At 31.8% G+C, this 52,043-nt stretch overlaps 2 protein-coding genes across 2 annotated transcripts; one reads left to right on the top strand and one right to left on the bottom strand.

Annotated features, from left to right (window-relative positions):
* Nucleotides 1-431: 431 nt before the first annotated feature.
* LOC100575968 lies at nt 432-31,723 on the top strand. The gene is made up of 5 exons (XM_003243776.4): nt 432-1,205; nt 27,454-27,600; nt 28,605-28,970; nt 29,913-30,043; nt 31,272-31,723. The coding sequence occupies exons 1-5, from the start codon at nt 891-893 to the stop codon at nt 31,456-31,458; spliced, it is 1,146 nt and encodes a 381-aa protein (XP_003243824.2). The 5' UTR covers nt 432-890; the 3' UTR covers nt 31,459-31,723.
* Nucleotides 31,724-38,166: 6,443 nt separating this feature from the next.
* Nucleotides 38,167-49,815, bottom strand: LOC100162218 (protein yellow-like). The gene is made up of 5 exons (XM_001944969.5): nt 49,360-49,815; nt 48,788-49,091; nt 48,155-48,425; nt 41,572-41,943; nt 38,167-38,618 (listed from the first exon to the last, which is right to left on the bottom strand). Exons 2-5 carry the CDS (start codon nt 49,075-49,077, stop codon nt 38,349-38,351), a joined length of 1,203 nt encoding a protein of 400 aa, XP_001945004.2. The 5' UTR covers nt 49,078-49,091; nt 49,360-49,815; the 3' UTR covers nt 38,167-38,348.
* Between the last annotated feature and the right edge of the window lie 2,228 nt (nt 49,816-52,043).

The raw sequence follows: 52,043 nt of genomic DNA, 5'->3' as shown, positions 1-52,043 counted from the left end.
CCCTCAAAATAATGAAATGACGAGCAAAAATTAATGTCGGCTCGAGGGAGGTAAATTTGGGATAACGGTGACCGTCCAACACTCCGCGTGATAATAATTAAAATATAGTAAAAAGTTATATTTGCTGGAAGTCGAACAATATCGCGACGAGAGACACCCTGTGGCCTCTATATATATATATATATCTTATATATAATAGTATATACGTACAGTATGCATTACTGCATTAGCAACGTGTATATATATATATATATGTGTATTATAGCAAGATTCTAGTGGCTAGCACTATATGTATATGGGCGCACTCGGCAGGAGGGGATGAGCACAAGACGAATATCCCTTTTTCATTGGAAAAGTTATGTGGATGGATACGGTGTGTGTATAGCAGGTATATATATATATATATGAGCGGGTTTAGGGGGGGGGGGGAGTAGGCCAAGTTATATATATATATCGACCACACACCCTGCAGCAACTATTCCATCCATACGTTGTCCCTTTCTGGACGGAGTTAGGGGTGCAGGCTTCGGTGTCGTTATCTAAATCGCCGGGGGTTGTTATTAATTGGCGGTGGCGGCGAGACGTAGTAGTCGTAGCAGTCGTCGTAGTTAATAGAATATATTCAGTCAGTCTTTATAACTAAGTATTAATTTCCTCGGTCGCAGAGTACTGCGTCACTCCATCATCCCCTCCTATCGCTCACGAGCCGTGGTATTTACACGCTAGTGCTGTAAAACCATAATACTAAATAAAGTACACAACGTGTAAACAAAAACAATATTATAATATTTATAATAACGACGATGATGTTATTATATTATGTGACGACGGACGGAATATTGTTATTATAACCGTACCGGGCGTTGTCACATTCGGACGTGCGTATTATTATGCAGTTTTATTATTACGATATTAACTTCGTCATGCGGTGTAGGATGGTCGTCTTGATCGCGTTCACCGTGGTCATCGGCTGGTGGCCGGCCGTGGCCGTGGCTTGGAACACCGACAGACTGTACGGCACGCGAATGCGGGCCCGGCTGACCGACGTGGCCGTGTGGCGGAACCGCGCGTACGCTTGCTGGCCCAGGGCTGACGCTTCACAACCGGTTACCCTGTTAGAACTGCCGTGGCCGGAAACCATCGACGAACAATCGCAACAACCATCGTCGTGGACGCCTAGCAGACCGTTTTACGCTGATCAACAAGTGAGCACTCCTATATTATGTGTTATTATTGTACCTACCTATTTATTATTAACCTAATAATTACGTCATGGTTACGAGTTAAGTGGTGTTCTACAAATCTAAGTTATTGTAGCGCTCGAGCAACGTCACTGCGAGTCGTATACTAACATTGTCACATTTTATCTTAATATTACATTTTATATAATATTATATCCCTGGTTTTTTCTAACTCTGAAAAGTATATAAATTTTCGTTAACGTACCGCCATTACAATCTTTATTTGAACATTTCCATTTCATTAATCCGTCTCTGCGTTGTCTTACAGATGAATATTTAAAATTATTTAATAATGTTAGGTCTTTTCCGCGTTCCGAATAAATAAATTCAAAGTTTTCCATTATCAACACTATTACAACGAACAACTGAATTTGAAGACAGCTTATCCATTTACAATTACGACTATAAGCAATTTTAATAATTATTTACAGTACGATATCGGCTCCGTAAACCACGATATCGTTTTGAATATTATATTTATCGCTTGTATACAATACGATATGAAAAATTAAAATAGACGACAACGCCGCTTGAAAAATCGTTTGAAATCGTTTGAATATAACGTATAAAATATAATTTCTTTGATCTGCCGTTAATCGTTCGAACACATGTTACCAAAAAGGTAAAACGTTCACGATCGAATGACACCAATATAATATTATATTATAATGTACATACTACATACTATAATATAGACATATAGTATATATTATTATGATGTAACCGCTATGATGTTAATATTTAGATAATGTAACATTATCCGTACCATTAAACATAAGCCTAATGCCTATGCATAACAATAATAGTGACCATTAAACATTTTTTTTTCATTTTTTACACTACGTCTTGGGGTAGAAATGATCTTCAGTTTATATGAGTAATTTGCCGCAACACTGAGTTTTTATATTTATTTTTCTTTCGCAATCAGAAGCAGAATTCTTGCCTTAAAATGTTGATGCGTATACATACCACCGAGGCACCGAATAAACTGAATAAATTGTCTTATATATTTTATGTTTAAAGTTTAGAGGAGTGATGGATTAAAATATTATAGCTGTAAGTTGTTAGCAGTTGCAAGCACTGCACAAAAGTAGTTGTTATCCTCTATTCCATTTATCTCAATACTAAATAAGGCATACCTACCAGGTACCTACTAATTCATAAAAACTATTTATTCGATATCCGATTTAGCAAAATAAATAAACAATTTTTAAAAGTATTCAGATTCCGATAGTGAAATTAAAATATCGACCGTCATACTAAAAAATATGTTTGGAAACATTCATTTCAAAATCACAAAATTCAGAGTTGTAATTGACAATTATTAATATATAGGTATTATAGAAGAGTATAGTGAACTTAAATATGTGGATCAACCCGTATAATCAATTTTTTATCCTTCAATTGTCCCTATATACATAATAAAATACAATATATATTATATTATGTCGATGAGGTAGGTATATAATATATAACAGCGAAAGACTAACGGGTCACGTGCATTTTTTCATTCTGTCCTGCGACTGGACTGGTGAGTACATAATATAATATATATATTTACAAATGCGCCGTATTGTATAGTGTGTAAATCCGTCGACGAGCGTGTTCTTGTTATAGGTCAAATATAATATGTAACGTTCAATATTGGCATACCTATATATATTATATATAATACTCGTTCCGGCCGCGTGTCGTGAACTTTGATCCGATAGTCTTTTCTCATTCTGTCCAGTTAATAGTTGACCTTATTTTGTTATTATCTCTCTCTTTGAGCTCGTTTCTCTCTCCCCGCTGTTAATCGGTATAATATTATTATACGCGTATAGTGAACCTACGTGCATATAATGTTATATAGTCGTACTGTATACGCACACAAAAAAATACAATGACATACGATATGCCACCGCAGTAGTACCTAATCTTATGTAGTTCGATCGCGTACACAACAACAACAATATGGTTGTATACAACGTGACTCTCGTTTTTCGTGTCGTTGTTATTGTTATTATGTCCTGCACCAGCTGGAGACGACTACGACGACATACGTTTTCGCCGTCATTTGTTTTTAAATCAAAACTCGATTTCTACAAAAATATCACTATAGTATAATATAATATAATATTATTGTATAATATACAGCTCGCTCTTTTTATATATTTTAGCTTTTTTCTTTTACGAAACCTTCAAAGAACTACGGCACAACCGAATCGCATTATATTATAATACGCTGCGAGTTGGTCTTTTGTTTTTATTCATTTTGCTCCGAAATATCTCGCGGAACCCGACTGCTAAACTTTAACTGGAAAATGAAAAAAAACAACAACAATATATTTTCGCCTATTAGCGTAGTCTTCCCGCGACTAAAGGGGAAAAAACTCATTAAAAAGTTCCGAATTAGTTGGAACGATTTTCTCGATTGCTTATAATATTGTTATTTTTTCATTGCCATTATAATATATTAGCTGTCGTTTGTTTTTAAACATCGCACGATAAGTCTGGCGCTTGGAGTAGAAAGATGCTCTACCGTTATAATAATAATAATAATAATATAAGCTTAGCATGCGGCGAATAACCTACCTATATATATATATGCAGCGCACCAGCGACAGGTATACATAAAAAACTATGCACGATCGTAATAAATTCATGAAAAATAACCACCACGATTAGTGAAATATTCGTGTAGACGCACTACACGGACTAAGATAAACGAAAATATCCGTGGTAATGGATAATTATTTATTGTTAATTATATAGTTTCTGTTATACTAATTTGTTTTGTTTTGAGTGCACTGCAAACGTCATTATAATCAATTTTTTTTTAATGTAAATTATACATAAATAAATAAATGATATCATGTTGGTTTTCATAACTATATACAGATTGGCTTTGGTTTATAATTATAGTTGTTATCGAAAATCCGTCACCAGTAAACTCGAAGGCTCGAATCACATGGACAAAATATGTGATTGTTATAACTTTAAAAGCATCACCCACATAATATATATAGTGTCCGTGTATACTTGTACAGCCAAAACCAGAAATGCACAAATACGGCTTCCGGGTTGACCCCTCAGACCATGGATACGAGTGTTCGACATCTGCGAGCATGGTGTTTCGAATGCGTCAGAGCGTGACGTCAAGGACGGTGTCTGTTTACAAGACAACAAAGTGAGGCCTGAGCACGAACTTTTCGTGCAGGTCGACGGCCCCTTCCGGTAGTTCTGAAAAACTAGGTTTCAGCTTTTGATCTGCGTGAAATTATTCGGCTATAGGATTTCGCTTTATTGTACTTGATGTTAACTGCAGGCATTGTGTTAGCTCAAGTATAAACTATATAGTCGATGACATGAATTATACCTGGGTTGGAATTGTTTGAGAAATATCGTCGTCTTAAAATCCACATAAAAAAGATTTTAAACGGATAACTACTATAATTGAATACATTTATTTCACACGCGTCTCACCTACCAGAAATATAACTGCGCTTATTTATTTTATTGTTAAACTCGTGAAATGCGACTTCCGGAAAGACCCCGCCGACCAGGAGCGTGACAGTCTCGATCATATTGTTCCGGTTTGCGTTTGGTGTACAGCGCGGAGTCAAAGACGGCGAAGAACGATTCAGTACGGACAATTTATTCATATGGTTAAACACCGTGGGACGGCCCTTAATGTAAGAATCTTTAAGGTCTCTTAACTTTAATATTGGTTTATTAAGTACCTACGTTTGGTATATACACTATGATAATACGCGTGCCTGTAGTTCATGTGCCATGGGTTCCATGCTGAAAATGTCATGTTAAAATAATGTTAGAATGTTATATAAATGTAATTCAACAAAGTACTTAATCTACTATCTAGTATACTTATTACTTACTACTCACTATATTATAGAGAAACGATGAGACAAATTGCGCAATGAGTCAGATACTTCAGAATATATTATTATACATACAGAACATATTAATAACATATATATTATAATGTCTTGAAATTTGTTTATGCGCACAGCCATTATCTAAATTGCACCACGCGTACTGTAGAGAAAAAAGCGTAATAATTTACATAAAACGAATTTGTATTCTCCGACGGCGATCTTATATATACCACCTAAGTCGGGGATGTGACGTATACTATATATATATATTATATATACACTTATAAGTATCAAAAGTCCCACTTTGGGCGCTGAAATATATATATATATATATAATACACATGTTAAGGCATACATATATCGTGGCTTACAAAATAATATATATATATATACAGACGGACGTGGACCGAGTCGAACAGTATTACGCGAGCGTACAGTCTATTAACGTAATAAAATCGCGATGTCGTTAACTACACATACGTCGTATACATATTATATACATATGATACACTGCAGTTGTGACTCGCGTGTGAGTGTATTCCAACGATATGTATAGCACTTACATCTACGGTCCTACCCGTCGTGTATATATATATATAAATTCAAAAGTCGTCAAAGTAATTTCTCAGTCTGCACGCGTACCTATACTGTTCACGGAAAACAATGTAATTTTAAACCGATATAATACTGCAGGTATATAATATGTATGTATATAGTCGCATAGAGTTGTAAACTCAAAGTAAAAGGTACCGCCGCTGCTGTACAGTACTTTCCCGGGACCTCGTCCGACTTTACTCCGATATACCTATACATATATAGACTATACGTCTATACGTCTACATACATATTGTATTACTTAGATCCAATGATCTAACGAATTTTCCGTCCGTGGACCAAAGTAGTTTAATATAACTTTCCCATGTATAGTGCACGCTTACACACACATACACACACACACACGTGCAATTGCAAAGATATTGGGTCCAAAATAAATAATTATTATTTTCAGCATGTTCGTCGTCAAAATCGATTTCTTGCCGTTGTCAAACGCGCGTACCAGTATGTATATTATATAAGCTTACCTAACGAGTAATGACGAATCTTGCACGGTTTCAGGAACCCTCCATACCCTCCACCCCAAGTCACAACCCCACCAACTAAAGTTCGATCGCAAGAGACAGCTAGCCTCCTAACATGACAGAGTGCTGTTATTGTTGAAGTTTGATAGATCTTAAACAAATGTAAAAAAATAATTAAAACGATTGTTTCTATTAGAAAGGGAGCTACTGACGATCTGACCTCATCAATTTTAGCTTCCTTGACATTGTTATAGCTAATAGAATCGGGCCTGCTGAATACGATATAAAATTCAGTTGATTTGTAAACGCGCTGGGGGGGATGGGGGGATCTCAAAAATCAACAGACTTTAATCCCTCATCCACCAACACCAACACCAAATTTTTTAAATAATTTATTATTTAAATGATGTAATAAAAAAATCAACTGATGAAAATTTAGAGTTTAACATGTACAAAACAATACAATTATAAAATTGTTTATAAATTGCTTAGTTTATACAATTTATAATTGTTTTTATATGTTAGAACCTGAATTTTCATCAGCCAATTTCTTTATAACATAATTTAATTATTTTAAGTCATTTGGTGTTGGTGGCTGAGGTGCTTAAGTCAGTCGATGATTATGATACCCCCTCCTCCCTAACCCGAATCAGCCGAATTTATTATCGAATTCAGCAGGCCCGATTCTATTAGCTATAAAAATTTCAAGGAAGCTAAAATAGGTTAGGTGAGATGAAATAGCTGTGACATCAAACCGTCAGTAGCGCCTAGACTAATTTATTATGATGGTATTTATACAATTATTTACTGTAGTATTGTCAATTTTTGTTTTCTCTGTTATATACCTATTGCATATAAAAAGTGACATTTGGATTATTACAATATTATTGGTACTATACAATAAAGTATAGTTGTATAATGAGTCTGCAGGAACTGCAAATATTGGAGCTACCTGCAGTTATCACGGCTCTTTGATCGCAGTTTTGTTATTAGGGCTGTACAGCAACCCTCTGCAGATAATATATTATATTATGCGTCCTCGCGAAACGTTTCGCTTAGTTGCGCCTATAGATATCGATATTAACCCTCTTCAATCGTGGTACGCGATAAGTCGATAATTAAGTCGATAAAATATATACCTCTATAATACTTAATATTATAGAATATCACCTATACACCTATACACATGATACCCGTTCGTCTTAATATTATAATATAAACACGTGTTCGTCATTATACATAATATTATATGGACGGTCACGCGGACCCGGAGTTGGATATAAAGCGTAATATACAACGTACGCAGTAAGTGGTCGCTACCGCTGCCCGTAATATTATATTATGGCGGGTATTGGGGTTACACCCCGTCGTGTACGAGGAAAGAATGTAAAAAAGAAACGCAGTTTTCGGGACCCACATTTTTATAATCGACCGTGACGTACCCGACATTTTAATATTTATATACATGTATAAATATATAATATTATAAGGATGTATATTATATAAAGGTACAAAACGGTCGGTCGGACGGTCTTTGTGCGGAGAGAAGACTACGCTGCACGCGTATTATTATATTTTAGGACGTGTAGGGAGAGTAGTTGTGCGCGCCAAAAACGATTATTATTACATCGGCGTAATAAAGATGATGATGTTATTATTATTACGCCACCCACTGCCGCCGCCGCCCGCCGCCGCCCGCCGCCGTAAGCGAATAACTAAACTGCGAGAGATACGCCACTGCCACACCCTCCATCTTCCACCCACCGTTTTAAATATATATATATATATATAAAAATATTTATTATGTGTGTGTGTAATATTACGTTTATCGATTTTGCTGTATTCGCAGTATTATTTTTTGTGTTTTTCTCGTTAATTTTTTCACAACGGATGACGACGCGCGCCGTTATAAACATATTATTTTCGAGTTTATTACACTATCATTATTTTTTACTCGAATTTATTTATTGTGTGTACCATCGTTTTTCCGCTTTGACGGACACGCCGCAACACACAAACACACATATTGTGCGCGCGTTTCAGAGTTTGAAAAATACATCGTCGGGCGAAAGATCATTGAAGTTTTATACCTGTATAGGCTATATAATAGCGAATATTGCAGGGGTCGTTTATAATCTCAGGGTTCGGAATGAAGAACAAACATTTTCGGAGAATTCACAGTATATTTTACAATATAATATACTCAATGATAAAATTTAGGGCGGTACGATGATTTCATATAAAACCATTTTTATTTTCATGTCATTGTTAGTCAGCTCGGCAAACCCAAAATCGGTCGTCCAATATTTCTTTAAAACAGGTGCTTACTGCTTACTGTTTTACTATATTAATAATTATTATACCTCCATATACGTACATATTATATATGATATAAGTATATCGTATCAGCCATGTGTATTTATTCAAAGACTTTATTCTGTATTGTCATTGCGAGTTTTTCAAAAACTTTATCTACCGTAGTTTAGTAAGTGTTGCAAAATCATCCTCCTTATCATAGCGTAAGACGTTAGTATATGTTTTGCGTTCAATTTTCACATTGAATATGCGCGTGAAACTTTTTGAACTTATTCACCGCCCCGAAAAGTTTAATCAAAAAAACGTGTAAACACAAACGCACCGCACGAGATCTGCCACAACAGCAGGTTCGTTTAAAACCTGCACTCCGGTTGATGAAACGTTTTCCGGCCCGGTAATGGAGTATATCACCAGAATAGGCACGATAATAATAGCGTGTGCACAGGCCAATTTCGGATGAAAAGAATAATACAGACTGTGGAATAATACAGTCGTACATATAAAAATAATATATTAGCGTCTCTCCAAAGTCACCAGAACAGCTTTAACGTCTCGTAGAAAATACAAAAGAAAACCGCCCAAACTGCAGAGAACGAGGATCAGTATGGCAAATCTACCGCTGCCACACATTCAAGTGTTCCTGTATATTTATTCACATTAGTCGTACAGCGTGTACGTACGTGTTGGATATCACATTAATGACACACATATATGTGTAGGTAACATACCTTTGCCATATCACATACAATATGGTATGCATATCACACCAATGATGAATACGTGCAGCGTGTATAAAACGTAGAAAAATTGTTAAAAAAAAAAATATATAATATCCAAACAATTGATCCGCCAAAAATATGAAAGGAAACTTGAAAACCAAAACACCGTTGATATTGTTCAGTAATTAAGATTATTATTATTTGCAGATAGATTGTAGCAGGTTGGATCTCATTCCAGCTTTATTTTCGGTGGATCACATCAAACAAGTAAAATATGTAACTCTATAAACCATGTTTAAATATATTATTTTTTTTATTGGTAACTTTCCACGGCATCTATTTCCATTGGACATAACATTGATATTGGATTAAAATTAGGTTATTTTACAAAAATAATTAGACTATACAATTGTATTAAACATTTCGATGGTTTAATTCAAAAATGTTGTATATGTGAAAAATAACGTTTTTACACTAGAGCCAATTAAAATCTTTAAATTTTGTACCTATATATTATATTATTCTCGAGTCAGGAAATTTTACAGGAAAGGATCGTTTTTAAATGTCACGTCGACAATAATAATAATAATAATAATAATTGATATTACTTATAAAAAAATATCATTTTGTATGACACCCGTACACGACAATATATACTTCCTATTTATAATATATTGTACCTACATCCGTATAATGTACATATATACATATATATATCATTGATTTTGTCGCCAACCGATTTGCATTCCGAACGTGTGCATGCATGACGAACGACGTCAACAGCGACGTATATAATATATTATTTAATATTAAATATAAATACCTATACAATATTATTGTGATTATCATATTTATCGTGTTTTAACATTTAAAACCACATTAAATGAAAAAAAATCGCGGGAAAAAGTTCACAAACCTTAAATTCCGAACAGTAGAAAAAATACATTAATATAAATAACTAAGCTGTATAGTATGGTCGTACGGAAATTTAGTGTGGAAAACCGTAAATAATTAGATAAAAATATTTACTATTACTATGATTAAATGCCTAAGATTGGCTATACTGCTAGTGTATAAGACAATGAAGTGAAAGGTACGATATTATGTTATATTATACTTATGTACATATACAAGCGATAAGAACATTCCCGAAAACTCTACCACTTTAACCCTGCCCACCAATTCTTGTTGAAATCGTCGGGTTTGACTGCCGCACCCAGTAGAAATGTTTTTATTTTATTTTCAATTTTGTACCCTGTATGGCAGTACCCACAAAAATTAATTATTCATGAATTAAAAATACATATTTAAATTAATATTTTTAATACAATGTAATAACTAATAAGATAGCTTAGATAGCTTTAATGTGAACTGATAACTGCAGATGACAGACAACTGTAGTACGTTATCAACCTTTTTGATATGACGACCCTCAAACAAAATTCTTTTTACGTTGTTATACTATTATAGGTTCTAGAATTCTAGTACAATTTATTATATAAGCTTTTAAAATATAATATAATTTGTATGTAATATGTTATATATAATATGCTTGTGAAACATCAAAACGATTTCGTGACCCATTGGTTGGGAAACATTGATTTATAAAATATTTAAACGGTATAGATTCTACGGGAAGCTAAAAATGCTCCCCCAGAGACGTCTTTTCACTTTTCAGAGTATATTTTTCTTCGATATAGTAATTATTAATAATTATGATAGTAAATATAATATGCGTTTATTTGTTGGTTTTAAAATTGACGTATATGTTTAGTGTGTTGCTATCGAAACAAATTCCTCATTTCCTCGTCAATTGATCTGTTGTAATTTTATTGTTTATAATATTATCGATAAAATAATATAGCTAGAGATACCTATAGTTGCTGTACAGACTATGGGGTGATTATTTTTAATGTACCACTGATTCACGTTCTATCTGTTAAAAATGTCGTGGCTTGCAAACTTTTTTCTATTACACGTTTTTATTCATTATTGTAATCTTATTACATAAATTAATGATAAGTTATGATGTAGGTACAATATGTGGGTAGAGTAAGGAAGTACTGAAGTGGCAGGATGTGGATGCCTGTCGACATTTTTCACCACTTAAACTCAACTTCCCCGAACTGTACAAACAATTTCAAGTGAAAAATATTCTCTTCCGGTACCTATTCGATAACAATAAATAATAATAAAACAGCAATGAAAAAAAATAAACAGTGTTATCGATTCAAAAAAATCGTTTCATTTCAAAATATTATCAAGATGTATACTTTATACAATTATTAACACATGGTATTGCGAACTGCGAATACTGCAGTATACATTTTACGTGTATTATTATTATTATTGTCGTAGTTGACCGATATATCGTATGAGAGTGTACACAGTTTCGCCGCCATTCCGTCGCGTCATCGCCCGCTGCGGTACATAATACAATAATATATTATTATTATTATTATTATTGCATTGTTTTTAGCAGTGCCATTTTCGCTCTCGTTTCCGTATAGCAAGAGAAACGCCTTTAGAGCAATTTATACGACAACCACAACCAAAAAATTATTAAACCATAGTAGATAATATTATATATTATTATAATATTACCTATATGAACAGAAAACTTTCCATACGAGATTCGTGTTTTTTTTTTTTATGCAATATTATCATCATTATCGTTTTCATTCTCAAAGCTCGTCTATAATAATGCTGCTTTATATTTATTATTTTATTATTTGTGCACTACAAAACCAAGCATCGTGGTCTTCGATTTTTAACACGCGCGTGCGCTCGGAAAATGGAAAAAAATGTTTACCACATATAGCGCGTGCTATAGTTTTCCGCGGAGTATGGAAAGTTATTAAACAATAATTAATCATTCAAGTGCGCTGCAATGTTTGCACAGCGCAGCGTATTCCTTTTAAAAAACGCGTAAACCTATATATATAATATGTTATAATGTTATATTATTTATACCGACATTATATTATATTGTATATAATAGGTTAGGTATCCCGCGAGCAATATTTTACTACACGGATAAATGATTACGATGCCAGTGCACCGTTCTAGAAGTGAAAAACCTACTCGAAACACGCTATATATACTTGTAAAATATGTAGGTGGGTACTTGCTCTGTCTTAAAGTTTGATTTTTTTCTACTCGTCGTTACCTACTTGTATTGTGTTGTTCGACATTATTCATGCGTGTTGTTGTGTGTGTTTGTGTAAGTGTACGTATAAATCACTATAGAGAAATTCGTGCTGATTCAATTAAAAATACTTAATAACGTCGAAGTTATTTATTTGATTTTCGTGAACACAATTAAAAATTGCAATTTGCATGTTGCAAAGACTTTATTAGTATAATAATATTCTCATCATCGAATCGTTATATTATATACCTACGTATTATTATCCGTTGCCTATTTTATAATTTTAATTTATCGCTCTTTTGATTAGGAACATTTTATGTAATTTCACCATTAAAACATTGTGCGCACGGTTGCTTGCAATGCCTGCAGTGAGTATAGTGTTTATTGTTTGTACTCTGAAATTGGACAGACACACACTCGTCTTCGAGTACGGCTGAACATAGGCATTTGGTGGATTAGATTTGGTTATCGATGGTTGGAAACTGCAGTATACCTATAAACTCATATATAAATATATACATATATATTATATATATATATGGGTTGTGTGTGTGTTTGTATAATATATAGGATCGAATCGTATTTCGCTGTATCAGACAACATTTCAAAATGGGAAAAAAAATCGAATTATATGAGAAACCGTTCGGCGCACTGGTCATTTAGAAGCACAAACAGCAGGCAGCAGCAGTAGCAGCCGCAGATGGCAATGGAAGATTATAAACGATACATAATATATATTATAATATAATATTATATAGATCGAAACGTCATTATTACATCGATCTTCAAAGAAAAAAAACCGTCGTACACACATTATAGAAAACATATTAATGGAGGCATGGAGAGCTCTTACAAGCTCTCGATCAAAAACAATGATAATACGTTTCGATATGGACCAAACTTTTTTCCTCCGACAAATTCAATCGGATATGGATGATAATTTTTTTTTTTCATCCGATATTTATTTCCTTATTTCGCGTTGTGTATAGGTAAATTCTCATCGTCGTCGTCATTCTCGCCCTCGTCGTTTTCTTTCTTTAATAACCGCCGTTCCAGGTTATTACATAGGTATATTCTAAAAAAAAATTAACGCTTGGAGTAGTATTTATTCTTCTGTTCTTACCCTACAAGCCCGTCGGACGTGTTTTTGGCACGTAGGAAATTATTCGGTGTCTGTTTGAAATGAAAGGATAAAAAAAATCATATTCAATCTTCCGTAACGGTTCGGATGACCACGAGGGAGCCTCAAGGATATGCGTTCGAATCGTTCGATTATTATTACTGTGCTGTAATAATACAAATATTGTTCTAGACGTGGTCACAGTTTTCTGCACGGACATATCTATGGGTATGCCGTATGCAATATACACTATAGTACTATACAGATATATTATATGTATTAGGGCTCGAATATTAATGTATTTATGCAATCAAAATACGTTCTAAAAAGGTCAATAGGATATGAAATTTAATTAATTTTTCAAATATAAATACATCAAATAAAAATTCTATTCTTATTACATATTACGATACGTAATAATATTGTTTTATTCATTAAAGAACTATCTTGATTTAATTAGATGACTATATTATTATGTTTATTATTTGTATATTTTAACACTATTAATTACAAATCATCACTGATTCGGTTGTTAAATTGAATAAATTACCTATGTTGATAAAACGATATTTCTATTCCTATAGGAATACCGATCTTATTGGAGAAAATTTCATACTCGCTATGTTTGAGAGAAAAAGTATTAGGTATACTTCCAACAAAATAGTAAATTCACATAAGACAACAGTATGAAATATTATGTATTAATTTAATTTATTTAATTTGTTCTAGATCAGGATTATTTTTTCTTATATACACATTTGTAATTTTGGCCACCACAAATTCACAACAGCTTGCCTATATTTTGTCCATGAACTCAGAAACGTATTTTGCCGCTTTCCACTCTTAGATAATCGAATATTTGAGGTGATTATAATTTAAAAGTTAACTGTTAAAGGCTTGAGGTAATTACAAAAGTTAATATAAAACTGATTTTGATCAGAAATATGTGTTGCTAAAAATACAGACTAAACCACAAAACACGCGTAACGTCTCGTCAACATGTATTGGATTTTCGTATAATAAAAATAGATATTGTATTAAAAATGATTTAAACTTAAGATATTTTCCGGTATTCCAACTGATGAAATGTTCTCTACATTCTAAAAATAATAATTGACAAATACATACCTATAAGTATTTATTACGAAATATGTAAAATTAAGTACCTATGGCTATATTGCTATGACTCATTGTTACCATATTGATTATAAATATTTATAACAATCATATACAAATCATATCTATTACAAATCATTTGAAACTTACTTATAACTTGCCAAAATTAATTTATCGAGTCACTGTAAAAATATGTATTTACACAATAATCGTAGCCCCGATTAGAACATTATTGCTTGTTGTATAATACATTCAGACAGCGTAGTTTGGTGACATTTTTTCGTTTATACGGTGGGCGCCGCGTTTGTGTCGTTGAGGGTTGTAACCTGAGGCACCATTATTATTAATATACGTGTAAAGCGTTGGTATAATACTATAAAGGTATGCGATGACAATAATACAACAAGACGCGTGTGCAAAAAAACATCCAGTGGCGCTCACTAGGGTGAATGTGGAAAATATTTTCGGGGGTGTCACACGCGTGTACACGTCATGTATGTGTGTAGGTATGTGTGCGTACAATAAAACACGTGTATTAATATATTATGATGAACTGTTGAAAATGATGGACGTAAAATTTGTTTTCAGCTATTTGTTCTTTTTACGCCATAATTGATTACGAGAAAACACTTTTAAACGCTGCACTATATAATATAATATAATAATATTATACCCCGAATCGTTATCCGTTTTTTATATTTCCACTATGACGGTAGCTTTAGATGTTTTTTTTTTACGTAATACCAAAAATATCGCTGTAATACAAAGAAATATAATTCATAACATTTGGGATGCTCGAGTTTTTAGTTTTCATATAATAACAATTACCTAATACATTTTTCGTTTGTTTTGATCTTAGAAATCGCCCGAAACTTTTTGGTTCGATGTTATTTCTCTAAACATAATAATTGTGAACTACGCAATAATGTCCCAACGAACGTCCAACTTACATATTTTTACCGTTAATATTATGTATTATATACCTAGGTACAATAACCGACCGTAAGAATTTTTATTTTGGTTATGGACTACTGGCATTTAAAATGTGTTCACCTTTTGACTATAATATATAGGTAGTAGGTTACTCATCTATATTTTATGCGTATTGTCGTTGAAACTTGCGAGCATTATAATAAGTTATAACTTTAAATCAAGTATACGCGTATAATATTATAACCGTCGTAGTTTTATGGTATTGTTCCTGTTTAAATTCAAACATCCGTGGAGTGGTCGAATTATATTTTATTGGATAATTATGATAATAATATGTGTGGCCAATAGTTTCTTGTACTATATCGATAAAAATGATAAATATTTCACGGGGAAAACTGCTGTCGTAACCCAAGTACACTATATACTGTTGTCGCAACAATAGTATAATGTTATATATACGCTGCAGCGTGGCGTAGACTTTCGTAAGGGAAATAATTCACGGACTGAAAGTCATATTCTGTGCAACGTCGAAGTTTGGAACTTTGCAAGTCATTTGGTTGACTATAAAAAAAACAATCTCTATCCGCGATAGGAGATGACGATATTTATTTAATATTTATTACGTTTGTCGTTTGTTACTATATATTATACACGGTTGTGTGCATAAAATATGCAGTGCGATTTTGCGGACGAGGCGAAATATTATAGTATAGAACGCGATGTTATCTATTGTTATCGATTTAGATAATATATTAACATATTACAATATAATATATTCTAAACTATAATAAATCGACGTACCTACACAATAATATGCATATGATTATATTACACGTTAATGCATTTTAATAATATATAATATAATATGTTCATTGGCGCAAATAGATGGGGGCTTGGAGGACTTAGTCCCCCCACATTTCTGCAAAGTCCCCCAGTTCAAAAGTCAGTAATCAATACTGGGCATATATAATTTTTAGAAAATATTATAGGAGGGGCTTTAGTCCCCCCAAAATAATTTGTCTATTTGCGCCTATGAATATGTTCAATATTAAACAGTAGGTATAATATAGGGTTGTCGCGGTCGATGTAACGATTATTGTATTGATTATAATATGCGAATCGTATAATGATAATGTAATAGTATAATAATAATCTATAGAAGGCGAGCAACAAGTCGTATTATATGCATAATATTATAATAATTCGAACGCTGCCGCGGTCGTGATGTCATTTCAAAACGATTGACTCATAACACTGCAACAATCGCCGTCGTCATTATTATATAGATATTGTATTACATTATTTCAAGTACACTTATCGGTTTAAACTTTAAACGGTTTATTTTATTATAATATTCAAGACGCGTTTTACAATTGAATGATTGTTCCGCGTTCGTTTATCGCAGCAGCAGCCGTATACCTATATACGTCCTATATATACCATAACATTACATATTTCGGTTCTTCGTGGCCCGTTGTCGACAAACCCCCAAGGTGTGCCAATACACAGAGATTGCGCGTAATACCGATTCTTCAAGCATGATCCAAATTCATTGGGACGTGATATTATACACCATCACGGACGGTCGTATAATTTACCACGGACATGAAAAATCGGTGTGCTCCGTTGTTTTATGGTAGTTGCTGTATACTTACTTATATTATAATTCCTGCAAGTCACTGCAGCAGCTGACGTCGCAGCCGATCTAAAAATATAAATCGGTATATAAATCGCACCACGATCTGTAGTATAATATATTTTATAATAATACATAAAATAGTGTTATGTAATTATGCGCGCATCGGTATCGCCGCCGCCTCTCGCACTGCAGGTGTAGGTAATATAATAATAGCCGACATAACGGTACATTATAATCGCCGGCCGACAACTCGTTGAAGATCGTTGTTCTTTCTCTTACTGAAAATTACAATAATTATTGATCGGCGTTTAATCGACCCAAATGATCATAATATACCGAAATGACCGAAAATTGCGTTTGTGTGTGTGTGTGTGTGTGTGTGTGTGTGTGTGTGTGTGTGTGTGTGTGTGTGTACACTATATATAATATATTATACGCATCGTATATGATTTATATTGGGATTGAAGAGTTGAAAAAAAATTATGTACGTGCGTTCATAGTCTCAATCCATATATAACACGCATTATCTACGGGCTGATTACCGGTGTAGGACGGCATAGCTCCAGTTATATTACTATTATTATAATGTACAGCGGCGGCGGCGTGTTTTTCCGCACAGAAAACATAAAACTAAACGGACAGTTTAGAATTACTACAACAATCGCGAGTACGATTACGGTACCTATAATATAATGATATATTTAGTTACGAGTGCGAACGTTAAACGAACCTATACCGAGCTTACGGTTGCGTTTACGGTATATATAATCTTATTATATTATATGCCCAAATGTTGATGTACCTTAAAATGTCTATAAACGGTTCATATTATAATAGCCATCAAAGTGAGTGTTGTATTGCAGGTATTAATAATTAATGTATTACATTACACGGTACCTGTATAGGTATAGATATTGTACTTAATGTAATTTGGAGGTACATTATAATGTATTATAATCTATAATCATAATACTTAATGTATTATACATGTATAATCGTAGGTAAGTACCCTGAAATTAACACCTGGATAATCATTTAGATATGATTATTCACATTTATTTTTTACTGAAGTTAATCAGTTCCAATACAATAAATTATTTTTCTGTGAAATTGTTTTAATACTTACCGTATTAATCATCGTATTATAATAAAATAATCTTTTAGATAATTTACAAATTTACAGTGTAATTATAGGTACCTGCAGGTAGTAATAAATTACCATATCAAATTTGAATAGTTAATTTTATTGGAATGTATATGTATAATCGTATAACCTAAAACAACATTTATTTCGCAGGGTACTCAATCGCCAAGTCCGAGAAACAAAACTCAGTGGATTTATTTCACCCGTCACGAAGAAATAATAAATTAAAAATTGTTTAGTAATAAGTAATAACTAATAACGATAACAATATAATTTCGGTGGGAATTTCGAATTTTTGGCGAACCGTCGACATCGTAGTGGTTCACCGTGCCAGAACCAATACATGCGCTGTGTAGGTTATTGTTATGATAGAAAGATAACTAACTTTGTGAAATATTATAATACCATCGCGGTTAACTGTTCACATAAATGAAACCAGGTTTTTAAATTTTAAATTATAATACATTCATAACTTGACTTCGCCATAACGAAACTATATAGTGTTCAACAACTAAAACGTATAGCAGGTACTTCGAAGTGATTGCAAAATATTTGTATGTTATATTTATAAAATAATCGATTCTATTTGAGTAGTTGTCACATACTTACATATAAAGGAACATTTGTATTCTTCCCAGCGAGATTTGGTAGGTACCTGCTACAACTATACTCGAGCACGAAGGAAAGCTAATCAATCAACGCTGATCCATCGATCACCCCGCAATAAGCTACCGAAGGAACGCCATAAACGACTACCGTGCATTATAATTATAAATAAAGTACGTAATAATATATTTTATAAGAGTAAGTTAAAATCAGTTATCTTATCACAACATAATAATATAATAATATTGTATATTACAATTTATTTTTTAAAACATCTCTCGGACAGCGTTTTGACAATATTTTAAATCGATATACCTAGATATAAGTTTAGTCGTCACATCACTACGTAATCGGTTACAAGTATGTTATAACTTATGAAATATATTATTATTTATTACTTATAATTTATGTAAGTACCACTGATACATATATTTTAAGACGTGACTTTTATAATATAATAATATGCGCATACACCGGGGACTTTTTTGTTCTTTCTCGCCGACTTTCCTACATATTATATTATACTATACCAACCACACCATTACATATTATTATACTCTTTCTTACCGATCTCCCCCCCGCGTCCCGCGTATCGTGCCTTGCGTTTATAGCCAAAGTCGCGGGTGTCGTGGAACCGAATATATTATTATAGCTGCTGCCTCACAAAACGACTTGGGAGCTACGTGCGGGGATCGTAGTAGACTATACGTATAGGTTATAATACTATTATAATATTAATATAATATTATGTACATGGTATTTAATATACGCAAGTAACAACACGCCACGACGACGACCGCCGTTTGCGTTCACCCAGATCTTTTCACCCGCGATGTTAACGAGTTTGTAATAATTTATTATTATTATTATTATTTCGTTTTCTTTGTGCCCGGCTCGCAAACCTATGTTATAATATTGTATGCACACTGCACACATATGTATTGTGTATATAATATATATACTATATATTCGTCCATTCGAAAGTATTGTAACACCACGTCTCTCGGGCGAAATGCGCAGTTTTATTTTATACATTATATTAATAAGTATATACGCTATTAGCTTATATTATATACGTATATTATGCTTGTATATAAACGATATACGTACGGACGACGGTCGTGATACATATAATATGTAATATATGTATATACAGGGTGTTTTTGCCGCGGTCTGTCGTAAACACATGTTTAGTAGGTGGGTAAATTGTGACAGTAGCGCCACTAAGTCTATTGCGACTAACCTCCACGGCTCCACGGCGCCGTAATGTCGTACACAATTTAGGGTCCAGTACTACTATACACTAAGTAATTCACATTTGATTGTTTTATACAATTTAAATATGACATTTGGGCACGTCCGAGTGCTATTACAACTTTTCCCGTTAATGCCATGCACAGTTCTGGTCCGAAACTATATTTTCGAGAACGCGTGGAATGAATATAAAGTATAAACGTAGTCGAAATGATTATGATTTGAAAAAAAGAAAGTCTGGAAAACAGCAGGAGTAATCGACAGGGACACCCTGTATATCTATCTAATGAACGGTGCGAGCGTCTATGTTGATATTTATTATTGCACTATATTATTATTATTATTATTATATCTATGATAATATATCAGCCATTCGGGTCTCTTTTCTATCACTTTTTTCACTAATCTCTCTCTCTCTCTCTTCCGAGCTCGTTTACAACGTCTCCACAACGCCTGTTATGCGAACGCGGCGCCGCACGCAAGGTCGTCAACGGGTTAAAAGTTAAGTCATTTTTTAACGGTCGTTATTATTACAATCGTATATAACACGCGGGCGGACGACTTGTCTATCTCCGCGCGATCGCCTCGGGTCGTTCAGCCGCCGCCGACCACTTCCTCGTCGTCAATATAATCGGCCCCCATAATGTATATATATATATATATATATATATAGTATATACGTGTGATGTTTATAATATATACTCAATAAGAAATATATGTAGGCAGTATTTATACAATATTAATAATATTCTCTTATTAAATGTCATCGTCGAGCTCGTTTTTTAAATAAAATATGTGATCACACTTATATAATATAATATATATATAATATTAAGACTTATATATTAATATAATGAGTAAGTACTGTTTTAATTATTAAAAACAATAATTTGATTTTTTTCTTATATTAAATGTGTTTTAAAGAGATTGGTGGCGTCAGTTTTTTAAGGAGTTCGAATTCGACAATTTTTAAATTGCATGCATGCGGATCTTGTAAATGAGTGTGTACTGTGTAGTAAGTGATCATTGGTGTGTGTGACTGTGTGTAAAAGAAATAGCGGAGCGTTCCCTCACCCGCATTGTACAAGTCATATACAATGAAATAATTGTCCGCCACCGATCCACTTAATATATTAAGATTGAGTGCAAATAATACGTTACTTAATAATTTTATGTAGGTACTATCTTATTTTATATTATAATTTATAATATATAAAAAACCTGGAAAATAACTCATATAGCTAAGTTAATTAGCTAAATATTAAGTACATTATTACAATTATTGTACAAAAAAAACACGGTATTAAATATGCGTTTGCTCATTATTTTAGAATGGCTTACATTTTTAAATACCTAGTCACTCAGATTTGTTTAAAGTATAATATGAGGAAGGAACGCGTGAAATGTAAATGATTTCTTCGAAGATATGCATGTGTTGTGGCTTACGTAACTTGACGGTTGGCACTTCTATACAAATTTAATACCTATATAGAGTATAAACTATAAAGGAAAACGGAAAAAATCGATAATTTTGGGTTTCTAGTTTATATATTACACTTGGCCATAATAATAACTTGCAGTTTTCATATACCTTTTATAATATTATTCAATTATAACATAATATTTTACGTTAAACGAAAGCGAGGTGGGGGGGGGGGGGTATTATGATATATATATGTTTATAAAAATGGCTTTCCACATTCGACATTATTCTGCGCTGTAAATACGAATTCACGTTATAATAATAGTGTGTTTTACAGAACCAACACACGTTTTCTCTCATAATATAAAAACAATAATATAATAGTTTCCCGCAATGTCGACGTGAAACATAATGTATGATAAGCCTTATCAGTTAAGGTTCACCAAGCAGAAATCGTGAATTTAAGAGGGTCAGTAGAGAATAAAGAGGAGAGGGGTGCAGTAAAACGCAATGGTAAAATTACTAAGGTGTTTTTTTTTAGTGATAACTTCTTATGTTGTAGAATATTTTTATTAAATAAGATTTCTAACAAAAAACTAATAAATTAAAGTCTTATTTATTTTATTTCATTAATATTGCAATTTTTAACTTCGTGTACAATCGCTATATAAATAAATGAATGCATAATAATATGGTACGACCATCGTTATTTAATTATCCTTTAATAAAAATGGATATAGAATCATAAATTGTGCATCAAATATTCAACGTGACACCACTGCAGGAGGTGAATTTAAATTTGTAACTATATAAAAGAACCCCATCGACCCGTGCTGTTACATCGACATTTGATACGTGTATATAGGTAAAGGTATACCTATGAAAAAAACATCAACACGGCGATCTGCACTGGGTAGGTCGTATGCGGTCGACATTACTCGGAAGAAACGAATTTTTTTTCGGCAAACGAGCGTTGTATAGTTCACCCCTTATTTAATAATAGTAATAATAATATACGCACTCACCCCCGCCAATCATTATTATATTATTCATCCGCCTCGGTGACGACGCACGTGCAACACTGCAGTCGTTGTATATATTGCGTGAGTATATTATATTATATATACATATATACGAACACATGCAAAATACACATATATATATATATATATTTACCTGCCATATATATATACATACCTGCCACCCGCACACCGGCCGTGCGGAGGCGAAATTCGCGGAGTGCGAGCGTTAACCGCACCGAAATCGATTGGTCGGGAAAATTTCGCAAACTCGAGTTTCACCCCGCGCGTGCTTTACGTGTGCGTGTGTGTGCGTGTGCGCGCTGTAAAAACGGCGACGAAGTTAAAACGCTCGCAAAACGTTGTTTTAACTATATACTATATTATTATATGTGTGTGTGTGTGTGAGTGTGTGTGTGAGCCAGGGGCGGGGGAGTGAGCCGTAGCAGTACACCGCGCACAACTGCCGCCGCCACAGCTCGTTTCCTTTTTTGGATTTAACCTCTGCTGCCCGAGACGCAAACGGTTTTCGCTGTTTTTTTTCCTTCCACCATTATATTATATTTTTATTATTATATATTCTTCGCGTTTCGTATTCGTTTGTGTTCGTACCTATACGACCTGTGTATTACAGCACTGTGAGTGCCCCGGCCATACGCGACGGACACGTTGAGAAACGAATTCAATTCTATTCCGTTATAGGTACCTATATGACGATACCGTATATATACCTATAGGTTACTTTATATAAAGTACGGGTCGTGTCCGAAAATGGTCTTAAATACTTTCACATTTACGTAGGCAGTAGGCAAAAATATATATTTACACACAACACATTTTACGTCGGCGGCGTTATTGTAGTGTCTCGTTTAAAAAACACAAACATGGACAAACAAACTGCGATCTGTACATTATTATTATGTTATTGCTATATTATTTTGTATTATTGTTACACTTTTATCATTATTATTTACATTCGTGGTAAGCGTATGGCATACTGCGGTTCAACTAATTGATAAAGAATACTGCAGATGATCTATACCATTCAATATGATATACATATTTTGTATATCGGTAAAATATCGTTAAAATTTATTGTACTTTACCGTGGTCACATTTGTACGTAGAAATCACAATTTACAAAACACGTAACATAATTTTATGATTTAATATTTAGGTAGAATATACATTATACACTTTATGGGTATCCATTAAAAAAAATAATACAAGCGTTTCTTAATTGCTCTCTGACCTCAACTGCCATAATCTAATAACACGCGACGATGTAAAAGTTCATAAGCAAAATTAAATTTTCGAAAAAATGTCATATTGCGAGAGTTAATTGAGATATTATGACGTTAGTGGCTAAATGTAATATATTTTATTATATTTGGTCCTTTCAGGAGATCACTGATCAACAACGTTTTTAAGTGATTTGTAATGATTTAAATGTCTCGTACCATTTTCAGGAATAAAGGCGGTAGAACATCTGATATATAAATGCCTTATCATTGTATTATTTATATCCGTGGCGGTGAAAAGGTATCATGACGTGTTTTTATCAATGTCATTATTGGTGGATTGGAAATAAAGTAGGCATTTCACTCCTTCTAATTTTAAAAGCAGCCCGACGGAAGGGTTGTTTGTGGGGTTGGCACAACTTACTATCGGGATTTAGATGCTTAAAACATTCATACGATTTTTATTTTTTTTTCTTACATATTTGATATTACAGTTATTTTTATAGATTGATTAAATATATACATACCTGCCTATTATATATTATGCGGTGTATTATGGATTTATTATATGGATTTAGGTGCAAACATCATAATGGTAATTAGTAAAACATTATTAATTTCATATTAATTACCTAATGTAAACTGTATGTATATATTGTACTTGGACTTAAAAATATAAAAACACATGTATTATTAATATCTATTTTAACCAATATAGGAAGAGAGCATACTCCCCCTTAAATCAAAGACAAAAAGGTTACAAGTAGGACAAACATTAATTTTTTTTTATAAAAGTCTGGTTACGATTTTTCCTCTCTTTATATAACTTGAAATGAAGACACTGTTCATTCATATTTGCAAATGCGCCCCGGAGTCGGATCGAAAACTACCGTTGTCGAATGTACGAGAGCAACGAACGAGCGCGCTTCCGAATTATTCTGATATACAGAGGTATTGTTAGAGATCATTATTATATTATTATTTCGACTGCAAATGAACCACACCAACGACCGTACACTTTCAGTATCTTTCGACGGGATCTACCCAATTATTATTATAACCTTAAACCTATATTATAATAGATGAGACGTATATTGTGTATAATATATATACTATATAAAGCACGTTGTTCGAGTTCGAAGGGCATATTGCTATCTGTGAGAAAGTAGTATTATAGTTTGATTATTATTATTGTTATTATTTTGCTGTGTGACGTTTTCACGATGCGCGCACCTTTCGCTCGGCGGCGTTTGATTTGTATAGAATAATAATAATATATTATATTATTTAAATGGGTTTGTTGAGTATATTTCTAGAACCAACTCTCGTGACGACGTCTATTGTAATTACCACGAAACGATAAAAGGCAAAGCCGGCCGAAATCATTTCGGGAGGCGTCTGTATTTTTGCGGCCGCAACAACACAATAATCGCACCTTTATTAATAATAAAAAAATAAAATATATATTTTGATTATTACACTCGCCACTAGCTTAAATATGTATAGTATATATATTTACATAATATATTATAAACTCATTGATCGTATCGGGAGAAAAAAAAAACTAGTTTTCTAGAATATTTTCTTCCTTTTTCTCAGCGCTCTTTTTCTTCTTCTTCTTCGAGCCTAGGTGATAATGTGTAGTATCCCTATATACCTACGCCCTACGGTCTACCTACTTATACTATGTATATACCGAACTACCTATAAATAATGTGTATACTACCAGGCCTATAATACTCGTGCACACTGCGATCGCATCCACCGTGGCTACATTATAAACGCATTTCGACCTTCGATGGCTGTCACGAGACAGATGTTACTCTCGGTGTCCGTGACCCGGTCCTATAAACACAATATTTCTGTAATGATGATTGTGGAGACACACGCACACAAGCATATATACATAAAATATTATATGATAAAATCGTCGATATTGCGTCAGGCATTGTGGGTATTGATCGTACCAAATCGATTTGGCCGACCGCAGAATTTTTTTGATTTTATTAGAAATCTTAAAAAACCTATTTAGAATCACAATATAATAATATATGATGTAAAATATGACATAATATTATACACATAGATTGTATCACATGCAATTAAAATAACTTGAGCCTTTCATGTATCGTACTTAAAATATTTAGTAGAAATCTTCAAAATGTGATGTATTTCAGAAACGCCAATTATATCCTTGGAAGTATGGGGTATACATATAAATAATAATAATAATAATAATATGATGTATTTAAATAAATAAGTTTATATTCATTAAAGTGCGAAAAAAATTTCAAAGAACGATTAAGTACGAATTTAGCATCAGATATTATCCTTTAGGGCTTACTCCTGAAGTATTAATCTTCATTTATATATATATTATATATTTAAGCATTTAACGTATATCTATATATAATATTTATTACTGTATTATTGACTGTAGGTATATAGTAATCCTTTTGAATATTTCGATAAGAACTTTAAAAATTAATTTATCACTATGTTCATTAAAGACCGATAGTAATATTTGTTTCAACTTTATTTTTCATTTATAATAAATGTTAATTTGCTTCTAACCTCATTAATCAACTTCAAAACATTGAATTTATTTTTGTTAAAAAAAAATCTCCGCTTTTTTATGTGCAGAGTATAGTAACTAAAAAAATATTACGTTATGAGTATAATTATTATTATACTAGTGATACATTTAATATTAATATTTTAATATTAAGACCGATACCATTAACTGTGGCCTATGTAAGAATGACATCGCCAGGAGAAGTTTATAGTATAATAATGCGGTACTATAATATTTGGATGAGGTCCTACCAAAAATAATAATAATAATAATAATAATAATAATAATAATAATAAAAACCGTTATTAGGGCCTCGAGGTGTTTTCAGTGAAATATATTATATTTTCCATTCGGACTAAAATCATATTAATATTATTATTATTCATCATCATCATCATCATCATCTCCAAAGCTATATACAGTTGTGTGAAAATACGATGTACACATCAGCTATGTACTTTACTATGCACACTCAATGGAAACCCATTAAAATATGTATATATATAGTGCGTGTGTGTACGAAGAGTGCGTTATTGCGTACAGATAGAATATCGTTTGAGGCACATATTAAATTAGGAACCTTTTGTGTATTGAATTTAATTCGGTTTATGTATTTTAAGAAAAATATTTCAATAAACTCCACCTTTTCCCTAACTATAGGGTTCATCTGACACCGCACACAACCTCGATTTAACGTATTTACGGTTAATTTACAGTGTATTACATTATAAACTATATTATATGCATCGCCATGTATACCTACTCAAACATCAAACGTGAACGTGTGAGTATATATTATAGTGCAATCATATACATATATCTCGTTTTAATTTCCTATCGCGTTCGAATGCATCGTAATATATAATAATATTATACACGCTCGGGGCTATAATATAAATTGATGTTTGGGGTCGGTGGAGGGTGCGCGGGATTTTCGTCTGAACATCTTGTCGGGATTGACTGATCACATCGTTTTCGTTTTTCCCGCTAAAACAGAAACTCTATGACTGTCACCGCGTTCAATCGGCTGTTGCCGTCGACCTGGACAAATTAAGAGGGCACCTGTACGTGCTGGACAACGGATATGACAACGTCAAGTGTCAACCAAAAATTATCGTTTATGACCTGAAGACTTACAAATGTGTACGTATACATTATAAATATTATTACAATATCACATCCAATTTTGTCGAATACGTTTTTCGTCAAAATAAAACTGCAATGACGTAGGTACTAAAAAAAAAAAAATGGGTGGATGTATTATAGATTAGGTAGTACTATTTTTATCGTTAGAAATCAAACAACGTAACGTGACCAATAAATCATAGTTCAGCTGATATAAACTTATTTACAGAGTCTTTGTACATTTTCAATAGTAATGTAAAATGTTGATATTAAAAATAAAATACAACAGTATAAAAGTTAAACTCTATATTTTTTGTTTATAATCAATCTACAATAAACGATTCTAATCAGTGAGCGAAACTAGGTTGAAAATATAATATTTTATGAAAGAAAACGAAACTTAATAATAATAACCTAACCACAAAATACTCAATTTGTTTTGGAAAAATGTAATCTTATTTTAGTAGTATTATAAATAAGTAATAACCAATGAAAGTTCCAATAGTTTCTAGCTTATACGATTTGAGTTGTGGCAAAAAAATAAAATCAATAATATGAAAAACGGGTGTGTCAGAAATATTGGAGCGTTTTTTTGTGGTTTACAGTTTATATTTTTCTAAGGAATTATATAAATAGTATAAGAAAATCAAGATAACGTTCTCGTAAAAATTCTATCTACATCCGATCTGATAGGTGCCAAAAAATATGAGATTTGAGACGAGAAAATTCGATCAATGCTTTTATCCAACAAATAAAAACTGATCACATAATATACATACATATTACATTTTTCATTATTGTTTAATTAATAATATACATTATATACAATATTATACATTCAATCGCTTCCTTTAGAAACCAAAAATCACGAAATTTTAACATTTTTTTTTTTTGGGGGGGGGGGGGAGTTATCGAGCACTCAGAATATCACCAAAACTCTTCAATACGACAATAACCCTCTTTTAGCTTCATGTACTATAATATTCTTATCAGATTGTTGTTTCTGTTGTTGTCACGTATAGATACAGTCGGTGGAACTCGGTGGGATCAACGGCTCGGGACTAGCCACGCTGGTGGTGGATGCAAGACCGTTCAAAGGCGAGACGAAGGTGTACGTGGGTGACGCTCGCGGCGGACACATCATGGTGTTTGACCCGGACAGGAGCGTTTGGTATATGGTCGCATTACGCATCCAGAACCACGACAGGGCAGTTATACAGCAGAACTACTACGGACCGGAAGTCGACTCGGATGTGCCTTCAGAATGCATCGCTGTCCTCAAGCGTCAGTCGTCCGTGTACTTGACGTCGAGGCGCTCGCACAACTTGTACACGGCTTCGTTCAAGGATCTCCGGAATTTGACCTCTTATATCACGCCTAGCATAAAGGTATATTATACGCCAGCTCGCCTAACTATATAACACTCGTCCGTATATGGCGACGGAATAAAACAGGGGTCACCGTAAGGGTATAATCGCAATATCCAAAAACATGCGGGATTTAAAGTATAATCCAGAAGTTCGTCAGCCGTTGGTTGACTTATGACAATTAACGTGTAAAAGAAAGTTTTTTGGATTTCGGATATGTACGTGTCAAATGAAAACTAGGTTAAGAACGTCAAAGTAGTGTTTATTCAGCTATAGCTCATGAAAAATAAATAACAAAAGCAATTTACAACAATGGAATTATTGACTGGTTTCATTAAAAAAAAAAAAAACAATATTCCATTGTTTTAAAATAATTTGTTTATTATAAATTAAACATCCTTACAGTAATACTATGTTATGTACCTATTAGTTTTATTCGTATGATAGATATTTTAAATTATTAAAGAAATCAAATAATAAATTGTTTAGAAAACTCGATGCAACATGCCGTTACCTAGTATATTAAAAAGTAAGCCCTCCCCTAAAATGTTATCCCAGTTCCATCGCTTTATTCGTTTAACATACCTACCTCCTCTTTTATCCTTTGCTCGACCGTTTAAACCGTCTAAACCTACTTACCTACAATACGTCGAGTAAATATATGGGTGTGCTTATTACAACGAAACGCTACACTGTATTTACGCGCGCGCGTTTAATTAAAATTACAACGCGTTCTTAATAATTATACTGTATTATATGATATAATAACTATTTTTCCCCTTTTTTAATAGTGTTTATAATATCCGCACACCGTGTGTTCGTTTTATTCCCGCACACAGGCCATCACGCCGCGTCTCCGTATTTAATTCGTTAAATTCTTACGGAAACGTAGAACCTTCAGTCGCCGCTATCGTAGTCGAAACGACTTGAGACTAAATTAGAAAATTATTGTCTTCGCTGCAGAATGGTGACGTACTTCCGGTTGGATTGCGAGTGCGCTGGGAAGGCGTCAAGCTGGGCGTTTCGGGCGGGTTTTACGCTGACATACAGGGTGGTCTCAACTACGTGTACACCAGAGATTTCGTGGCCGTCAGGTGAATATAATAAAACAATATCATTTAGGTATATTCATATATTATGATAATATTATCATACGCGTGGTTGTTGTTCGTCCCCCGACGGACCAGCCTCAATATAGTACTGCAGGAGTGTCTCACCCTGCGACCATACTATACCCAATTCCCACAAAAACTTATATGTTGTATACACTTGAACACTTAATGTGATATGGGAATCAATAATTCAACTTAAAATACGTTTTCTAAAATATTATAGGAACTCTGATTATCATATAATAATAAGCATTGTCGCAATGGCATTTGCAGGTTTTTACGAAAACACAAGACCGAATTAATATTTAATTTTTCATTGTGACATTGTGACGCATGCAAATAAATACGTACGGATGAGACACCCCGTTAGGAGTACGTTAGCAATATTATTGTAATGTACTAATGTACGATGTCATGTGTATGTATGTTATGGGCAATTTACAATATACAAATTGCCCGGGCAACACTGAACCACGAATACAGACAAATTATTTTTCACACAACATTTCTTATTAAATTTCTTATTACCAATAGGCAATAATTACATAGGATAGTAATATCTATTTATGGAAAAAACAAAAAATAAATAAATTATTTTTGTGTTAGGTATTTCCTAATTATTATATTCTAAATATTTCAAAACAATTATAATAATGATAATAATTATATACCTACTAAATATTGATGGAATATAACATTGTACGATTTAAATAAATAAGTTGTTATTTATTATTTTATTGAGATTAATTAGAATTGTATTATTACCCATTCATTTGGAACTTTGTAAGTACATAATTAAATGGCACTTAGAATAATTGCAAAGTCTGTCTGCTTTCTTACAATTGCATTTATTTGTCTTGCAAAGTTGTGTAAAAGTGCATCAATATTGGGTTTATTTAATTTATTTAATTTATTATTTTATTTGTTTTTAAAATATTTATTATATCATGACAAAATGAATAATCATTATTGTAAAATATTCAGAACATAATAAATAGGCAATACCTAATTAAATTATAATTAATAATGTATTCATTAATTGTTTTTTGTTTTTTTCGTCAATATTATATAACTGTTAGTAATAATACATGTGATACAAAATATTATACAACATTGCCGTACCTACATATAATATAATATACGGAATTTCAACAAGTCAACGACTTATTCGAGTTTACTCGTATATTATTTTATTTATTTTATAATATAGATTGAGTATCATGACGGGTGGCGTACCGGTCGCAGCGGAAGACCATAAGGTGCTGTTGCAGTCATATAACCTGTTACCGGCGGTCACAAAGATTTTCACGGACAATACAAATTATAGGCAGGTGTGGGCCCTAAACGCTATGCCCAACGCGGAAAACCGTCACCTGGTCAAAATTAATACGTTATAAACATTGTCATCAGTACAATAATATAATATTCTACGCTACTGCACATAGTATCTAGGAGATTTGACAATTTACATGAGAAATTTTGTCAACCCCTCGAGATACACGCTGTATAAACAAGGAGATCCACCAAGCATGCTCACCGCCTCGCCCTAATTTTTCCTACGTAATAATGAATTTATTAAAGTTCTGATTCCAAAAATTTTAAGTATACTTAAAAGTTAATAGGACGAAACACTGGCATATTTTGTTGTCTCCGTCTTACAAGCTCGTAACATAGCAAATGTACACTCAGCAGATCACGTTTAGCTTTGTTAGCTTAAAAATTAGAGTGAATCGACCTATTATTATGAAACTTGATGGTAAGAATATTATGTGTGTTTGTATGTGGGTTTTTTACAATGGTTAAATTTTTTAGCAAGTTTTGCATATATAATATATATCGTAAATTAAAAATGTTCATAACTCACTTAAAACTGAATTAACGTAAAAAACTTACATACAAATACAGATAATGTTCTTAAAATCAAGTTTTATGGGTAAGTATATTTTTAGACAAACAAAGCTAAATTTGGTCTGCTGAGTGTACATTTGCTATATGTTACGCAGTTGTAAGACGGAGGAAACAAATATATCAATGTTACGTCCTCTTAAAGACCATATTTTCTAGTACTTATGTTTTTTTATGCCACAATTTTTATTGTCCTGTGACGATACAACTATACAAGCTAATACGTTTGGTGAGCATACTTGGCGAATCATCCTGTATATATTATAATTGACCGTTATATGCGGATATAGACGACGTTCGTTAACTGTAGACATAATACCTATAATATACTATAATATAGTCGTATATATTATTATGTCATCCCATATAAGTGTATATATATAATATATATATATAATGAATATAACCATCACCGTTTACAGTACTTGTACATTTATTAGACCATAAGAGATACCACGTGAAACATGGTGATTAATATTCTATTTAACTGAATACGCTAATAATTATCCTAGTAGATTTTTGGTACTTAGTTTTAAAAGCATAATTTTACAAAGCATTACATTTTTACAAAAAAAAAATATAAATATTGTAGTTTCTAATTGTATACCTATAGAGGTTTTGTATGTTTTTTAGTTTTATAATCAGAAAAACTACATTTTGCTGATGCATACAATAGGTATATTATTGAGCATTGAATAAATGGTTTTTGTATTAGTAAGACGTATATTTAAAGTTTAGATGAAAAGTTGTGATCTACAATCTAAATTCCGCTCAGCATATTTTGCTTTAAATGATTATTAATAATAAATAATTGTTCGTTAACAATATTATCGTGTTATATTATGTTGACATTAGACTTATAGTTTTATAAGTATTTTCAATTACCTACATAAAGAATTTAATTGAAAAATACAGAAATTGACGTGTAAAAATGAGTGTAGTCAGGTAAATGGTTCACTCCGTATGATATATTATGTACGTAGGTATACATATGATACATATTATATTATGCTGAATGCACAGACTGTGTGGGCGGGTATATGGCCGTATGTCATAGATATATATTTATATAAATCTACTGTAATATATTATCGAGTATACGGCAGCAGGTTTAGGGGACTAGGGAAGCGTAAATTAACTAAATCAAAGGATGTTTTCGTTTTAATTATATGCGAAATGAATACGAATTTAATGTGTTAAGTTTATATGACAAATATGTGAGTGCCAACCTATATATTATATTATACAACAATAATACAACATTATACCTATACATAATATAATAAATTAAATATGAATACTACACTACGTGTAACAGTTGGTATAAATCGTGCGAGCAGGTTAACATCAAATTATAAAAAATATTATAACGTATTTATTATTTATGCCAGGCGACAGGCATAGTATGCACCAACACCATCTCTGTGATACATCAATACATCAATAAATGTGGTTTTTCAACATCAGTTGTCTATAATAAAATTCAAATTTACGCATATAGGTTTCATTTCATATAGATTACTGTGGAAAAAACAGCATTTATATATCTACATTGAATTGCCACGGACTAAGGTAATTATAGGGTGATACGGGACCTTTGGGACACTCTGTTTGATGGAACTATAACTTCAACTTTATAAATCTCATCTTTATTCACTTGATGTTGTATACTTGTATACTTAACGTACATATAGGTACACATATTTTTGAACTTTGAAACGATATTATATTATCTGTATCATGTGCATTTTTCTATAAATAAATTATGAAGTTGCAATTTTTTATTTTATTGAATTAAGTAGTATAATATACGTGGATATAAACTCTTATCTTTATGACGACGAAGTCATAAAAAATGCTCAGTTTCCCTGCTCATTATACGTAAAATGTTCATTGCTTCCGGGTACAAAAAAAATCTTCTGGAATGTATTGTGCTTATGGAAATTCTGAAATCCAATAACCCCCCGGATACGCTTATTATATTAAAGTATTGCAAAATGAAAATCTACTCTAAATGCTCATTATTGGTTAAATCCGCCTTGAGCCAAGTAGTTGGGTGTAATAATAACGTTTCGGGATACAATTGCGTTATATAGACCTAACTACCTAAAGTATTTAAGTTAGGTATAAGTATTTAGGCAACAAAATTTATTTTACGATAAATTCTATTAGTTGCAACACGTAGGTGCTTAATTAAGTTCATAACATATTTCAATGATAACATTTTTTTGTAATTTAGTGTTTATAATGATGTTTACCTTAAAATATGATGGGTGTCGCCTAATATATCATTAAAGTGGTTAAAAAAAAGTTTTTATAAACAATTATTTACGTTCCACAAATTTATTATGGGTAGGTATAACGATATATATATATTTTTATATAGGTAGAAAAAAAGTTGTAAATACGGCCAAAAGAATAAATATTTAATATTTTTCTTATGTTACAAACAATAATGAATTTTATTATTTTAATAATAATAATAAATAAACAGAGGTCTTTAGGTACCTATGTGCCGTTTTAATGGAATTCGTAGTATAATATTGCAGTGAGTAGGTACCCACATACATTATTTACAAATTTAGATATTGTTTAAAATTAAATTACGTAAGAGGTTATTTTATCATTCGAGGAGAACATTTATCCATTAGGTGCAAATGTGCAATACAAATTGTTATTTTTATTTAAAAGTTTATTGATGGAGGTTCCTACGACCTACATAGATTTGAGTTAAAAGTTATTACATGTAATTTATAAGGTAGGTATAATATTAATATGGTATAAATACACAGCTTTATTATAGGCATCTGTCTAATTGAATTAAAAACTTTTCCATTTTAAATGCTAAAAATGAAATAATTTCTTGGACCATATTAACGAGATTTATTTATTTAAATTATTAAAGTTTTAAAAATTAATTATTTTACTAACTAGGTTTCCGGTTAAAGGAAAACCGGAGAAACGCTGGTTATTGTGTAACCAGTATGGGGACCCCATATCTGTAACATCAGGGAATGTCCATTCCGTAGAATTATAACAATGAAAATATTAATGGTATATATTCGTAAAAATATAGTTATAACTTTATAAGATAATTGTATTGATATATTATTAGTGCCAGAATAACTTAAATCACAAAATAAACCTTAAAATATTGGGTTACACAATGTAAGTACGTGCTTTTCATATTTAGGAGACAACTTCATTTATAAAATGTTATTAAAAAAATTTTGGGTACACAGTTTTCTGGAAATTCACCTTACGAGTATGCCTGTAAAATATCTTAAGCTTTATGCATATTACAATTTACAATATAATATTATTATGTATACACGTTTAATGTAATCGAAATAAGCTCTATAGGTAGGTATGTTGTAAACTTGTATGTTGTATATTTTAAGAATATAAACTAAGAGCTTAACGAAATTTATTATAGTTAATAATAAAGATTAAAAGAATCATTCTCATTTACTATTCACTCATCAAAGATAATCGTAACACAAACGTTTATTTTATTTTACTTAAAACTAACTTTTTAAGTGAATTTTGTTATTTATATATAATGCCTATATATTATTATATAGGTTATTATATTTAATAAACATATTTGTACACATTTATTGGTTTCTGTATTCATCACGTAAACATCAAATAATTACTTCATAAATATTTATTTTTGCTTAAATAAAAAATAACTGAATATAGTTAATTATTATTTTTTTGAACTTTAAATACCATCTGAAAAATCTGTTAATATAAATTGAAAAATAAAAATAAATCATAAGTCTGTCGGTCTATAATTGCATTCAGTTAGATAATTGTTAAGAAAAAGTTTTTGTTTTTTACACCGACTTTGTCACGAAACGGCCAAAGTAAAATATAAAATATTACATTTTAATTATCATACTTCAGTTTTATAATTAATATACAACAATTATTACATTCAGAATAATACGCATAATTCTTTATTATTCATACATTAAATATTCATTATTATTAAAAACGAGATATTTAATGACCTAACAATGGTTATTGTTAATTTGAATATGATGACAAAATATTACTATTTATTAAATTATTATTAAAAAGTATTCAGTACGATACCAGCTATTAACATTTAGTATGATCAATATGACATGCACAGAATTAAACTAAACAAACAAACATTACCCAAAAATGATCAGAATTTAATGTGTAATATTATGCTTGTATAGTGTTTCAAATGGTATTTATATTAGGAGATATACTAATTTTTTTTCATTAATACCGTTACATCGATCACAAAATATCTATTAGCCTAAAATAAACATCGTTTTCAATGAATAATAATATTTGTCTGTGCAATTTATAGTAGCATAGATGGTAAATATTCTTTAAAATAAAAACAATAATATTTATTTTATAATATTTAAAACGTAGTGACAGAAATAGGTGTAATTTTATAAAACTACATAGTATTCATTAGGTATTTATTTAAAATTCAAATGTCTAGGATTGTGATTTCCAAATCTAAGATCAAAATATTATCATAGTTAATTTAATTAACAAGGATTTATATAATAATTTAAAAGGTGTGTGATGTGTCTAGCTGATATTTTAGGTACTAACATCAATATTTTACTTATTGTGTGCCTACTGCACAATTAATCGTTTTCCTATATAATACATTGGCTGATGAACATAATATTTTTATATTAGCTTATGATATTACTACAATGTTGTGTTTATAACTTTTATAAGAATTGTGTATATTAACGATTTTTAGTTTTTACATTTAATACAAATAATCTAAAAAAAAAATATTAGCGATATTTAATACCATGTTGCTGTCTGTTGAGTATTTGTGCACATAATATGGAATTGAATAAAATAATATGCATTTTCATTTATGTGGATAGTAAATAGTTTGGACCACAAAAAAGATTGTATTTTATTTTAGTACAAAGAAAAATAATATTGTATGCTTTGTTGCGTAGGTAGTGGTAGTTTATAGTTCTTCGAGCTGCTAAGTATACTCGTATACGTGGTTATAGTATATCGTACGCCTTAAAATATACAATATATATATAAAAAACAATAACTATTTTTGTTATATACATATTTATGGACAATTAAAACATACATGATATAGCTAAAATTTTTATTGACATAAACATTTTTATTTTAAGTAACTTTTATATATTTAATATAAATAGGTATTATTAAAAATCCATCCTTTGTTTATTGATTAATTTATTCATTTGAGTGGTGTGTAAGGTATAACTAATATATTATAGCTATAGAATAATATACACTATATACATAACTTTAATATACTTTAGATAAACGTTTTTTATCTCTATTTCAAAAACTTCTGATTTATAATCAGGATAAACAGTAGGTACTGCTAATATTTTAATATTTTATTATTCAATATTCAAATGAATATTATGTAATATACATATTTGTCAAGTAATTAAATTCAATAAAAAAGTAAGCGTTTGGTATCTACAAATCACTAATCAGGTGGTTTTTATAAAATTGAATTATTATTTATGCGGACATGGGTTTTAATATTTCCTTAGACAATGATTTTTTTGTAGAATTAGATTTTTACGAAAAAATTGTTTTTTATTATGTCATATCGCGTAAAGGTTTTGTATATTTTTTAATTGTTTAATCAAAATAACAATACTTTGTTGATGCATACAAATTATTTAATAGCTTTTGTTTTATGAACTAACATGTAAATTTAAAATTTAGATGAAAATTTGGGCCACGCTATACATTTCGCTCAGCATCTACTTTAAATGTTTATTAATAATCGATAATTTTACGTAAAAACGTCTTATTTTTCTTCCAGTGACAATGATTTTCAATAAGTATATTATGGATGGTTGCTTTCTTAGATATAATGTTGAATTGTATGGTATAATTACTAATAGGAACGTGCTCAGGAATTCCCAATTTTCAATGTGTGTAGCGAGCGCCGAGTGGTGTTTAAAAAATTTATTATGAAAATAATTAAGCATATTCTTCACATAAAACGTTAAATAAAAATGTAAGTAACTAAAATATATTTGATACGATTTTAAATTAGTATTTATTTTATTTTATTTATTCAGTTTAAAAGACAAAGTAAATTTCACTAACGTTGCTATACATGTACTCCCGATACGATTCGAGTATACCGTCCGGTTTACACCGGTGAATGTAAACGATTCCGTGTAGTAATAGTATATTATAAGGAGTTATCAACGATATTATAATTAATATTCGGTATTTGAGTTCGCTGGCGGTAATACACAATTTATTGAAACTGGTGGCTATAAGCAGCACAAGTCGTCAGCGATGACTCTCCGCAGACTCCGCCGCGTGGTTGAAAGGGCCACGAGTGTGGATATTAAAAGCACCCTTCGAGCACGCGAACGTTGTGCACGATTCCGCAGCCGACGATGTTCTGTGTAAAGTCCGGGAAGTTCGTCTCGAGCACCATGAGCCGATTCCGGTCTCGGTCGACCATCACCTGGGTGGCCAGGAAGCAGGACCCCGACCGATAGACCGGCGAGAAATTTTCCGCGACAAACGGTAGGGCCGCGTCCCATTTCTGCACGTCGGGTGAACCGTCGTACCGGAAGAATACCTTCGAGCCGCCGTCCGTGCCCAAAATCACCTGAAACCGGAGAATGGCATTAATCGGCCATTTTTTAACCATATAAGTATGTACATTTATGATTTATACATTATAATTATTAGCATTGCCCGCGGAAAACGCCACGGGGAGGTTAGCCACGAGGAGCAGTATTATATATAGTGTATAACATGCAATATATTTTTTGAAAATATTATCAAACCGCTACTATTTGTTATCGTTACATACTGCGTATACGATCCTTAAGTATGTCGGTGTCATCCTCGATCATACATAATATAGAAATATAATATCATCACATCAAACAGGTGCGTGTTTTAGTTTTTACGCGTAGGTCAATAATATTGGGTTGATATCAAACAATTATTAATTATCTAATGAACTTTTGTTTTTCGATAATTTTGTAGTTGTTTACTTATACTATAATGTAGACTAGATATCATTCAAGATGAAATTAGAACAGTAAATTGTTGGACGATTCGTGTAAGAGAAATGTTTTAAATTGTATTTAAATAAAACTACTACTGGTCGTCGAAGGTTTGTCGTCAGACTCAGTATTTATGTGTATAATCTATAGATACAGTTCACCTATGGCTCATTATTCACTGAATCGAGAAAAACGTGACAATAAACATATTGATATTACTAAAAAATAAAAATATTTCGAGAATAATCTATGGAAAAAATGGGGAGTATAGGCATAATAATATATGCATGGTGAGTTTGTACAAATGTAACACCTCGATGAATTCATAAAGTTACACGGTTAAGACGTTTTGGTAAAAAGACAAAAAATGCATACTCGTGGGCATATTAAACAGGATGCAACAGCTGCTGCAGTGTCAGAATATTATCATAATCATGTTTTATATAACAGCATAGTTAGGTACACATGTACATTTGTATAAAATTATTTTATTGGCATCTGCATACAACATAGGTAACTGCTGTCATTAAAATATAGAAAGTGGTATTGAGATCTATATATTATCTATTATGTTTATCCAAATCGTGGGACATTGGTTTGGATTTTAATTTGTATAACAAGTTTTGATTCATTAATAATATATGCATTGGTTACAACTTACAACACATGCAAATTTAATATTTCAAAATATGCATAAATAATAACACAAAAAATATGTAAATACAAAAATACCAATTTTAAAGTCATTGATATTTCAGTTAGGAAAAAAATCGAAATTTACTTTTAATATAGAAAACTTGTTAATGAATTACAATCCATTTTCAAAATTCAGAAGATCTAATAACGGCCTTTTTTTAATGAAAACATTTCTATCTTTTAACAATCGGAACGATAAAATTAGTAATTCTATAATAAATCCGAAACCATATTATTTAAATTAGTTTTAAAGTTTACTTCAGTTATGCTTTTTTTTTTTAAATTTCGTCTCTTATCTCTTAAATTTGATTTAAATATATAAAAATTGAATAGCTTTAAACGCAGCAATTGTATGAAATTTAAAAAAAAAATGGCATCCAAAGTAAACTTTATAAAGAATTTAAATATGTTTTCACATTTCTTATCGCATTAATATAGCCTAGTTGGTACGATTTACAAAACGTACATGATTTTTAGTGAAAAATTTTACTATTGGACTACAGATCGGTTACATGTGCGTGTTTCATATCTCTTTTACACTGCAGTCCACACACTAACGATCAGTTACTAAGCACACAATAAAACGACACGCACGCACACACTTGGAAAATTGAAAGTTTAGATGTGTAGAAAATATAAACACAAAAATAAATGCGCTTAAAAGAGAACGGATGTAGTTAAATGTGTAAAATATACTAATACGCGCAGTCGCTTTCTGAAGTAGTTATGAGACCGATTTAGACCACAATATATTTTTTTTATCATTAAATAGGACAACAATAGTTCAAAAAGTCACTACTAGCCCATATTGGAATTTTTCATCTTAAACGTAGGTAGCCCAACTTAAAGTTATAGACATTTTTAACTTAAATCATTAAATTTATTTCGAAAATAAATTGGAAATCATTTAACTAAATATCATTTTAGGAAAGTCTCATATTTTTAGAAAAGAAAAATTTCAAATAATATTATGTTAAGTTAAATAATTCAGAATATGACTACGTAGTTTTCACACAAGAAAATTTGAATTTAATTTCTATTAGCGTGTGTATATATTGCAAATTGTAACCCCTTATTAATTATTATTGAATAGTCCACACAATGACGAGTAACCAAACCGCACTACCGCGACCGCAGTTATAGCAATATTTCGCCGTAATATTTCTTCTTATTGATGTAAAGCATTTACTGGAGTCCCCAAACCCTTCCTACTAACCCCATACATTTTTCATTAATACAACCTAAATGCCTGATACAAAAATAAAGGTAGGTACTTCCTGTGGTTCGATTTAAAATTTTCAAAGACGTTTGCATTAATACACAAGTGTACTTTGCACCTACATATTTGTATATGAAACAAAAATTAACAAAACTATATTAAATGTATAAGATTTCAAAAGTTTTATCGACTATTTTCTATTCAAACATTTAATTGGTTTTGAATATTTTGAAATACTGATTACAACAGTATTGTGCATAATATTATGGTATACGGCACTATGCATAACACAAAGATAAGGCATGCCCACATCGAACTAAAAAATAGCCTATGCACAACGCCTTAAAAAAATACTGCTGGGATTTGTGTGGGTCGTCGTTTCGAGAACGATCGTCAACGCGGTGTTGTGAAAAAAACAGATTTTTCTTTATTATTATTTACAACGCTTTCGTAACGATATAATATAATGTTATGTCTTAGTATAACTTCTCACACATATCTGTCACGAGGAAAAAAAAATCGCGGGTCACGCCCCCTTGTTCGCATAATATATCTATAGAATATGTGCTCCGATTTAACACTTTTGTACATTATAATACAAATTAAAAACGACAAGGTCACCAGGTTAGTACCATTCTGTCCGGTTTGACGCCCAAGTCCGTCACTTTTCCTGCAGAACCTCGGCGCAGGTACTCGGTCCGGACCGTGAACGCCCTGGCGCCCGACAGGTACGTGACGATCAGCGCCGCCGCCCCGCCGCCGCACTCTGCCCGGACGAGCGCCGCGTACAGCACGTCGCGCTTGGTGCACCCCGCCGCGATCGCCTTGGGCAACACCACTCGCGCACCCTTCGACTCGGCCACGTCGTACGCGATCACCGCGCGGTTGGCCGCGTCCGTCACGTACACGTAACACTTGCCGTCCGTTTCGTCGCAGTCCACGGCCAGACACTGGAGTCGGCTCATCGGCGTCGTCAGGCACGTCAAGTCGATCTTTGTCAACAGCTGAAACACCGATTATTATAAAATATGTTAAAATTATAATGAGTTTGAAACGGAGTGGCGTATTTGTGTACGACGGCGGGGGCGGTAGTGGGGGGGGGGTGTAATTACATATAATGGATAATAATATTGTACAAGTCCCTATGAAATGGTAAACAATAAATTAATGATTACCTCGATTATAAATCACGGTTGCACTTTATCTATATCGTGCTACCGAGTACTAAAATGTTTTTTTAATAAATGTTCTAATTTATATTTTAGTAGGTACTTTTTTTCCACGTAAAAGTTCAAGTATATAAATATATATATATATAGGAATATAATTCCCGGTGGGATGGAAACCCCTCAACGATACGCCACTGATGTTAGGTCATGCGTTTTGTTAAAAAAAAAATAGATTAATTTAATTTGTATTCAAATACAAGGTACAGCTGATACCACGTTTAAATAAGTATTTTAGATGTATTTTTTTTAAATATAATATAATCTGGAAAAAAGTATATATTTTTATGGTTATAATATTTATTTATTTCATATTATTATAATACACGGTGATTCCCCAAGCATGTTCATCCCTTTTTTTCTTTAATAATGGAGTTATTTAAAATCTGATTATATGAATTTTTAAATATACTTAAAGATCATATTTTCAAATTCTTGAGATTTTTTATTCTACTTAAAGGATTACGGAGATATAACCTTCTATTTTCAGATGAGAACCCCACTTTCTTCTGTACATTATTTATTGGAGTAGTTTTTAAGTTATTTAACTTAGAGTACCTACCAAGGATAATAGGTTAATAATAATAAGGAAGTTATGGAAGCTGGTTGTTTGAACATTTTTAGTAATTTATACTAATCGATCAATATTTATAATTTGTACAAAATATAATTGGTCCAAGGATAATAAATACTAGTTTCAACATTTCATGTATTTGAAATTCTTTTAAAACTATTTTTAAGGACTATTATACTTAGTAGATACGAACATTTTAATAACTGAGAAACTACTCACACTAATTTTGAATTAGGTAGGTATATCAAAATTTTCAAAAAAGTTATCCACTAAATAATTTATGGTAAAAAGAGGTTCTTATTAAAAAATTATAAGTTTGTATCATCACAGAACAAATATGGTCTAAAATTATATTTGAAAATTTAAAAAAATCAAAATTTTAATAGATACTTGGTGAATCACCCGTTATAGGTAATTAATTGTTGTATATAATAATATATGATCAGATAAAACATTTTTTAAAGAAATGATAAAGTCTCCAAAAGCTTAAGCTCGTTATGACTTATGATTTATAGAGAACAGAGTTAATTTCTAAGAATTAAAACTAAAAGCAATGATAATTAATAATATTATGAATTTATGATAAGATTTGACTAAAAAATTTAAAAATGTAAGTGAGCATTTACGTCTTATAGTTTTCATATAGGTATATGAAAAAATTATACATTTTAGTATAACAGGATGTGTTCGTAGCTGTAATATTAATGTTTACCATTTATATCGCGTAATTGCTCTTTTAGAAAACTAATAATATACCGTCAAAGGTTATGTCTCTAAAACATTATAGCCCTAACCTTAACTTAGCCTTTATGGTGCGTGGTGGTCGTGTCCGTTATGTGACTCCGTCTTATAGGTACTATACAATACCAGCTACATCCTAGAGACATTAATTTACGTTTAGTTGGACATCAGCTACGCCTGCAATATTGATCTTTGATCGACCTACTTTCACTGGCCTCGTCGTATAGATCGCGTATTAGAACGATTTATATAGGCGTATACGATGGCGTATATTTTGGTCTAACGTTATTTTAAAAATTAGATGCGTTTTGGGCTAACAAAAATAAAACTTTGGTAATAATATAAGTAATAATAATATTATTATAAGCGTTTACCCGCGAGTCTGCTATGATGCTGACCTGCCTATAATATAACGTTTTACAACCTTGTCGTGGGCTTGCTTAACTAATAGCTACGCTATGTTAATGTTGTATACTTCATTGTATTATACCTATATAGAATCAATATATGATTTCGAAAAAGTTGATTGAGTTCAGAACACGATTCGTGTTTAAAAAACTGCAAGATATCGATTGTATCTGTCAAAAAGAAAAAATACATGTATCTTCGGGCATTCGCACAATCGCTTGCTCTTCAAAAAGCAACACTGCGTGAAACGAGTGCTTTATTAAATTGAAATTGAAATTATTATTTAACGCGAATGTATCAACACGCGTAACCAACGTCCATATTATAAAATAAATATACAGATAACTCTGTGGGTCAAAGGCGTGTACGAAATGCAGTCGACAGAAAAGATGACGGAGGCACGCCAGAGGCAGAACAATTTAACTTGAAAATCACTCGAGTCCGTAAGTCCATATTTTACATGTAAATAAGTTAAGTTAACAAATCGTTAAATAAGTTGGCTTTTCTAAAATAAGTACCTACTCAAAAAATAATAAATATACATGGTGTAATAGAAAGACCTGACAAATGAAATAACTTTGGTTGTAATAAATATTTTTGAATTTTTTTTTGTTGTATATAATTTATTGACTCTTGCGTTAGACGTATAATATTACATTTTACTTCTTGTATACTGAAAATAAACAATTTTAAATTTGATTTGTTTTTTTTTCGAAAAATTCAAAATAAACAAATTTGTAAATATGGCGTTTGGAAAAATGTTGATTGTAAAAACACTTATTTATTTTTTATGATTTTTTAAAATATACGAATTTTTTGAAGTAAGACTCATTTATTTGAAAAGTATTAACTTTTTAAAAAACTATTTAGATTTTAGTAGTTATTCCAAAATTCTCGTAAAAAATGTAAAAATTGCTATACTTTTGGAATTTGAAATGTTTTTTACGACTGGATCAACATTGCTTAACAAAAATAATGAGATTTCAAAAAGTTGCAAAAAATAAACTACATGACTTAAATAAATATTTTTACAGTCTACATTTTTCTAAAACCCGGTTTACAAATTGGCCATTTTGTATTAATACAATTTCAGTATTAAAAAAAATAAAAATAAAAATGTTATATTATACCTACATGTAGCCCAAGTAAATAAATAATATACATAAAAAAAAAAATTAAAAATATAGATTAGAACTAAAGTTATTTAATTTGTTAGGTCTACCTGTAGATACATTTTCGGAAAATTCTGAAGTACCTACAATTCTAAAATCAAAAGAATTGATGATTCAAAGTATTTCAAACCAATCAAATATTAACAGTATATTAGGTTAGGTTAGGAAAGTACTGATTAGTTATTTGATATATACATATACTTAATTTATTTCAGGTAAATAGGTAATCATAACTTTATGCTGCAGTGATATACATTTATAAATGTTTCTAGTAATAGACAGTTATTTAATTATTTGCCTCAACGGCTATCAACATGGTTTTTATATAAAAAAATAAATAAATAAAATAAAACAATACCTATAAAATGCATTTACATAGAAAAAACTTTTCATATTCATGTTGGTTTGATGTATAAAATAAATTAACAATTTACAATACGAAAATTCTATTAATCAAAACATACACTTACTTACTAAGACAAAATATTACAAATTTAAATGTTTTTAACTGTCATAGGCTATAAATAACATGACCAATTGAAATAAATTGTGACATATTGTCCGAAAATATAATTTTGATTCTGAAATCATTAGTTTGTTAATAATTTATTTCTAATTTAACTGAATACTAATGATCCTGTTCGTACAATTATTGCAATGTCTCAAAATAATTTAATTTCAGCTAAAAAACTCAGTATTATTATATGCTCCTGGCTTCTCATTTAAATTTTCGTCAAGTACAAAATGATTATATATATTATATTTTACTACAACATGAGAGCATTACGAGAATAAATTAAAACGAAAATTATTCTTACTATCTAAAACTGATGATGAAATCTCATAGAAAAACAAGAATATTATATATATTTTTTTAAGGCGTGATAATATATTTTGATAAACTGTACTTACTCTATAAGGTTATACACTTATACTATTTCTAAGACATATGCCCGCGTTAATAACCACATCGCTCTCTCAAATTATAAATAATAATTAACAAATATTATACACAGACGACGTATCGACAAAGCAAAATCGGACGCCAATTCTGTACATCGCATATATAGCAGTGTTAATCCTGGATTTCGTGGTGGCGTAAAGCGCTATTATACCTATTTTGAAATCCTAAAATACGACCGTCAAACCGATACATATTATTATACACCAGTGTTATTGTTCATGCATGTATCTACTACGCCAGTCCAATAATCTGTGCCCAGACGCGTTATAATAATAATAATAATAATAATACGAGACTCGCCCAAAGACAATCGTCCCGATCGGCTGTCGTATAATATTATCGACCGAACCCATTATTATAATGTATTATTATTATGGGTAGGTTCCTATATAGATTTGTGAGTGTGAGCGCCTACCTATAGTACCTACAATGTGTCTCTTGCGGTCGAGAGAGAGAGAGAAAAAAAAATAATAAAAGTTATTAAACTACATGGAACGTTGCACAACACCCGTTGACGTTCACGCCCGGCGACGAGAGCAGCTATGCGTATGACTTAACGAGCTGCAGCAGCTATACGGTTACCCAAACTCAACTATATATATGTTCGTATATAGTCGCCGCTCGAACGAAATCGAATTTCTACATTTTAGTTCATTAATCATTTATTCTTGTACGAACCACTCTATATACGGGGTGATCCGTTTAACTGTGGAGGCTCAATTCATTTTTCGAGTAAATATTTGTTGTTGTTTTTTTTATTTATCATAAACAGCTATATAAAGTTTGTACATAGTATATTATATTATGACATTAGGTACCTACCCCGTAAAAGCATTGGCGTACATATGCTACTTAACTCATTTAATATTTCGAATATCAATTAGGTCTATTTATATTCCTATTTGTACATACAAATGTCAATAAAATAATTCGACTTGGGAAGTTGGGAATATAATGAGTAGAAATAATATAGATATGGACATAATAAAACGATAAGCCACACTATGTTAAAAAATAATTATAATTTTATGTGAAAATGTAATGTTATAAATACTTTAAACTATATAAAAATGCGAATAAAAATATTATTGTAGCCATGTTAGTGGATCACCCTATATTATATCGAAATGTACCTACATATTATTACCGCATTTGTGCAGTGATATCGTTATTCCACATCATATACGTACTCCGACGTGGTTTGTAAATTGTAATTAATGTTATAAAATATTTTCAAGTTCGATCGATATATTATATTGAATTGGTGGGGGGTTGCATATGGTAATTAGACCTACAAAACGAATTCAACAGAACTCTTATTAGCACGCTCTAGTTGCATACAAATATAGGTACATAAATATAAACTCACTCGACGCTATAATGCTATATTATATCACGATGTACCTATGTATAGTAGTTATATGTATATACCGGGATACGATATCGTATTAAACTAAATGGATTGTGGCTGATGTATACACCTATTACTCTGTGTGTCTGTAATATAATATATTGCAGGGTGGGTGATTTCAAGTTATTTTTCTATAAAGGTTATCAATATAGTGTAAGTATTTGTTCTTGAAATTGTTGATATAACTCCTGGCTTATGATAGTTAAATCACCCTGTATAAACCTACGTCTGTGGCACATACACTTGTCCTATATGACGATGATAAAGCTAAAACAAGGGGTTAGCTGCTGAAAATTTGATATTTGTTCCATAGGTAACTATACTACTACTATATACTACTCGTATATATTTTATATACGACGCCAAATAAACTCATGGGATAAATGAATAATAATATTATGTTGAACACTGCAGTTTTCGGTATAGTTAATACTATTTACAATTGATATATGCAGTAATATATCTGCTCGGTCTTCAACGATTTAAAAGTATTAGTGTTTTATTAGTATATTCGCTTTTCGATGGTACCGCGTGAATGTTACACGCGAAAGCAAAGTTAGTTTGTACCCATTACACAACGAACAGGTATAAAATGCAAATGCGAATACAAATGCCACGCACTATTCAATAAGGTGACTTGTTCCAAAGTGAAATGAGTAAAATGGTTTAAAGTGTCAGAGGTTGTGTTTGAGTATGTTTGTGGGCAAAAAAACGATTACCTTGCGCGTGTTCAAGTCGAACGCCCATACGGTTGGCGGTCCCGTCCTCAGCGGTTCAGCGTCCTTGTCCAACGTCTGCACAACTCCCGTGTCCAGGACCCACAGCACTTCTTGCTCATCCAAGTACAGATCGACGGCATTCTGCACCTCTCCCGACTTACCCTGTTCCTGTACCGACAGGCAAGGGTAAGGCGTCATTACTGCCTCACTACACGCGTCGGCGGTAAACAGGCAAGTCGTGGCCACAGTGGCTGGCACGCCGGATCGCAACCTGAAACAGCAATGTTAGAGCATGAAATTGGTCTTGTTATGAACGCCGAAGACATTTTTAAATCGAAACCGAGCAGTTCATAATATGATTATGTAACCAGTATAAAAATTGTGTTCAATTAATAATTTGCTTGAGCTTATATTTTCGTCTACTTTCTTATTCATAGGTATTTAATTTATAGGATTAATAATATGTTCGTGTTTAGAAAATCATATGAGAACTAAAATCATTAGTTCATTAGTGCACAAAACCAAAAAATTGTTGGTAATTGTATTTTTTTCTTATGATATAATATCATATTATAAGACCAGGGTCCATTCGGTTTGGTCCAAAATTCGTATAGAGGCTCTACAAGTACCCACCTGGGGTACGCCAAGTACAAGTCGTTTCCGCATATTTGAGCCCTGAGCGCGATGTTGTTTCTCGGCACATAACGGCCGTTGTCTCTGAGCAACGCGTCTACCGTGTCGCATTCGAACCGGTACTGGGCGCCAGTCCACGTCAGTCCTTCCCCGCCACTGCCACCGGTTGCATTTCGGCGCAATCGGCCGGAGTAGTGTCGTTGAGCGCTACACGTGAACGCCGTCACGTGATGCAGTACCAGCAAAGCGGTAACCATGAGTGACGACGGGCCCGCAGACAATGACATCATGACGACAATTTTACCTGGAAATAAAAAGTCGAAATCTATGTGAAAACGGATATCGCGTAGAAAAAAAATAACGACGAACGTTGATGACTCGCTTAAATAGCAGAACACTCGATAATATTTTGTTCCTTAATCTAACCACTCCTTTTGAACCCTCCAACGACCGTAAGGATATATTTTCATGTTTGGCCTTGATAAAGCCATAATTATCGAGTGTTAAAATAATGATACCGTGCTGTGATAATATGATATCAATAGTATAATAGTGTTAAGTGAAAATGGTACCGAATTATTCGTGTGCAGCGAGGGTGTTTTTCTGACGAGAGTCCAACGATGTTCTACCGGTTTTCGAGTCGTAAGCTTGTGCTTTTGCGTACAATTCATGTTCGTATTTATAATTCGAATGAATTGTCTAAATACGTGTCCGCGTGCTGTTATTATCGATGCACACATCGGTCATTTTTTGTTTATTTTGTCGGCCTTCACCGTGGTAGAACTGAACGTTATAAAAAAAAGAAGAACCATACGTTTTTCGTAACCGAATCGACGATTTTTCAGGTGACCTTGGGGTCGGCGGCCTTTGTCTGAGCACGTGAATGTGTCAAATCGTTTATCGTTTTCAACTCGTACGAAAATAGTTTTTTATTCAATTCTTGACCACATTATTAGAACTTGGGAATTGTTGTATTCCAAAAAATAGAAAATAATATGCACATAAATTTATATTTTATATAAACAAACTTCAAAATATTCTGTAAAAATACGAATTTATTAAACACAATTTATAATAATTTATATAGGTACCTAGGTACATTTATTGTACAATGAATTTTTGTTATTTTTAAAAAACATGGGTATCGTTGAACATAAGCGTGCGCAGACCATGCTGACAGGGGGGGCAGAATGTAATAAAATATATATTTTATAATATATAGTTAAATATTATTTTGGTTGTTACTTTACTAGTTAGTTCAATTAATATTAGTCATGGAAGTATTTTAATTTTAAAAATCATTAATTTAACTACAAATTTAATATAGTAATATTGAAACTTCAAAGTTTATTTATATTATATTAATATGTACATAAACAAACAAAATAAAAACATTCTTTAAAATTTACCAAAAGACAAATCTTAGCTCTTTACTTCTTTAGAGTACCATTCTTCTCTCAGAAGGAGATAATATTTTAAATTGTTCAATTATGTCATCAATATTAAGATTATAGGCCAATTTCTGTTCAATTGACATGTTGAGAAGTCCATCTAGTCGATCCTGATGCATTGTACTACGTAATTTGGTTTTTATTAAGCTTCATTTTGAGAACGCCCTTTCACAAAGATTGTCTTATGTCTCACAATATAACAAGCACGATTTATAATTAATTCACAAACGAAATAGTCAAGTTATCGCAAATAGAAACAAATTTGAAATTTTGAAATTACGCTGTGTATAGAGACCCGATCATCCGGGTATTGATAACAGACCCGACCATTATTTATACTGCGCATGCGCCGGGACGCATACTACCATTTGGAAAAACATCGTAAACAAGAAAAGAAAATTTCAGCTCGCAGGAGGGGCAGCTGCCCACCCTGCCCCCCCCCCCCCGTGCGCACGCCTATGCTTAATAGTATATAAATTAGGTATCACAACTTTGAGTAATTAAAAATAAATGAAAACATCATTTTTTGTAGATCAATTGCTTTATTTATATTTTAAATTTTAATGTATTTAAATATGTACCTAACTTTAAAATATTATATTAACTGTATGTATGTATTCTATATTTTATTGACTTACCTTTGTAATTCGAATAATAAATTTGTCCATTGTAATTGTTTTAAATGAGTTAGTGAAACGAAATAAATAATAATAAATTAGTAACTAATAACTTATTAAAATTAAAACTAAATTTCATAGTCACTAAATAATAATGTATTATATATATATTTATTTAAACCTTTATAAGATAAATAATCGATTACGACGTAAACTTAATCGCTCTTGCTGTGTCAGTCGGTTATCGACATACCACTTGACACTCGGTTACATCGTTTTTCGTTGTCCGTAAATCGTTAATATGCCGAAAATAAATGTGTGTCTACCTATAATCTAAATTGCTCTTGCTGTATCAGTTATTGACATACCAGTAATCAGTATACAACTGAGTTTCGTCGTTTGTCGTTGTTCGTAAATTGTAAATATGCCAAAAATAAGGAGTTCGTTTTGTAACAAAATTCGCGAATGGATTTCCACAGCAAATACAGACACCGAGGTTTTCACTACTGACGGGAAAATAGTATTTTGTAACCCTTGTGGAAAATCTGTTGTTTGTGAGAGAAAGTCTCAGGTAGATCAACACATAAAAACAGGTCGGTACTTATAAAAATAGAAAAAGATTTTATTTATTTATTTTCTATATTTTTTTATTTTAATTTTATAATATTTAGCTGCACATCTGTCTGCACTTAAAAATAAGTTATCAAAACAACAATAACTTACAACTAGTTCTAGATCAAGTTCTACCAATGACACTTTTTTTTAAGATTTATGTTTTGCTATGGTCATTATTTCTGACATACCCTTACACAAGTTGAAAAACGAACAGTTTCGTATTTTTTTGAATAAATACATTAATCATCCTATCCCAGATGAAAGCACATCGCGAAAGAGCTATGTAAATATATGCTATCAAAAAACAATGAATGAAATTAAAGAAACAATTAGGCAAAATTTTATTTATATTGTTGTTGTCAGACAACTGATGCACGGGGCTTATACATTGCAAATTTACTTGTAGGAGTTATGAATAAAAACTTTTCTGGGAAACCTTATCTTTTAGCATGTAAACAATTGGAGAAAACAAACAACGAAAACACGATTTATCAATGATTCCTTAAAATTATTATGGACAGATGTGGGAATGGAACAGCGTGTATTACTTTTGTTAACAGACGCCGCGTCATG

The sequence above is a fragment of the Acyrthosiphon pisum genome, chromosome A1 (genome assembly GCF_005508785.2).
Source record: "Acyrthosiphon pisum isolate AL4f chromosome A1, pea_aphid_22Mar2018_4r6ur, whole genome shotgun sequence".
In the NCBI taxonomy this organism is placed as follows: domain Eukaryota; kingdom Metazoa; phylum Arthropoda; class Insecta; order Hemiptera; family Aphididae; genus Acyrthosiphon; species Acyrthosiphon pisum.
Note: the sequence above shows the minus strand (reverse complement) of the source record. Positions and strands in the feature narration are given on the sequence as shown.

Excerpts from the sequence above, each read along its gene's own strand:
- LOC100575968 (XM_003243776.4), top strand. The coding sequence starts at position 891 with ATGCAGTTTTATTATTACGATATTAACTTCGTCATGCGGTGTAGGATG. Across the intron at positions 1,206-27,453 it reads CGTTTTACGCTGATCAACAA|AAACTCTATGACTGTCACCG; the intron begins GTGAGCACTCCT and ends CCGCTAAAACAG. Across the intron at positions 30,044-31,271 it reads AGAGATTTCGTGGCCGTCAG|ATTGAGTATCATGACGGGTG; the intron begins GTGAATATAATA and ends TTTATAATATAG.
- LOC100162218 (XM_001944969.5), bottom strand. The coding sequence starts at position 49,077 with ATGATGTCATTGTCTGCGGGCCCGTCGTCACTCATGGTTACCGCTTTG. Across the intron at positions 48,426-48,787 it reads TTGTACTTGGCGTACCCCAG|GTTGCGATCCGGCGTGCCAG; the intron begins GTGGGTACTTGT and ends TTGCTGTTTCAG. Across the intron at positions 41,944-48,154 it reads TCGACTTGAACACGCGCAAG|CTGTTGACAAAGATCGACTT; the intron begins GTAATCGTTTTT and ends TCGGTGTTTCAG.